General features: G+C 48.6%; 15 protein-coding genes and 1 non-coding gene across 16 annotated transcripts in view; 8 read left to right on the top strand and 8 right to left on the bottom strand.

The window, feature by feature from the left end:
* F5B22DRAFT_112368 (uncharacterized protein) overlaps positions 1 to 684 on the bottom strand; it is a 2,397-nt gene extending 1,713 nt beyond the window's left edge. The window contains exons 1-4 of the mRNA XM_047968787.1: positions 387 to 684; positions 301 to 333; positions 198 to 239; positions 1 to 141 (exon numbers count right to left, since the gene is read on the bottom strand). The exon at positions 1 to 141 is cut by the window's left edge and continues 156 nt beyond it. Of these exons, the coding sequence (XP_047831746.1) occupies positions 1 to 141; positions 198 to 239; positions 301 to 333; positions 387 to 421 (251 nt within the window). The 5' untranslated portion in view covers positions 422 to 684. The remainder of the gene's footprint in view (positions 142 to 197; positions 240 to 300; positions 334 to 386) is intronic.
* Positions 685 to 3,103: 2,419 nt separating this feature from the next.
* On the bottom strand, positions 3,104 to 3,181 carry F5B22DRAFT_t95. The gene has a single exon. It is a non-coding gene; the product is annotated as a tRNA-Glu (tRNA).
* Positions 3,182 to 19,168: 15,987 nt separating this feature from the next.
* On the top strand, positions 19,169 to 21,025 carry F5B22DRAFT_635847 (uncharacterized protein; the record flags this gene model as incomplete). Its single annotated transcript, XM_047977205.1, has 5 exons — positions 19,169 to 19,655; positions 19,721 to 19,892; positions 19,948 to 20,333; positions 20,423 to 20,675; positions 20,743 to 21,025. The coding sequence occupies 5 exons, from the start codon at positions 19,169 to 19,171 to the stop codon at positions 21,023 to 21,025; spliced, it is 1,581 nt and encodes a 526-aa protein (XP_047831745.1).
* Positions 21,026 to 22,161: 1,136 nt separating this feature from the next.
* F5B22DRAFT_645819 (ribosomal protein YmL35) lies at positions 22,162 to 23,665 on the bottom strand (the record flags this gene model as incomplete). Its single annotated transcript, XM_047978645.1, has 2 exons — positions 22,162 to 22,958; positions 23,035 to 23,665. The coding sequence occupies 2 exons, from the start codon at positions 23,663 to 23,665 to the stop codon at positions 22,162 to 22,164; spliced, it is 1,428 nt and encodes a 475-aa protein (XP_047831744.1).
* Positions 23,666 to 23,881: 216 nt separating this feature from the next.
* Positions 23,882 to 25,453, top strand: F5B22DRAFT_603632 (ribosomal protein L4/L1 family protein). The gene is made up of 3 exons (XM_047974759.1): positions 23,882 to 24,186; positions 24,260 to 24,371; positions 24,437 to 25,453. Exons 1-3 carry the CDS (start codon positions 24,103 to 24,105, stop codon positions 25,228 to 25,230), a joined length of 990 nt encoding a protein of 329 aa, XP_047831743.1. The 5' UTR covers positions 23,882 to 24,102; the 3' UTR covers positions 25,231 to 25,453.
* Positions 25,454 to 28,516: 3,063 nt separating this feature from the next.
* Positions 28,517 to 29,599, bottom strand: F5B22DRAFT_645817 (uncharacterized protein; the record flags this gene model as incomplete). The annotated part of the gene is made up of 1 exon (XM_047978644.1): positions 28,517 to 29,599. One exon carries the CDS (start codon positions 29,597 to 29,599, stop codon positions 28,517 to 28,519), a length of 1,083 nt encoding a protein of 360 aa, XP_047831742.1.
* A 4,058-nt stretch (positions 29,600 to 33,657) lies between these two features.
* F5B22DRAFT_645816 (replication factor A protein 3) lies at positions 33,658 to 34,322 on the top strand (the record flags this gene model as incomplete). The annotated part of the gene is made up of 3 exons (XM_047978643.1): positions 33,658 to 33,807; positions 33,919 to 34,021; positions 34,237 to 34,322. The coding sequence occupies 3 exons, from the start codon at positions 33,658 to 33,660 to the stop codon at positions 34,320 to 34,322; spliced, it is 339 nt and encodes a 112-aa protein (XP_047831741.1).
* On the top strand, positions 33,786 to 35,609 carry F5B22DRAFT_603621 (uncharacterized protein). The gene is made up of 2 exons (XM_047974758.1): positions 33,786 to 33,807; positions 33,919 to 35,609. The coding sequence occupies exon 2, from the start codon at positions 34,392 to 34,394 to the stop codon at positions 35,505 to 35,507; it is 1,116 nt and encodes a 371-aa protein (XP_047831740.1). The 5' UTR covers positions 33,786 to 33,807; positions 33,919 to 34,391; the 3' UTR covers positions 35,508 to 35,609.
* Positions 35,610 to 36,751: 1,142 nt separating this feature from the next.
* F5B22DRAFT_654844 (uncharacterized protein) lies at positions 36,752 to 40,992 on the bottom strand (the record flags this gene model as incomplete). Its single annotated transcript, XM_047979844.1, has 3 exons — positions 40,505 to 40,992; positions 37,970 to 40,450; positions 36,752 to 37,914 (listed from the first exon to the last, which is right to left on the bottom strand). The coding sequence occupies exons 1-3, from the start codon at positions 40,581 to 40,583 to the stop codon at positions 36,752 to 36,754; spliced, it is 3,723 nt and encodes a 1,240-aa protein (XP_047831739.1). The 5' UTR covers positions 40,584 to 40,992.
* A 1,033-nt stretch (positions 40,993 to 42,025) lies between these two features.
* On the bottom strand, positions 42,026 to 43,530 carry F5B22DRAFT_635844 (enoyl-CoA hydratase/isomerase; the record flags this gene model as incomplete). Its single annotated transcript, XM_047977204.1, has 2 exons — positions 42,026 to 43,411; positions 43,483 to 43,530. 2 exons carry the CDS (start codon positions 43,528 to 43,530, stop codon positions 42,026 to 42,028), a joined length of 1,434 nt encoding a protein of 477 aa, XP_047831738.1.
* A 489-nt stretch (positions 43,531 to 44,019) lies between these two features.
* F5B22DRAFT_635843 (small nuclear ribonucleoprotein Sm D2) lies at positions 44,020 to 44,639 on the top strand (the record flags this gene model as incomplete). The annotated part of the gene is made up of 4 exons (XM_047977203.1): positions 44,020 to 44,039; positions 44,099 to 44,131; positions 44,228 to 44,485; positions 44,597 to 44,639. The coding sequence occupies 4 exons, from the start codon at positions 44,020 to 44,022 to the stop codon at positions 44,637 to 44,639; spliced, it is 354 nt and encodes a 117-aa protein (XP_047831737.1).
* Positions 44,640 to 44,931: 292 nt separating this feature from the next.
* F5B22DRAFT_603604 (Dak1 domain-containing protein) lies at positions 44,932 to 47,542 on the bottom strand. The gene is made up of 3 exons (XM_047974757.1): positions 45,635 to 47,542; positions 45,485 to 45,582; positions 44,932 to 45,386 (listed from the first exon to the last, which is right to left on the bottom strand). The coding sequence occupies exons 1-3, from the start codon at positions 46,908 to 46,910 to the stop codon at positions 45,003 to 45,005; spliced, it is 1,758 nt and encodes a 585-aa protein (XP_047831736.1). The 5' UTR covers positions 46,911 to 47,542; the 3' UTR covers positions 44,932 to 45,002.
* Positions 47,543 to 48,500: 958 nt separating this feature from the next.
* Positions 48,501 to 50,365, top strand: F5B22DRAFT_111950 (uncharacterized protein). The gene is made up of 2 exons (XM_047968785.1): positions 48,501 to 49,182; positions 49,238 to 50,365. Exons 1-2 carry the CDS (start codon positions 48,607 to 48,609, stop codon positions 50,054 to 50,056), a joined length of 1,395 nt encoding a protein of 464 aa, XP_047831735.1. The 5' UTR covers positions 48,501 to 48,606; the 3' UTR covers positions 50,057 to 50,365.
* A 31-nt stretch (positions 50,366 to 50,396) lies between these two features.
* F5B22DRAFT_645809 (uncharacterized protein) lies at positions 50,397 to 50,755 on the bottom strand (the record flags this gene model as incomplete). The annotated part of the gene is made up of 2 exons (XM_047978642.1): positions 50,397 to 50,620; positions 50,722 to 50,755. The coding sequence occupies 2 exons, from the start codon at positions 50,753 to 50,755 to the stop codon at positions 50,397 to 50,399; spliced, it is 258 nt and encodes an 85-aa protein (XP_047831734.1).
* A 413-nt stretch (positions 50,756 to 51,168) lies between these two features.
* Positions 51,169 to 54,341, top strand: F5B22DRAFT_111952 (complex proteins associated with Set1p component shg1-domain-containing protein). The gene is made up of 2 exons (XM_047968786.1): positions 51,169 to 51,572; positions 51,643 to 54,341. Exons 1-2 carry the CDS (start codon positions 51,381 to 51,383, stop codon positions 54,136 to 54,138), a joined length of 2,688 nt encoding a protein of 895 aa, XP_047831733.1. The 5' UTR covers positions 51,169 to 51,380; the 3' UTR covers positions 54,139 to 54,341.
* Positions 54,342 to 56,704: 2,363 nt separating this feature from the next.
* On the top strand, positions 56,705 to 58,779 carry F5B22DRAFT_111893 (ssh-4). Its single transcript, XM_047968784.1, has 3 exons — positions 56,705 to 57,260; positions 57,350 to 57,655; positions 57,714 to 58,779. The coding sequence occupies exons 1-3, from the start codon at positions 57,020 to 57,022 to the stop codon at positions 58,628 to 58,630; spliced, it is 1,464 nt and encodes a 487-aa protein (XP_047831732.1). The 5' UTR covers positions 56,705 to 57,019; the 3' UTR covers positions 58,631 to 58,779.
* Positions 58,780 to 67,782: the final 9,003 nt, after the last annotated feature.

The following is a 67,782-nucleotide window of genomic DNA, read 5'->3' as shown; positions in this document are numbered from 1 at the left end:
CCGGTGCGTTTCCATTCCGCGATATTCGCCTCGATCTCGGGCGTCCACATGAGATCAGGCTTATCCGGAGTCGTAGCTCTCTCATCAGGGACGGACACATCATTATAGGGGCATCGGACCTTGTGTTTAGTACAGTTCCGACTAGTGAATGATTAGTCTGGAGTTCCTCAATAGTCTGTTATAGACGTAGAGCTCACCATTGAGGAAAGTTTTCATCACACCGAATATGTCGGCGTTTGCTAGAGATCGGAGTTAGTGAACAGTGGACCAGGTCTCTGGTGAGGGCTGTATCCTGCTTACCAGTTCTCGCAGCCTTTGCGAGACTTTGTGTGGCTAGATAACTATCAGTAAGTTGTCTCAGCGGGTATGCATGGTACAAAACTAACCTGCGTCGTGGGGGACCACCGCCGGGACCAGCCATTGTAAGAAAAGTGAATCGAAGGTGACGAAGAAAAACTAAAAAAAATAAAAGCTATCAATAACGGTACTTCCAACTCATCGTATTCTCTATACAGGAACTCTAGATAGGGGCGCTAATGAACCCGAATATCAACTATGTGCGACCAATGGGATACATACATAAAACAAGGCACAAGAGAACTTGGTGCCAAAACAAAAAGCGAGCGAAAGGTTCGTAACGAGGTCGAGAGGGGTTGAGGAGTTGATTTTGTCCAGATAGCAGAGCTCAGTACGTGGTAGCTTTCAAGGTTGTTACTTGGTGGTGGTTGCAACTATGTACTTTATCGAGATGGCTAACAGTACGTTATCGAGACATGCATCAGAAGTTCAGACCAACTGCCGAAAAGACCGGTAGAGATGCGATAACAACTAGTGATACGATGGATGCGCTGCCTGGTCAAAATGTCGTCTAGTTGGCTATTCCCTTTCCTTTCAAGGTGTTTTAAGCGATTGAATGTGTCGTCGTTCCAGGCGGGAGAGCACAGGGTCAACAACGAAGAGCCGACTCTAGCAGGGAGTACAATGTTATATAAGTATATATAGCGAGAGCCGATAGCCAGGTAGCAACTGATGATGAGCTTGGGCACGGGACACTAGACAGCTAGATTCCTGCTTTGTGGCGAGACGATCAGGCCAGGGCTTCAGTTGTTGACAATGGAGATAAGCGATAGTGTTGTTGAGATAGATGCTGGCGATTCGGTACTTATGACAAAGTGGGCGCAGGTATTGATTGAGTTTGAGCCAGAGAGTATAGAGTTAAGATTTGTTCAAGGTCGAGAACTCTCGGTTTCCAAATCTCCAAACACACAAAAAAAGGAACAAGCGAATGACAGGAGTCGACGAGGACTTCCTAGGGGTTGCAATAAAGCGAGTGTGGGTGGTGAGGGTGGTGCAGCAGACGCAGCGCCGAGATGGTTGTTGATGAGATATATAAGATGGGGGACGGATCGAGCAGAACGGGAGCCAGAGTCGGGGGGACGGCGGGTTGTTATAATGACTTAGCTGCGGCAGCGCAGGAGCCAGCGGTGCAGGTGCAAGTGGCAGTTGAGTTGCAGCAAGCAAGCACCTACCGTACCTACCTAGGTATGTAGGTACCTAAGGTATGTACCTAAGGTAGGGTAGGTACCTAGTTGCATTGTGTCAGTCAGCCAGCCAGCCAGTGGGTGTCAGTGGGTTGTCAGTGGGTGTCAGGAGGGGCCCAAATGAAGCCCTGTACAGCGGGTACATCTATAGATACATATGTATGTACATCTGTACCTTAAGTACCTACATGGCGCGGTACTTAGGTACATACATACATGCATGCAATGGCTGGCAAAGGGCATTTGCAAAGGGAGAAAGAGAGAGAAAGAAGGAAGGATGGAGGCTGTGGATGGATGGATGGATGGATGGTGGGCCCACGCCCGCCCACTCCATGCAGCCCGACCCAGCAAGCAAGTAGCCAAAGCAGCCAGCGCAGCCATCGCAGCCATCCAAAAAGCCAAAAGGTACCGGCAAGAGGTACATAAGGATGTACCTAGCTGTAAGTGAGAGACGAGGGAGAGGAGGCCAGTGCGACAACCGCAACAAAATGCAACCCGTGCCATGCAGCGCTGCAGTGTAGCCGCGAAGGCCTGTTTGAGTATAGTGTGGTCCCTTTCCGCAAGTTTCTACTAGCGTACAGTGCCTCTTATCACTTGACACATAAAGACATACCACTATAAATACTGTGTGTACATACCTACCTACCTATATAGATAGACGCTGTTTGTTCTCTATCCTATATGTAGGTATGTATACCTTGGATCGTGATAAATGCCACCACCTGGTATATTGTACGGTACTTGTCTATAACTGTGATTATCTGCACAATCTTCCCGTTCAGTGGGTAGATAGCTATCTACAAGCTAGGTATCTTGAGCCAGAGATGGGGCTGTACAGGAAAGGAAGTACCTGGCTGCTTGGGTACTTTGGGGGGAGGGACACTGTGTGATTAGGCAGTCAATTAAGTGTATCTTTCTTCACTGCAGTGTACCTAACATAGGTATGCTAGGTACCTACATATAGAAAGGTACATCCTTAGGTAGGTACACCATGTACCGGGTAGGCATGGCGTGAAAATGTCCAAAACAGGCCATACAATGCCTGTCCTAGGACGGACAGCTGTTAAGTAACTATCTCTGTAAGTAAGTCTAGCAATGCTCTAACTTTGCTGTACAAGCAGCACCTATTCGCTCTGGCATCTATCACATCTATCTACCTAGGTAGCGTAAGGTAAGGTCCCCTGCCTTCAATGCGAGTAAGGGAGTGTAAAAGCTTAGGTACCATAGTAGCTGACCGCCTACATTATAAGAGAGAGAGAGAGAGAGAGAGAAGTACAAGGTAGCCTAGTCTATGTCTGTATGTGTAAGGTAAGTCAATGCTGGTATGACGGGGAGAGACGGACGGGCAGAGACGGGCTTGACACACACATCTCCCGGATCAAAATACCTACAGTGTTGCATTCATCAGGTGTCTAAACCATTTCCATATACATATACATATACATATAGGTACCCTACAGTCCGAGTCCCAACATGACGTTGTGGTTTGGGGAACCGAGGCTGCTTAGGTAGGACAAAAGCTACATGAAGAATTGACCTAAAAAGGAAATCTGGAAAAAGTTTGGACATGGTCGGATTTGAACCGACGTCCCGGTTGCCACGTAATGAGATCCCGGTTGCTACCATTACACCACACGCCCTAACTAGTAAGTTGGCGTTGCCGACTTATAAATACCATTTGTTGTGCGTAGTGTAGAACCATCACATCACTCATGACTGACTTACATGAGTAGGTATACATTCTACTAACTCCATAAGTAAGTAAGCATTCCGGGCGGTGCGAACTATGTGCCCTTGAGCCCGCTCATCGGTGTCTGGTCTTTGTACAGCATCTCGCAATCTCATCCAATGAACCGACAAGGAGAATGAATTGTCAAGCCCGCGATGCTGGGAGTGGTTGGTAGGTACCCTCTTCTCCTTCGTGACTAGGTACACAGTGGCCCATCCCTCTGCGACGTGGTACTAACGGGTTGTGACCGTGCGAGAAGGGATCGTGAGGCAAGGAGCCGATTTCTTACTTACTTACTTACCTACCTACTTACTTACCTACATATACTTATACCTACTCTGTAGGTATGTACACTGGCCGCCCTCAAGGTGGCTCCAACTCGTGCATCGTTACATCAATCTTGGCCATCAAGTATGCATATGTGCAGTAGGTATATGCACTCTTTTATGTTATGCGTTTACTGTAAGTCGTGACACGCACGCACAGTTGAGGTCATTCCCAACATTCTCTCCAGAAACCTACAACATAACATGCAAGCCTTGTGCCTACAGCGCTCCGGATTCCCATATGAATATCGTGCCGGCTATCGGGCCTTTTCCATCGTCCTTTTTTTTTGCCCTTTCTTTCTTTGTCATATGTTCGGTATGCATGTGGTAGTCTGCGCTACCTTGCTTAGCCCATCGCGAGCTCTCAGGGTAAGAAGATGGTAGCATGTTTTTCCCTGCACTAGATGACAAAGGCATGGCACTTTACACGCTCTCCCAAAGGCAAAATCGGCCATGAGATCCACATAGCATCACCCTATAGCATAATGAAGTCGTCAATAGGTGTCGAGTCATCACCAGGTGCGAATTGTCAGACTGCCGTCAGCTTTACTGCACAAAGACTTCACTCGTCTTCCTCTGCTGCTATGTAAGGTAGCATCGTTGGCCGTTCTTGGGTTAGTCCAGTGCCATCGGGGGCGCAGCAGCTGCTGGCGGCTCCGTCGGCTCTGGTTCTCCAAGTCCCCTACCTACTACGAAGTACATCACTTGCACGGGGATTCGGGATTCAGGAATCGGCATCTGCATACCTACCTGCTAAAGGAAGTAGGTATTCTTTCCTACGCCGTCCCGCGTTGTATGATATGCTTTACATGGGCAGCGCCGGGCATCATGTGTGTGCAAAAGCAGGCGTTTATCCAAGTCGGCCTGAATTCAATCTATGTCCTAGATATACGTGCCACACCATCGAGACCAATATAGATCCTTACTTATCCATACTGCTTACATGGATGGTGCGGTGTGCATACTTGGTGTTTATACAGACTACTGTTGATGTTCACGAACCAATGGGGGCTTTGCGTCGGCCAAGTCTACGTATGACGGCCAAATATGTGGCGCCCAACAAGAAAGCCTGGGAGTTGATATATTTATTCTCCCCAGTCCACCCACGTTACTCGATAGCCTGACGAGCAACCAACGAGAGGTGGTCATGCTGCCACTGAGGTCTTTTGACGTGTCATTGTTGCGGGGGTTCTACAAGGCAAGCGAGCAGCGATAGCCAATCTTACCATGTACGCAACTGTGCCTTTGGGCTGTCATACCTTCTCAGTCGCCATAACTGTAGTTGCCAGATGATTAGGTAGGTATTCTGTTTGGCATTGGAATTTATACGCAAACAGACAGAGTTATGGACCAAGAGAAATAGTACCTAGCTCGAAATCCAATATTACATTCACACGCACACACACACCAAGCAGACTAGGGTAGCTCAGCCCAACAAATGATAGCACAGGTGATATCACAACAGTCTATCTACAGTAAGTATACTAATTAAGCCGGAAATAACTCCTGGCGTACAGCTGTCCGACCCTCAATCACGCGTTGCCGTGCTTGCATACAGTGATCGAGGCCATCATCCATCATCACCTACTAGGTAGGTAGTATGTACGAAAGAGTTTAATATAGAGGATAGGAGTCGGAATAAACTAGTCCCGACGTCCGACCTACTGCGTAATCATATATATTTTTCAATCAGCCTTCAAACCCTTTCGGGAACACTATATGTATGCAGAATGTCGTTCAATTTCTGGTTTCTTGACATTATGTTGTATGGGGTCGAAATGATGCAGTTTTGGTGATGCTAACCTAGATGCTAGGGGGCGGGTGTGCGTGGTTTACCTTTGCAGTGGCCAACTCTCTCTGGCTAGGGATCTACGATCTACTTACACACCTTAGCCACCTGAGGTCTCCAGATTGCATGTAACGGACGTACCGGTAGGTAGTGTTCGCTAGGTATCCTTTGTGCTGTGGTAAGACTTTGTACTCAGCAAACATGGCGTCCGTTTACCTATCTCGCCTAAGTATCAAGTAGGTAGGTTAGGTAAGTACCCCAGGAAGGAGGCAGATATGCCAAGATGGGATACCGTCACATATTTCCAGGTTTCAGGTGATGCGCCGTGGTGATTTTTTCAATATCGATATAAGAACCAACCCAAACACTGCAGCTATCTGGAGTATAAACGTTGATGGCGTCCATGGCTTGCCAGCCTTAAACGTTAGGCTCTTGTTTAGCAGATCTCAGACCGAGCGCCAAGCTGACAGTAGAAGTACCTACTTACTTACACCTGCAGTATGTGCATCAGACGTGAGGCATCCTCGGCATCGTGGGGTTATGACAGTATACCACACTGTATCAGCTCCTGGTGAGAATCTGACCTAGGTACCGATGCACTGTAGCTAAGCCAGCTCGATGGTACACTAAGAACTTGACGCACGGAACGCAAAATAATACCCGAACCAACCACACCACGGCATTGGTTGGGGGTCGTCTTCGCGCTGACGGGTGGATCCAAGGGCTGCAATTGAATAGGTATCATGATTTGCAAAAGGTACGGTAGAACGAAAGGTAGAACAAAAACTTAGCTGTTCTTTCTCGTTTCCAACAAGGCTCCAGCAAAAAAACGACTGATAACATTCCGAGGTCCGACGGTTTTTAGTTCTTTATAGCTTTTCCGCTGTTCTCGGCCTTCGAACAACCGCTCTACTATGTACCAAGTAGGGTGGCAAGCTGGCCATGAACAGGAGACTTGAGTTTTGGTTTTCTAAGTACTACTACTTACCTAGCTACCTAGCATCATAACGGCCTAGTGCAGGTAATGACCGCACCATACTAATGTATGTAGAAAAGCGCCGGGTCATCGGAATCCCTACTAAATCGATCTAGCGGCAGCCGGGGGATTGTGTCATGGACTGATGTCATTTCTAGGGTCGCGATCAAAAGTGCCAACCCGCCAGCCTCCATCCGCAAAGACAGAGAGAAAGGCAGGGAGGGCAAAAAAAAAACCCTTCCCCCCCAAAAAGACGAAGATTTTAGTCTGCCGCCTTAGCCATTAACTTGGTATAAAAAACGGTCCGCGAGTCCCTATCAACCCCCACTCCGCGCTGGTAGCCCGATACCGCTTTTTAGAATTCCCATCTTAATTCCATGGCATACATGGAAAGCATTTTTTCCAGCACACAACATCGCTACAACTGCACTACGCACAAATTGGCACACTCCTCGGTCAGCTTACAGAATTTTCTTAATGCACTCACTACCTAGGGAGATGACCTAGGTACATATCTAGCGTAGACAGACAGGCCCGGGGCCGTGAGATGGAGAATGTCGTCCTATGCCGAGTTTCCCTGCCCCGGACCCAAGCCCACGGTCCACGGCCAAAGCATCACCCACGCGCCATGATCAGACTGTACCAAGTCGGCAATGGTAAAACCTCGAACGTTACCAATTGATTGCCTGCTTTTCATGGAAAGTGCAAAACGAACACTTCTCGACTCTCTATAATTCGAGTTGCACGTTGGGCTGTTCTCAGGGACAATAGACACATCATTACATCTTCACAACGGACTACTACCATGCAGACAGCAGCATTTACATAAGCTGCTATTGACTGGGGGCCCCGTTCGGAAGATAAAAGAACAAGACTAGAAGCATTGTGTTTCGGCGTTCTACACTAGGTAGGTAGATTGGTAGTCGAAGACCATCTTAGCTCCTCTTCCGCTCCTATCACGGCCTACTTACCTTCCTCTCTCTACACCAGACTACTATGAAAGGAGAATGGTCCCGTGGTGCGGTGTACTGTAAGTACTTCGTACATATAAGTAGGGGCATGCTAGATAATCTGGCTGCAAGGGTATTGGTCGCAACGTAAATGATCCTTAGGCGGAGGATAGCTCCATGTGGTTGGCTGAAACAGCAGTTTCTCGTGTCCATTTTTGGCGCATCGCTGGTGACCAGTCCAAGTGGGCCACGGATCTGACCATGTTGAATCCATAGCTTTGGATTCCAGCAAGCGCAAGAGGCTATTGCCTATCTGAGCTAGGGATTCGCTCACGACACTTGGACCCCAGAAAGAACAGACCCAGCACAGCCTCAAAGCCTTGCAGCCCTGGCGAGCTGGCGAGCGTTTCAAATGGTAGGATGGCGCGACAGCGACCTGTTCTCGTTGCATGCCCACCGCCGCCGCCTGAACATCGGTGCAGGAGGTAGTGCATCTGATATACTACCTAACTACCTACATGTATATGTATATGTAAGTTCAGTGCTACGAATATGTAAAACACTTTCATGTGGCGTTCAGGTACGCGGGCTAGTAGCAACAGTCCCTGCATCAGACAGAACCCTTAAACTACGACTACCATACATCACCACAGACGGCAACGACAAGATGTTGAAAATCACAGCTCTCATACCACTTCGGATACAATTGTGTCCCTAGGTTTGAGAGAAAAAGAAGGAAGCACGGCCAATATATCACACAATGTACAACTCGTTAAGAGACCCTATAATGAGAGGGTTATATACTTAGTATATATACATACCTAATATAACTACCTACGGTATATGTTGATTCCTCTCAACTCCAAAAATCCCCATGCTTTTATCGTTGCATAGGTCTTCCTGAACCATCACCTGGAGCACATCATTGGCCGGATACCCCGCTTCGAACTCATACCTCGGGCAGAACTCCGGGATCGACGGTGTGATTTTGCAGTAATGCCCTGGACGGGGGACAGACGCGAATGACGGCGGCGATAACACGAGACGGTGCAGTAATAGGAACCCTACCCAACACTCAATTTGACACAGAGGCTTGCATACACACAGGTAGCCAGAACAGGAACTAGCACATATATATGCAGTAAGGGCGTCCCGACATCGTTTTAAGAAGCTTATCAGATGAAGCTTGCGCAGCATCGATGGTCTAGAGCCCCTCGCGGAATTCAAAACCGACATGACCTGACGCCAGCACGTTGTACTTAGTCGCGACACTTGACGCGAGCGAGAAATGGTGGATGAGAGAAGCTGGTGAGGCTACTACTAGACTGGATTCCCTACCTACTTAGTTCAGACAGGACAATGCTCCGACGCCAGAAGCAAAAACCGCACGATTACGGCACGACTACTTACTTAAGTACAACACTGCTACGCTGCTAGGGTGTCTCGCCGTCCTTGCCGCAGTGGGTAAAGTGAGGTTGGGAGTGTACTAGCAGATACTACCTAGGTAAGTAGGTAGGTAAGTAGGGAGTGGTGGTGCTTACTTACACCGGTATACCTACTTACAGTAGGCACGGTACAGAATTGAGGCTGAAGGACCCAACTCGGCGCGAACTTAGCTCTGAATCAAGCAGGTGCATAACTCAAGCCAGCCTACAGGCTACAATTACAGCTATATACCATGCACACGGCGTGTCCTCTTCTCATCTAGGTACCTAGGTATACTTACTTACATAGTACGCAAATATATAGGATAGGTTAGGTGGTGAGCTGGGGTAATTACCAATTCAAACCCCGGTGACAGGTGACAGCGTCACGGATGGCCGGCAGATCATCAGGATTCCCGGCAGTGACAGCGCAATGGTGATGCCTTACTTACTTACTTAAGCAGATGAAGATACTTACTTAAGTGGCTGGTGCCGTCCGCTTCCCATGTCCCAGCCAAGACTCTCCCGCAAATACAAAATACAACGTTTCATGATCTTCATCGGGGGTGTGTTTGTCGTTGAACACATGCCCAAAGCTTCGCTAACTGCATATAGATCTAGGGCTCGGCTAGGTAGCGTTTTAGCGCATACGGCTAGGGAAGCTACTTACACCGTTTTAGTGGATCTTTTTTGGTGTGTGTGTTTTTTAGTGTAGTAAAATACCTGGGTACTTAGGTAAGCGCCCAAGGTTGGCTTGCCATGCGGGACAGAAAAATTCCCATCTGGCATGAGCGAAATCGATTCGTCGGACTCGCTACATCCATCCTATCCTTCCTTCTTTTCCCCACGTTACAAAATCATGACGTTGTTCCGTCCATCGACTACTTACACGTGTAGTCTGTATACCGGTATTAACAGTACCTACATTAGCAGCAACAGGTAAGTATTCATAGTGACAGCGAGTCGTGCCCATTGGGAACATCGTTTAGTCGACGACGAGGTGCACTTACAGTAGTGCTGCTTTGCTGACATGGTAGTTTTGTTACTAATTGTCTATACATGCTTGCCTACAGTACATACATACCTCTTTTCCCTTCCTGATCTTGCACGCCGGCCCCTTGATCTCCAGGTGTAAGTACAGTACCTACCTACCTACCTACCTAGGTACTTACTTATCCACCTACTTAAGTACAGTGCACTGTAAGTAAGTATGCACGATATACGGACCCCAAGAACACTGAAACCAGCCCTGTTATCCCAAGCATACAGAAGTCCCACTTGCTCCAGAGTGACCGCCTCAGTAAAGAACACCACCACAACACCAACCCATCAAAAGATGATTCTGCAGGGAGTGTACACACAGATTTCAGTCTCCTCTCGTCTTGTATTATTCTCCTAGGTATCCATCTGTGCCTATCTGTGCATACCTACCTGTTTCCGGATTCACGCAGATGTCGTGTACTATCCTAGAGCGTCGACTATGTGTGACTTTGCCCTGGGGCCCCTGCTGCTTTGCTCTGTTTCCCCCTCCCCTACAATCCTACAATCCACTGTTGCTGCTTCCGCCACGTATGGACACTACACTATATGATCATGCATAACGGAGCTTTTCCTCAGGATTGGCCGATATTCTGGTGTGCCACCAGTGCCTCCAGTGCCTCCAGCAGAGGGCACGCATGAAGCTCTGCAGGAGTTCTGCATGAGGGGGCGGTGAACGAATAGCTATCGAAGCTGTCGGAGACTGACCTCTCCATCTGTCGACCGTCTCCGCCAATGGCTGCCTGGTAGCCAAACCCTGGTCGCCTGGCTTTCTGCAAGACATTGCATGGTGTAGGTGTGTAGTTTAGTGGACATCCCTCGCCTGCTCGCCTCGCGAAGATGGGAGATGCTGGTCCTCCCACTCCAGATTACACGACTATACACTCTGTATATACCATTAGTACACCACACTGAGTACGCTATACTGGATAATGTGCTGGGCACATTGCACTAGACTTCGCTAGAAAATAGCGTCAAGGGACCTTGTCGGTTGGTTCTCTCTGCTTTCTGCTTAGGTACCCGGAGATTCACGTTGAGTTCAGCAGTCTTTAGGCTCCATGGCATGATCCCGTCCCATCTTGAACCCGACTGCGACATCGCCATTTGAAATATCGTACCATACGTACCCCCCAGCAATTCTTGTTTTGTTTTTATTTCCAGAGCTACGGCTGCTCATCCACCGTCATGGGGTCAATCGCATCAATATCAGTCAGGCTCATCAGCATCAGCTCCGGCATTTCGCATTCGCATGAATCACTTACTAGTACTGAACAGCAATAAGTAAGGGCAGCCAGAGCCGAGTAGCCGAAGATTTCCCCTTGTGAGCGATTCCCACAAGGAACATGGGCCCTTGCAACTTTCTCGAAAAATCTTACCAGTATCGGTCTAGCATCGGCCTAGCGGGCGCCGGGGTGGACCACCCATCAACACTCCAGCAGAGCTCCATCTCCATGCAGACAGACCCATGCGCTTTTTTTCAAGTCAAGAGCTGAATGTGAACAGCCGATTCGCTGAAGACGGTGGTCGTGGTACCTAAATTTAGAGGATTACTTAATAATCCCTGCAGCAGTCCCTGATAAGCAACCTCCTCAACCACTACTATGTACGTGCAGCGGCTGGCGATGCAGACACAAATGCCTACTGACTTACCACCTAACTGCCTAAGTACCTATGGTGATTCAGGCAGTGATTCGAATTGTTGCATTTTCTAGGGGTTTCTCTCTATTCGGCTTCACCTGCCTAAAAACAGAGAAGAGGGTTAATGACCCAGCGATTTGGTGAACAATCAAGACAAAATTAGGCGTAGGTACTAGAATCCACACGCCACGTTGTGACTCTGGGTTGGACCCTGAGAATGTTGAATCCAACGAAGCGTCACGTGGACTGTGCTTTCTATTCACATATGATAATCAAGGCATGTGATTCGAGTATCTTCCTCCTAATTCTCCGACCCTAATGTAAATAATGCACCTTCTGCTGCCACTTGTTCACGACCACCATTTTACAAAATGCTGAACGCTAGATATGCACTGCAGGTTCAGAGAGCAACCTCGACCATACGGACATAAGCGAAGCTGAATCTCTAGAGAAACCCGGTGGCCAAAACACAACGGTATGCGGGGTTATTCGTTCGCTTCTCCATCCAGCCTGGACACAGCATGTCGCTTAAGAAACCTTTTAAGGCATCAATCATTTGAATGAACCGAGGGCCATCCCATTCAAGGAATCGACGGCCGCGATGTCGCCGGTGGCTGTGAGGCAGCATTGGACCTGTGCCACAGAAGAGCATGGAATCTTTTTCGCCAATCATAGCCGGCTGACACCTTCCGAACTCCACGTTCACATATCACTGTAGTAGCCAACTTGTTCTTAACATATGGTATTATGACAATATCACTTAGTTGATTGTTGTCTTGTCGAAGCCGCCTCTTGTCATTGGGAGCTCCGTCTCGTGCGTAAATAATATGGTATGTCTTGACCTGAGGTCCCTGGTATAGATAGCTTGTGCATTCCTACATAGTTGCCGAATACCCTGATCGGAGGCACAGCGGCGGGTTCCCGGGACACATCAGGTTCTATAATTATCCAAACCAACAGAGCGTAAAATGAGGCTTCATGCAAATAGTTGGCCACCAGTATGCCCTGTCAATTTGCAACGGGCCGTTGAATATTGCGTCCCTACGAAGTACCTTTTTGGTGGGACAACATTCCTTGTAGCCTCCCAGGAGATGACAGAAAAAGACCACCGACCAGTAACGGGTGCTTCCCGTGAGGCACAGAAAGCACTGCCACAAACTGCTGATATAATGTCCTGGTGCCTTTATTGGCCCGAGACAAAGTCCGGCCATGCCTCTCCGTACGTATCCACGACCCGCATCGAGAATGTCGCCGACACGGCGCCGAATAAAGGGGAGTCCGAACATAGCTTCAAAATCAGCCACTACATCCGATTTTGTACGACTCCAGCGTCCAATTAAGATGTCCGTTTTCAGGGCCGCCTTTACGAGGACACCGCCGAGAATCGATGCTATAACGGCTGACTATTATACTATGCGGACTTTGCGGGCGTACGCAGTAGTCATCATAAGGGTTACTGGGATGCAAGCACGTGAGCGTGTACACGACATGACATGCTGATATAGCCTTTATTATTCATGGTTCCGCACCTATAACGACCATTCAGAAGACGTTTCAGATAGGACAAGGAAGGTCAATTTGTGTTTTTCAAGACGCCAAAGATAGCCATAGGTATCTTTCGAGTCCCGGAGAGATATACGAACGCGGTGCAAGTGCGCTGCGTTGGCTAGGACGGTCCTTTTTATCTGGTATTACTGATTCCAGGAATATCACGAAGTAACTCTAGAATTCTTTGCAACTTTGACGGGTGTGGCGCGCACTGCCCGTAGTGTGTTCTGATAGATACTTACAGTAGAACCCACGCGTAAGGCATGACTACTTGGACGACGAGACTATTTCGGAATGCAGAATTTTTTTCGATTCAGAGTTGTCGATCGAAACTCTGTGATCTCACGCCCCCGTTTCCTTCCGTGAACCACAACTCGATAGCATAACTGACTCGACCTAGTGATGGAGTCAGAAAAGGTAGCCGCCGAGATTTGTCTTGTCTACCGAGCGCCTCGGTCTGCGAAAGTGGATGAAAGTGACGAAATAATCGAACTACAAGTCCACATAAAACATGTAGATCTTAGACTCGGACACTACGTTAGATGCCATGAGGATATCTAGTGCCGTTGCTAACGTCAATCTCCCCTTTTTTTTGCCCTATCATCTTTTGTCGAGTGGCAAAAATTCTTCGAAAGTCTATTCTTGCGCGATGAATGTTTCTCTGGTGGGTAAAGTTTATAGTTTAGATCTCGGTCGAAACACTAGTTTTTGGAAACGGTCTTGAGACTGTATCCTCCATCGTGGTAGCAGGCTACCGTGCTAGTTTCGGGCGGTTGACAACACGGTTGTTGAGTCTCCGCACGTGACACATCCACAGTATATACCAAACAGGCGATACAAATACGCGATGATTAAGATCGTAGGCCGGAGTAGTGTAGAGTTTCCACCGAAATCGTCGCCTAACGAATGTCTTCTTTTAGCAATGTCGGCATAACAAGATTGAGAATTAGCAAGGCCCAGTTCGGGTGCCATGACTAGACAATGCATAAGTGTAGTGGGTTAGGTTCGATTCCTTTCAGCGCGATAAGGTTATTCGCCTTTGGCTCATTTGGCCCTGTGACGATCCTCTATGTTAAGCATAATGTAATTTAAGTACAAGCATAGCGAGGATCAATCCAAACTATGATTACAGTCAACTTTGGGTAATATTGTTCGAGACGTTGAATCCTTAATTCTTAACCTTGTCGCGCAACTTCGGTATGGAAGCAAAGCTCGGGGACCGATTACATCCGAGACTGCGTAGTCTCAAAGTAGGCAAAAGGACCAAACAATATAAGCACACTAACTGGAGAGAAGGATTTCCAACGATGAGGATGTTCACGGCAGTTGCATATCTGCGGGACCTGGATGATCAATCTGAATGGTTCATGTTTTGATTTCTACTGGAAGATTCCCAAACAGTACCAGACCGAACCCCTGTAGCATGTTCGCGGCTAACACTGGAACCCCGAGATTTAGTGTTGCATGCCCTCCCCTGCCCTGGCCCTCCAGGGTAGTGTCGCAACCAGCCCCAAAACGGCTGCATTTTTCAAAGACGTGGGCAAGGGAGTAGGTAAGCGAGGAAGGTAGATGAAATCATCTATTCTAGAATGATTATCATAGCCTATAATTGTATAGAGACGCGCTTTACCCCTATTTTTCATATGTTGATCCCTTAAACTAACTGCCTGTTCCTCCTAGCCGGGAGACTAAAGTAGCCGGCGCGAAGTAAGAGAACGCAAAAAAAAAAAAAAAAAAAAAAAAAGAAGAGATGTGGAATTCTCATGTGACCTACACTACATACCGTAGATACCTAAGTACTGTACGTGACCTGCGCACATGACCTGCCTACAGTCACTAGCGTCGAGGACCTCGAACGACGACGGAATGTGGGCGGAAAATACCTGTATAGCCCCCAGGGCATCTGTCGACATCTCCCGCGGAATTGACCGAAAGAAAGGGTCCCCCTACTAAGTAAGTAGCCTAATAGATATGTAAGTATAGTATGATGGGGCGGTGCGGCAAAAATACAGGACATCGAACGAACCGACCAATCGACCAAGTATCACGATTGCACGTCATGGTAGTATAGAAAGAGGGACCCTCAGCTGCAGTCAATCGACCGGCATTACATCTACCTACATCTACATCTACATGTAATAGGCTATGCTATGCTATCTGCATGGTACATACTTACATACATGTAAGAATATTCTGAACAAGCACCAGTGGCGCTCGCCTGATGTTACGTGACTTGGTGCCGTTGTTCGCCAACCATTACCCGATCACTTGGCATGGCTTACTTACATTCGCGCAAGCTAGGGACTTCATGAACATACTATGGATATGTATATGTATAACGAAAACACTACCTAGTAGTAACCGGTTTGAGAACTTTTGCAATCTCAGAATACTTAACCAATATGTACTTGGCACAGTAACATAACACTGTACTTACAGTAGAGATGTAGAGAAAAAATAAAATAAAAATAAAATAAACACGTAGAGACTACCCGTACACTAGTTAACAAGGTTTTCTCTATCTCAAACAAACAAAAAAAAAAAAAAAAAACGGTTCCGCGGTATGTCTCAACCACTAAGGCCTATGTACTTAGTGTATTGGCCTAGCAAGACACCAACCGACCCTTCCGATAGGCTCGGAACCGAAATGTCGTCAGTGGGCTTAGCACAACACCATGTTCTCTCCCCTACAATTCAGCACACACCCTTGCTTGCTATCCTGTACTTAAGTATGTATATGTAAATGTTAGAATAGCATAAGTAATATCTCATGGAATAGGCAGTTACCGCCTCAGCGGTATTTCAAACCCGATGTTTAAACAATCCCTGCTCTTCTAGGCTCTCTGTGCATTACTCACATTACACTGCGCGTAGGTAGTATGGAATCCTACGGCGATTACTCATCTCATCCGGCGCCCTACCGCATGTTATGTAACGAAGTATGTAGGTAGGTAGTCAATGCATCAATTCGCTAGTTGTCTTGCCTTTGTAGCTGCGTTTATTTACTTACAGGCGGTGAATGGGCACGCAACGGAACATTACACCACACGACACTATTGTATGCATAGGGTAGGTATCACGATACCCTATGCCCTTCGGACTACCCCGGACTTCTCCCCCCCCCCTCTTTCTCTCTCTCTCTCTCGCACGCGCGCCTAGTGCAGTAGTAAGAGTATGGGCTGATCGATATCAAATCTCACCTACCTATACTACCTAGGCGGAATGCAGATATAGCACCAGAATTCAGTATTACTTACTTACTTACTTAAGTACTGACACAGAGTGGCCAAAAGTAACGTTAACAATCATTAAGTCTGCTTTTTTTTTTGTGATGTTGTCATACGGCATGCTACACTACCTACGTACGTACGTTGTTATACCACGCCTCAAGTAACATGGCCGGGGAAAAATCGCGAAAACGTAAGATCGAGATCCATTCGATGGATAGAATGCCGTAGCTATTTATATCACGGTCTGGCCTTGGCGATATGAGGGCGCGAATGCGCCGGCGGAAAAACCTTATATGTTGTACTAAGAGTGGGATTGGCTGTGTGGTTGCGCGAAGAAGGTTTGGTGCTAATAGTGTAGCGGTGGCGATGGTTGGTGTTTTGTTGTCCTCGTGAGCGAAGACTTTGTGAGGATGGGGTGGGTTTCATGCTGATGCTAATTACGGTGTGTGTCACCGTGTGTAAGAACTATGAGTAGGGTAGGGGAGAGGAGAGTGTCTGTCGATGCATATCCTGCTTGGCTCGTCTTTGCCTTGCGCAACGCTGTTGCGCAAGGTTCCAGCATTATCGTGCTATTTGAAGGTTTGTTGATGAGGAAGAGAACGGATGAGATTGGGTAGGTGATATTGATAGAGGTCGTCGACGCAACTACTTAGTCTAGAGAGTATGATGAGAATATTTACTCATGTCATGCTTGATTTGGCAGGATCGTGAGAATAGGGGTTACATAGACTTGTGAGAGGGTTGTGACCTTCCTTATATTGGAGTCTCTTGAGAACAGTGGTTCTGAGCGGGCTTTCCCTAGATCCATTTCATTCTATTTGAGCAAGAGTATGTTGAAATATGCGGAGGACTATGTGTTTCGCAAATTCAATGAATATATACTCATGATGTTTTTATCACAATCAATTGATTTCCTCCGCTCGTGCTCTTGCTCTGAAGTCTCACCTTGATCAGTGTTGAAATCTAGATATCCTACGGTAATTATCGAGTTTCCTTTGATACGCAACAGTCGATAATTCCCTAGTATTTATTGCCATAGACCAATATTGTTGCGTAGTTATAGTTTAGAAATAGTATATGAACTACCAAGTAAAAACGGAGCGATAAATGAAAGAGCCAGAGGAGAATTGAGAACCAAAATCTGTCAAGGTCATTAGCTTTCAATGAGAGCTTTATATTAATAGTTATATATCGACGGTTTCATAAAAGCACGTGCAAAAGAACGATGTGTAGATAGACACCACATAGTCATCACTATAAGAGTTCTTTGAACGCCTTCATAGTTTACTTCACAGCTCCATTGAAGACACTGAGTCATCCGATAACGCTACCTCCAACTTATACCTTTTATCCTACCAATATCATATTCAAGAGAGTTATTAACTTTGTCGTGCCTCAGATGATAAATAGCGAAGTAGTGACAATCAGTACGATTTATAGCTCAAAAGTATGATAATATAATACATCGACCATGAGGGTATATACATCAATGTTCTACTTAACTGAAAATCATACAACAGAGAACTGGTGTAGATGACACATCCAGGCTTTCCGACTGCCGGGACGCTATATATAATGGCTTGCATTACTACGGGCTGGTAGTGGCTCATATTGTTCACTTACATGGCCTCATGAAACAAGTACTGCTGAAGCTAAGAGAGGGTTTCATAGGGCTGGCATCATTTGTATCTAACCACATGAACTAAATCTATAATACATCAATAACCATATTATCTGGAGTTAGTAGTAGGGTACTGAACGATAAAAGTAAATTCTTATATAAGTTGAATACACTCCCGAAACATCCAAGATATTGCTAACTTATACTTTCTTGTTCACACTATGCTACTTGAATCAAGCCTGACTTAATTCTATAGTATATATACCGATGACAAGTGACGACAGAAAATCTTAGAATTGTAGCATCTTCTTAATATATCGAATATCATTGTGCAGATAGACACGGTCTAAATCATCACGCCATAGATTCTCAATCTTTCTTAACCCGCAATATTTACTTCCCATCACGATCAGCATATTTTGACTTCGGAAGCCTAGTCTACACACTTATCGCCACTTTAGGAACTGCAATCATAGGGATGGATACTGCATGGTAGTTATATGATGGCTTCGAACCCTTTATGCCTAGGCTAGGACTATATACAGAATGCTTCCTTGTTGTAATCCTATGACTGCGACCCCTTCTTTCGTTGGCCGATCAATACGAAGTTATTCATACACTCATATCAGTCATTTATGAAAAACATTGTTCCTATAGTAAGTAAATCTATTATATTCCTCTTTCATATGTGCTTGTACAGTTTGAGCGTGCTTAACATGCGAGTTTCGGTGATAATTCAGGGTCAGCCATTTTGTCCGCAATGAAAGTGAAGCTCTTCATCCTTCGCCAGTATATAAGATCTTGGCGGCATTCCAAGGTTAGGTATTTTGGTCCGTTACTAGTTAGACCGAGCTCAGCAGTGTGAGATTCGGATAAACCGGATGAATCTTGGCAATGATAACAGATTATTTTATCGTGATCGGTCTCAATTCCAGGCAGCATTTCAAGCCCTTATTATGCATTTTTTTCATTATCGTATCGGAGAAATTTCTCGTCTGCGCTGTTCGCCCTGAATAGTCACGAGCTACCTGTATGCATCTCCTTATCCAAGTGTACCGACACGACGATGGTGTTCAATGTGAGAAGCAACCATAAAGTTACCAATTTCGAAGGAATGGTTAGTTCTTATACGAACAATCCACGCTAGTATTGCGTGATCTTACACGGCGTATCTATTAATCGTTAGGACTAACAACGCTCTCGTGCATTATCAGACCATAATGTTATCTGCATCTTACCATGCTCTGCTTCTAGGGCCAACACCATCTTATCTGACAATGCTGCTTACAAAATTTCTTTCCCTTAAACATGTCGAAGCAGGACTTGCTAAACAACAACTAAAGGAAAGTTCTTGAATCATGCTCCGAAGCCTAATTTTCGCCGGCTCCGTAACGATTGCGGTGTTGGCACTGCTCATCAGCCAATGGACGCCTCCATCAGCGCCGCATGTCGAGCATATTCGTCAAGGGCGCAACAACACCGTCTTGATCCTGTCAAACAATGAACACGGGCTGTCCAATGTCCATGTGGCAACGGCATACGCCTTGTTGGAGCGTCACCCGGAGGTGGAGGTTCATTACGCATCTTTCGCGCCCATGGGCCGGAAATTGGGGCGCGTATCCGACCGAGCTCGGCAGATCAACCCAGCAGCACGCAGCATTGTTTACCATGAGCTCCCGGCGGAATTATCGTTTATGACCAGCGGACGCAAGAACGGAGAAGGGCCGGTCGACGTCCTTCACTCCCCTGGTCTCGGCAGTATCAAGACAGTAACCAAATTCATGCCCTGGATTGTGTCGATCTGGTCTGGCGAAGATCATTTGGCTCTCTTTGAGAAAATCACAGGTATTATTCAAAAGCTTCATAATGACCTCTCTCCTCAAGTGGTACTAAGTGTTCATCGATTGCAGACGTGATAGATGAAGTAGATCCCTCACTAGTCGTCTTGGAGGTCTTCCTCCGACCCGCTATCGATGCGGTGTATAACAGGAGTCGCCTTCACGCCTATATCTCCCCTCTCACTCCTCTTGAGCACTTTGCAATTGAGCAGCCTTATGGTAGCTGGCTATGGAAGTATCCTGTGTAAGTCTCTACGCACGGCATGAATCCTGTTAGTAGTGAACTGATTTCTACATAGCATGGGTTCTGGCATCCCGTTTCCAGTACCGTGGACAAGAATGCTAGAAAATATTTATATAAACTTGCGATTTTACTATTCCATGTTTCGAATGGCGGGCCAAACGGACAAGAATAAGTACTTGGAATCGAAAGGCCTTGTCTACCCTATTAGCTGGTTCAACTTCCGCAACGCAAATGTGCCCTGGATCTCGCAGGCCGTCCCAGGTGCCTCGACACCGCTCGACGTTCTTCCGCAGAATGTTACTCTTACCGGACCCATCCTTCTTTCGATGGCAACTGCTGAGGAGCAGGCACCAGAACTAACTAAATGGCTTGCTCGTGCTCCAACTGTGCTTATCAGTCTGGGTACTATTTTCATATATACGGAGGCGCAAGCAACAGCAAGTAAGTAATTCTTTAACGACATGAAGGCTACTTATCATAAGTCTGGACTACTTAAGCTCACGATGGCTGACTCTGGGTTTGGAAACTAGTGGCACAAGCGATCGCAGATACACTAATTTCGCGACCTGATCTCCAGGTCCTCTGGAAATTCATGAAAGCTACCGACGCCAACGGCACGAGTTACAGCGACGAATTCCTAGAGCCGCTGCGCCCCTTTCTTGAGAACGGGCGACTCAAGATGGAGACGTGGTTAGACGTACAGCCTGTGACGCTTCTGGAAACCGGCTACATCGTTCTTTCGGTGCATCATGGCGGGGCAGGCTGTTATCACGAGGCACTCGCGTAAATATGTCCCTCGTCCCATACTAGAATTACGGGAACGAGAAAAGCTAACCTATGTGAATGATAGGACGGGGGTGCCGCAGATGGTCTTACCCCAATGGCTAGACCATTTCAGCTTCGCGCAGCTATCCCAAGACATAGGGGTTGGTGTCTGGGGATGCTCGGAGGCGAGCCCCTTTTGGGGAGCCACGTGTCTCCGCGATGCATTCGCTACTGTCTTAGACAGTGAGAAGTCCGCCCAAATTCAGGAGAAGGCGAAACATTTCGGCGACATCGCGAAGAGGAACCCCGGCCAATACGTGGCTGCTGACGAGATTGCGAAATGGGCTGCCTCCGGTTATGCTTCTTGAGCCAGGCTCTTTCTCTTGGACATAATTATCTTTGGTATTGGCTTGAAGCTTGCGCATGGGCGCATGATGAACTCTTGTAAAATATGTGAATAGTAGGACTCTTTGTGTGAATAATTATACACGTTCCGACTACTTCATAACAAGACCTTCGTCCATTTCCCGTCTGCTCAGATAGTCACGACGTTGTCGCTTGTTGCTGTAGAGCAATGTGTTTTCGCCGATCCAGTTAGAGTGGATTACGTTACACCACTTTCAGGGGTACTTTAAGCTTGGTTAGATCTTGTAACCCATCCAAGACGACCAGCGGCCAACCGCCATCCAGACAGGTTGGCATGGAACAGAGGTATAGCACTATACTATGACCTAGCGAAAGATAACATAACTTCAGGTTGTCAGGTCGGGACCCTAACCGCCTGCACTCATTATATATGGTACTGTGACACAGATCCTCGAGCAAGCCATCTGTGTAACCAACTATCCATCGTAGAGCACTTCCACTTTTTCGTCCTAGGGGAAGACAAGGTCTCTACTGAACCTGCTATGAAACAGGAATCTAGCTCTAAACTATGACACTACCCAAGGGTTAGAACGTTATTCCATCGTAAATATGATCACATGGACCTACTATGTATGTGGTACTGCAACCAAACCAATGACAGCGGTTAACGAAAGCAACGGGTACTAGGTCGCTTGTGATAACCGAGCCCATGAGCTTTAATAAATATGCATGTGAGGCTTCTCAGTTATTTTCTCAATTAATACTGTGAAAGCTGTCGATTTGAAGTCATGAGTAGGTTCAACGTCCATTTGATGGTATTATAAGCATGTCTAAGCAGAGGCGATCAATATACCATCGTCTAATTACTTAGATACACTGTCACTGAGGTTTATATAACATTTCCATAACCTTTAAGTTAGCGGCTCTGGTGATGTATGAGCAAGGCGGCTTTCCAGGGTATTTTGTATTATGCACAGTACCACGGGCCAAATGGGATATGATACAGTGTAGATTTCCTTTGCCGGGTCTCTCATACATGACATAGCCGATCTATCGTCTTCTACGTTTGAATTCATGCCCCAGCACATTTTATACACATGATGATACAACCAATTCAGGATGAATACATATATATCGCTTAGCGGCGTCTGTTCAAGCCGTGAATCCTCGTGCTGTACTTCCACAAGCTCTTGTACTTGGGCTTGGACCTCTTGGCCTCCCAACCACGGGCCTTCTTGGGTCCCTTGAGCGAGTAGACGCGCTTGTGCTTGAATTGGATATCGGCGCCTGGTACGCCAGCGCGTTCCATGACGCCCGCAGTACCCTCATCCCATACGGTTCGGAAAATGTTGAGACCGACGGTCGTCAAAGGGAATTTGTCCCGGAAGCTCTTTAGACTGAATCCGTCGCGGCCGCTATAGAGCTCGCGCAGTTTTCCAATGTCTAACGTGGCACCGTCTTCCTGCTCCAAAACGAATACAGCCAGCCGATGGTAGGGCGCGCCCATTTGGGAGAAAGCAGGCAGCCACGGGACGGCCAGCTGAGTCTCCTTGCTCAACTTGCTAAGGGGCAGAGAAGGCTTATCAGGGGCAATGGGTATGTTGGCTGCGAGGAAGTGACAACGGCGCTCGAATGAGTCGGTTTCGGCGTTAGGAACATCCAAGTCCACTACAGCAACCGACACGAGGCGTTCACCTGCGTTGAAAACCTGTACTTTCAGACGTGGCGGCACTTCTGTCACCCTCGAGTCCAGAATTTCACCGGGCTCGACCTTCTTCCGACGGAAGTAGAGCTGCACGTCGGCAACAGGATCGAGTTTGGGCAGAGCATCAGGGACGATCTTTAATGTTTCTATACGCTGATTGATGACGCGGTAGGGCATACCACGCCATTTTTTCTCGGCTAAGTGCCGATAGATGGGCTTGGTCATATCGCCTATTGTTCCTGTTAGTAATTCTGCTAACGATAGCTTCTATATGAATATGTAACAAGAAAGAGCATCGGCACTCACCAAACCCGTCTTCAAATCGGCGTTTCACAATGGGATCATTGATATCAACTAAAATCTTGAGTTCCTCGACATATTTCCTCAAACTCTTAAGACGTACGTCTTTCTTATGCTGGCCACCAGGGACTTGATCGGCGGGTGTCTCCTGGAGGCGCTTGATCTTGGCCAATTCCTTAGCGAGGGCCTCTAGCTTCTCCGATCGGTCCTCCTGTAAGATTTTACGAGCCTCCTGAAAACATTGGTAGGGTAGCTGTTCGAAGGGTACATTTTCTGAAGAGCGCAAGGCAGCACGTCGACGTCGCGATCCGACGGGAGGGGTTCCGGCCCGCATCAGCTTCCGCTCGGCCCAGTGTGCGGTGGTTGTGTTCGGGTCCATCAGACGCTCCCTCATACGGAGCTTAGCAGCCTCGGAGGCAGTAGCAGCATCGGCAGCATCGGATTGAGCTATCGGCTTTGACGACGAGCTGGGAGCAGGTGTTGTGGCGGTCGTTGTTGAGGTTGGCGGTGGTTCATCTTGCCGGCTTGATGTTCTCGCAAAGGAGCGGGCGAAGGATGTCGATGTCTGCAATAACAGGCCCTGCGGGTGGTGGATTGACTGTATGAGGGGTCTCGCGACCCTCTGGCAGCCCGACATGGTGCCAATTGCAGCCAGAATGAGGGCACGGAGGAGACGCTGTCGCGCTATTGGATCTATCGGAATGACGAACGACGTCCCAAGATGCAAATGGACTTTTCCTTGCCTACAGAAAAAAGCCAAAAGCTCCATCCCGCCGCGCCAGGGACCCGTCCGGGCAAAAAGGTGGGTCGCTAAGGGCTATCTCAGCGCTGTCATTCGCTGTTGTGGATCAATTTCTGCCCTATTGGGAAGCCTACGCTCTGCAGCCAGTCCTCGATATAATTTTTCCGGGGTTTGACGAACGACATACCTAACCATCCAATCCGATCCGATCCAGCCTCATCGTCGCCATATCACGGCTGACGTCTCTTCAACACCAGTCACCCCGTCTCTACCTCCAAGCGCCCTTCGACGTGACTGGCGGCGCCCGTATAGCACACGAATCGGCACTACAAATGGCTGCCAAAGGGGCGAGGGGTCTCAGTGAGGCCATGAAGGGCCTGAGCCTGGCCTCGCATACATGCAGAGAAGCAGCTTCTGTATGCCAACACCCTCCTATCCGCAGTCGCTTGCACTGGACATGTTGAGACGCATTTATTGACTGCTGAGAAGGCTCGGATACCGGCAGCAACAACATTCGTGCGCTCAATGGCAACCGAAGCCCCTCTACCGATCATTACTACGAACACATCATCCTCACCACCTACCTCGCACTGGAGACCAGGTTCGTCGCTTTGAAGTCGTCCTGTGCTCAATGATCCAATCTAACTTGCACTTTCCCACGCACAGCACCCACTGTTCCCGTAACAATATTCAACTTCCCCTCATACGAGCCCCAACGTCTGGAAGCCTGGTCCTCGAAACACCTGAATCTCCCCTTGCGCCGGGACATTCTCCACCTCGCTGTCGTCTACGAGGGCGACAACACGCGTCAGGGCACAGCATCTTCAAAGACGCGGTACGAGGTACACGGTTCACACAAGAAGATGCGTCCGCAGAAGGGCATGGGTCGCGCCCGTGTAGGCACCAGGCAATCGCCCATACAACGAGGAGGTGGAAAGACATTCGGTCCGAAGCCGCGCGACTTCGGCACCAAGATCACCCGCAAGGTCTACGACTTGGCCTGGCGGACCGCGCTGTCGTACCGGTATCGCCGCGGCGAGCTCGTCGTGTGCCAGGACGGCATGGAACTGCCTTTCCCCGATGAGTTCCAGGCGATGTTGCAGAGCAGCACGATGCGCGAGGCTGGCGCCGAGCTGGAGGCTGGGTTCCGCGCCAAGTGGGTGAAGCAGGTACTCGATACCAACGAGTGGGGGCGCAAAGCCGGCCGCAGCACCTTCATCACGAGCTCACGCCGAGTCAATCTGTTCGAGGCTCTCGGCCTCGTGCCCAATTGGGGTCGCGCCCTCGATGTGGGCGATGTGGATGTCAAGGATCTGTTGGAGACGGGGCGTATTGTCGTCGAGCACGACGCTCTTAAGCATATGATTGAGAGTCACCAGAGCGATATCATACCTAACTTTTATGTAACCAATGCATCCTTACCGAACAGGGCGGTAAGCGGAGAGGTGCTCGTCGAGTGAGCGGGCGTTGCTGGCTCGGCTGTGCTTCAGATATAAGGTTGCATCGAATGCGGATGACTGACGATGTGTGCTTGGGCTCTTCAGTTGGCATGTGTCAACTTGGCCAACTGTACACTGAAATAATCCGCTTCTGCGAGTAGAACAGTGTATTTTGTGTAAATAAGATAGGCAAATGTACAATATGAGACCTGACACAATCACAATAATCCCAGGTATCTTTTCATGTATATCCCAGCGTGCTACTAACAGAAGTTTGCACGGACTGTACTAAATCGTACCACGATTTATTATCTTCCAGACGACGCCTTGGTGAGCTGAGTAAACAACCGAAACCTACTCTTACCAATGTCTTCCGACTCATACAAGACGAATTCTTATCCAAGGACACCCAGTAAATCCCTTTCTGCAGAGCATAAAAGGCAATGAAACGACCAGAAAAAAAAGAGTAAGATGCAAGAAGTAAATTTTCGCCATGATTAAACGCCTAATATGACAAACAACAAAGTGTCAACACCCGCTAATTATCCGATAAGAGCGACAATATGAAGCGAAAGGACTCGAACATCACTTGATTTCCCTCCCTCCCCTCGTTCTCTCCAACCAGTAAGATATAACCTTGTACAATTACCAAATCTCCCACGTACGACCATAGCCATCGGAGAACTCGGGATCCCGTCCGCTCTCCCATAGATAAGCCGGTATGAGCGCCAGATTAGTAGTTGGGTCGGTGACGACCAGCGAATCCCTGGTGTTGTACGTCGACATCTCTTTTTTTTTTTTTTGATTTATTTAAAAAAAATTTAGGGTTGGCTTTATTTTGATTTATTCTCATTTTTTCCTTCGCTCTTCAAGAAACATGGTTGTACTGGCGCAGGTTAATGGAACCATATTCTCTGTTTAATTGATCTTGTCGAATACCTTGTACATCGCCCCAATTATTGCGTCTTTATCGTATTCGCTCAGTTACTAGGCATTTTTCTTTTTCTCCTTGATGCGATATTAGGATAATTCGCTCGAGCGGAAATTCGTCTACAGCAATGATTATCAAAGGTTGGTCGAACGTGAATAGGGGATAATTAGTGGAGTGTTATTGTTCAGATATGAAAACGAATGGAAGGGGATGTAATTAACTCCTCTTATGATTTGATGTTATACAGAAACAAGCACCCATTTCGTTAAATTATTGACCGGGTCTTTTCGCCCGGTCAAAGGACGAGTTACGAGCCGACAGGCCACTATAACTATTCCATGCTTGGAGAATAGGATATATTCCCATTTCTATAATTCCTAATCCCTTCGAAGTCCTAATACATGAAAATTTCCCCTCCCTACACAACTTAGGTAGTCGTCAGGTATAGTTACGTTTTGCAAAACACAAGCCGTGCGCTCGTGGAATCCTCGACATTATCCCGCTCAACAGAACAGCCCACAAACACCCCTCGGATTTATCCCCCGAGTCGGTGATGCGAAAGCATCAGTATGTACCTGAGTAATGACGTTTACCCGTTTAGGTAGTTCGACGCGCGTCCTCGGCAGGGAAACCTAAGGTTAGGTAGGCAGGTATGGTTATATGGTTGTCACATGTATCATGGGTGCTTATTTACATGTGTATACATATGCCACCGTATGTATGTGTGCAGGTTAATAAGGTTTTCCTTGGAAGCTTTGCAGCGCAGAAAGCGGTTAGACTGGAAACGAGGTAGGTCAGTATTGTGACTTGCGTTGTGTTAGACGCTACCTACACTTCGCGGCTTTACCATGAATTATAGATTGGTCAGATGAGACAATGTTGGTGATACAGCTATATGAATCGTATCCTGATGGCAGTATATTAGAAAACTTGTCCTATTTTGCGAAGACCAGGAGTTTAAGCGTAGATGTCGACCTAGGCTATGTAAATAAGTAACTGAAGAAACCGGGATTCTAGAGTACTTGGGTGTCTGGGTTGGCTTCGCCTATCTACCTGATAGAGTTAAGTTCGTCTTGTTTCCCCGGATTCTGCGTGATGACGGACACCTTATATTGATGCATATGCCCTCGTGATGATTTTCCGAATGCGGGACTTCTTTGGTTGTCTCGTCATTGACATCGAAACTGGCATACTTGATACGTTGTTGGGCGATGTTTAGTAAATGTTAGACGGCTGACAGCTTTGGATTGTTATTGGTGTATTTGATGGATGCTGGAATCTGCTCGAACGATCGATTCGGTATTTTTGATTATCGGATGCTGCCTTGTAGATGTGCAGAGCGATTACTTGGGCAATCGCTACTTCGCGCGTGAGTAATTTGAACAGAACGTCAGGGATAATACACTCCTGGCTTCATCTATTGTCTCTACTCATTATTAACCTAATCGTTTTGAGTGCTTCCTGGGTATAGATGTATCTACCACCTAAATACTCTCTGACCTTCGCCTCGTCTATTGTGATTGAGATTGGTACCAATTCATTGCCAATATTTCTGTAAGTAGCTCGGTATTGCATGTATAGCTGAAATTTTCTTATATCACCGCCTCAGTAAGGTCGAATCACCATCTTTTAAGTGTTCCTCTATATTCGTGATAGATTATTGTCCCTGCTATAGATAACCCAGTATATACATTCCATGTACAGCCGGATGATTAGTCCCAGCATTAGCTTCAGTATCCCCTCCGTTTCCGTTCCGTTTCGCCCAGTTCCTTGCACTCCCCCATCTTACAGGAAAAATTGCGTTCATCATGGGTACGTGCGTTATCGTGTACAAATGTCACATGTATGCGTTCCACAACATCTCGTGTGTATGTGTGTATCCCTTTGTATTCCCTCTGTTCATATAACCCACCACCAATCGTAAGAGAAAGGCGAGAATGCAATCCCACCATGATCCCCAACTCCGAGCTTCTTCTCCGTAATAAAAAGGAAGAGGAGAAGATAGTCTGTCCCAAAAAAAAAGGAGAGATAGTAAGAAGGGTAATAATAGGTGGCAATCAGTAATAGATAAGAAGATCATGAATGATGGCGAAGAATGAGAGAGCAAAATATAAATATATAAATGATTGCTATAGGGTATAAAGCGGGGTTGGCTCGGGTTACCAGCAAAGAATCGAAGCTTGTTCCCGACTTTTGCGAGACAAATAAAAGACAGAGAAAAACAGGGGATCGAAGAAAATTGTTTGCCGTCGATGGTACATGCACCTACATCATTCATAAGATCGTAGGCAAGATGCTAGGCGCCTCCTCACGATGTACTAATTTGCGCTTGAAAACAAAGGCCCGTTTAACAATCATTGGAAGACCAGAATGAGCCTAGCTGACTGGGTGATCATATAGTGATATGGACATGCCGTCGTAGTCGGGTTCGTCATCAACCCCTGGTGTCTGGTCAAAGCCTTGCGCTAAGTGATCCTGAGACGGTATAGGGTAGCAGCCTGGAGTACTGATCGACGGTCTATTCTGGTTGAAGAACGTCGGGGGCGATGTGACCTGGCCGAGGTTGTGCGGAACTTGGGACGGGGTCGCCAGGGGGCTGATCAAGCTGGGACCGCCGGCGGCGTATTCGGATCCTGTGGCCGACGACGACGGCATGCCGTCTTGATGGCCATTTATGCCCTGCGTCGGGCTGAAGTGCGCTAATATCTGGTCGTATCGTTCGCCGGTGCCAATGACGAACCTCTTCGCCTCGTTCTCGATCCACTTGTCGATGTTTGAGTCATTACAGTTCGCGTGGGCCATGAGTTGCGCCCGGATGCGACTCGCCTCGTCTACCAGGCCGTCTAGCTCCATATGGAGGTGGGCGTTTTGATTTTCAAGACCTGACTTTGTCTCCTCCAGGTCGTTGACCCATTCCTTTTTCTTCTTCCGACATTTCATGGCGGCGACCCGATTCCTTTGAAGAAAGTGTTTGCGCTTGCCTTCCGTCTCCTTTGGGTTCGAGTTTTCCTTCGCTTTGGGTTTACCTGGCATCCTTCGCGCCGAGCTCAAGAGCGGTGGAGGATCATCGTCTAGGTCTTCCATTTCGGCCTCGCTGTCCAGAGCTTGTCCGATGGCAATGTTTGGCGCGTTCTCGGGGGTGACCAGATGCTGGGATTCGTTAGTCTCGGGCGTTGATGATGATCCGGTTGACAGAGCCGGAGATTCGAACTTCGATGGAAGGTGATAAGGGGAGGCGACGATGGTTCGCGGAAGAAGCTCAAATGGAGTTTGAGGAGTTGAAAGAGATCCTGAATGTGGAGGTTGTGTATGGAGTGGAAAAGCGTCAGCATATGGCGTTGGCTCCAGGCTTTCGTGAAACCCGGTATGGTTCGTGGCTGCCGACACACCAAACATGCCAAAGCTGAGGTCCTCCTCGCTATGGAAGTTAAACCTGCTGAACGTCGGCGTCGCGTTCATGTTGTCGGCGATTCTCTTCTGTTTGCAAAGGACACGAAAAAGATAGCAAGGGGTAATCCGAACCGTTTTGAACCTTTGGGCGTCAAAGAGAAGCAGACTTGATTTATAATAGTCCAATGGGCGGCCAGTTCCGAGGGAACGAGGGAAACGGCGCTTCCTCCGTTGTGGCCAAGCAGTCCTATTGGGTGGCTGTCGCACAAACTGATCAATGTGGCAGAATATCGGGCATCGACGGAGGCTCAGCTCGTAGTTCACAGGTAATAAGGAGAGTGAAAGCACCTGCCAGTTATCGACAAACGATGAATATTGGGTCGTCGCTGATTCAACCGGGGAAGACACGGAGACATCTGGAGGACGAGGGTGACCTATATCTAGAGAGTACCGTTGAGATAAGGCCGATGGCAAACGAAAGTCCTCGGTAACGTACATACCTAGCGAGCCGGTCTTAAAACTTCACATGGCTTAACTGGATGCAGGCCACATATACATGGATGAACCGGGTACAGCACCAATGAAGACTAACACTAGACACGTCAAACTCGGAACGAAACTTTCTTGCTCGACCCCTCATATCATGCCCCTCCTTCGTGGTTTAACACAGTACTATTTTTGGGATGGGAAGAGAGAGGTTCATCAAAGTAAAAATATCTTGCTTCCGTAGTAGAATGACATATATACTCTGAAAGTATGGGAGTGAGCATTTGCCGCTTCTGGTATGTAGCGAGAAGTGAGCAGCCACAGAGATAGCTAGAGAGTTACGAGATTTGAATTCTGTAGCTCGTCATGCAGATGAAGACAGGAGGACTAGACAGGCTTATTTTGATGGATTCATATGCTTTCAAGGGTTTGTTGTAGATTGTACTGTGCGAAGACACCAACTGTAGACAAGGAAGGGTTGCTTTGTGGCTGTGGATATATTGAAACCCGGTAACTGGAGGCGAGCTTTGCCCCTAATGCTTGAGCTTAGTCCTGGCATATGGTTAGTGGTGAACCTCCCAAGCAGCCAAGATCGGCCAAATTCCCTTCGATCGTAAGAATCAATGCAGCGGATTCTCGGAATAGATAGGCCCTCATAGCTTCGCCTCGACGACATGCGCCTCGATTAAGAAGACAGTGTTGTCGAGCTAGAGTATAGGCTTCGCTGTAAGAGGGGTGTCAGGACCAGACAGGCTCGAAAGAAATGGAAGGTGTCAGGCAGAAGCAAAAGTCTGTTGTTAGAACGATAGCCATTATTCGCTGATTCTCTACCCCTGGACCCGTCACAGTACATTAATTGTGCGTCAAGGTTTTATTTTTGGGTGGATAGGGGATATAAGACAAAAGAGACCGGCAGGCTAGAGGCCTGCTCAAACTCTACCTACATGATGAAAAGACCGGTACATGGAATCGACGCCATTGGGTACACGCAATGCCCTAAGGATGCAGGACAGCTTAATGTATCCGCCCTGCAAGGAGCAGAGAAGAGAGTGGCGGCTGTGGTTTCTAGAATCGACTGTGACAGCACACCTACATAGGTCTAGAGCTTCTACGTTGTCAAATACAGCCCGTGTGATTGGCGGTGGTTCCGTTTTGGGTTTTTTCTGGCATTCGACGGTGGAAGTCTAATTAGCATGTGAACCTGAGCACTGTCAAGATATGCATGTCTTGGATGCATACAACTCGTGAGGGTGTTAGCCGAGTCTTCCGCCTCAAGGTTTCAGAATAAGATTAGAGAGATGTCCTCTGATACTGCGCCGACGTACACTAAAAGTGCCTCAAGCCAAGCCATCAGCTCTCATGGTGTTATAGCCATAGCCCATGTAGACAGCTTGAGGAGGATGCAGTTTGACTGGGCTGCGCGACTCAAGCATCCTGGAGAACAGACAGTTGCTTGAATAGCAGACTTGAAACTACGCAATTGCCTACTTGTCACACGTGCGGCTTGCGTATGCAAATGCTTTGACTTCCCTTGGGCCACATGGCTCTCTTCGTGCCGTGGCAAAATTTTCTCAAATGTAGGTGAAGGGGCCCCGTGTGTAACTATGTAAGCCAGCATAAGAGATCCTTCAAGGGGCGACAAGTCAATGGTCATACTGCCTTGCTTGATACAAGACTATCTAGAAAGGCAGGGCAGGTAGATAGCAGCGCCGAGGCGTCGCCGAGGTTGGATAACGAAGAAGTGAATTTCCCGTCGGTGAGACCTGTAAGTCCTGACAGCCGGCATATGCCTATAAGCAAATAGCCTGGGAAGGTAGACATTCAGCCTCTCACTGCCATCTATTATCCAGAGAGCCTCGCTTGGTCTCCACTCAGCATTGAACGGTGAGATTTAAGGTTGTACCCTAGATTCTCTGATGATATAGGCCAACATACGGCGTGTGGACAGTGCGATCAAGTGAGATCGGAAACAGCGATAATGGAGGTACGAGATAGGCCTCACTGAGTGCTTGTGCCAGTATTGTTCGGTGTTGTTAGTCTGGACGTTTTGAATCCGGCGGCGCCGGGTTGCCGCTTGGAGATATGTAGTCGGTTTATCTGAGAGCGAGCTTCTTCCAGAGTTTCACCACAGGTCAAAAGTCACACCAATGCACGTGGATCTGGGACAAAGTCGACCAGGTCTGTGGATTTGCCGAGCAGTGGTCCTTGCTCCTCCACTCAGCCTTACGAGTGCGACCTACGTATCTACATATCTACCCATCATCGACGAGGGAAAGCCCAACGGGGTGTTGTGAGACATGGCCCATTCAAAGTTGGTTGGACGGCGGATCATGCTTGAACGGCGGGCATCTCTAAACCAGCACGGCGGTGTGCGTGTGTCCGATGGGTTGTAGCTGTGAGATATCCATGCAGCAGCTTACACGACCGATGCGGTGTCATGTTGTTGATGCATAAATGATTAGTATGACGGTTAGCGCTTAGTCGAGTGAAGAGAAACCCGGGTATGTGGTGCGTGATGATGCTGATAATGCTGATGATCTCCTTCTCGTCGACCGAAGACAGACAGACAGACTGACTGACATGCATCAAAGACGTTGAGCTAAAGCAGAAACTGGAAATCAGCTGCCGTCAGCTGTCATCTGTCCCAGATCCACCTGCCGGGGCTTAGAGATACTTGGATACTTATTGATAGGTACCAAACAATTGGAAGGAATGGATGGAGTGGACACAAACTTCAATTTGTATGTGCCTAGGCATTTCTCTCAGCATTGAGTATACCTATCTTTTTATATATCTTTTTATATATCTATATCTATCTGGAGAGACATGAAGTCTACAAAAGACAAAAGTGACTAGGTTACATATGCAGTCGTAGACAGTTACATGCATCCATCCCTCGACATCTACATATGTATCTACTAGGTACACATGTAGTATAGTATATACATAAGTATACATACGTATACATTCGTAGATGAAGCGCCACTTTGATTTATCGGTGGGGAATACGCGGTCAAGAGCGCGTCTTCGATTTATCCCTTGGATCAGGTTACGTATCGTATTTGCACATGCGCTTTTGACCAAAAGGCACATTGCTGTGTTACCTGATCCATTGATTTTCGGTGACAGGTTCGATTTCTTTCCAAGACCCTCTCTGTTCTCGCCTGTCTCTGTGTCGCTTGTCGCTTGTCTCTTCTGCTCTCCTCCATCTTCCCAATCTCGCCCCTCCCCCTCCACGCCTCCTCTCCTCCTCTCTCCTCTCTCTCCTCTACTCCACTCTATTCACGCATCTGTCCCAACAACTGCTCTGGTTTGGGTTTGCATTCTGGGTTCAGTACTGTACTGTACCTCCATCTATCCAGGACATACAGAGGACCTACAGAGATAACCTGAAGTTGTTACCACCACCCCTTGTTCCCTCTCTCTCTCTCTTCCTCTCTCTCTGTTTCCTCTCGTCATTGGTTCTTTCACTGCCTCTCGCACCAATCCTGTGCCATCTTCAGCCTCCAACGCTTGGTATCCGACGTCCGATATCCGACAGCCAATCAATCAGACCATCCTTGCTCGCCTCTCACCCCTCGTCCCTCGTCCTCGACCCTTGTTATCACCCCTCCACGCCTCAAGCCCCCAACCACTTCAACATGGACTCTGTATCGACGCCCCGTATTTCCGCTAATATGCTCGAGGCCTATGTCGGCCAAAATGTCATCATCGTTGGCAAGGTCATGCAGCTCCGCGGCGAGTCTGCACTCCTCGACGCCAACGGCCAAGTCAATGCTATTCTTAACCTTGTATGAGCCTATAGCCAACCCGTCCTCTATGCTCATCTCGTTCTGTCCCGTAGTCGCAAGCTGCTAACTAGCTATTTTGCTCGTCCATCGCTGCTAACATGTTCTCTCAAGGAATCGCATCTCATGGCTGGTAACGCCGCCCAGATAATCGGTAAAGTGCTCGACGACTTGTCCGTTAAGGTCTACAATGCAAAGGATTTGGGCAGCAACGTTGGTATGTGGTTACCCGAATCTGCATCTACCCGTTGTGCATTTACACCGCATATGATACAACTGGCTCTTATTACTTCTCCAAATTTCTTCTTGATCACGCCGCCCCTCATGCTGGCAATACGCTGTTGATACCTTACCTACATCATGCTACCTGTCTCCAAATTCTACCAAATTCTATTGTGCGAGCGTCTCGTATTGACCAGTGGGCTTTGCCAGACTACCAAGTTGCCCAGAGCGTCGTCGACATCACGCAGCAATACAAACACCTGTTTGTCTTTGAGAATACCGGCGGCATGAACTGACGGTTCGCGCCCGGGCCTATTTTATCTCTGGCGCGGTTCGCCGGTCCACCGTTCCCAGCATCACCACCAATGGAGCTTGACTCACAAGAATCGTCGAGCTCCCCTTCCATGTCACAGTTTCATCGTCATCATAATTACCACCAATCGCGCTACACTTCTCCGCCTCGGCCGGCGTCGGCTGCGAGTTTCTGTTCATCTTCCAGTTCATCGTCGTTTGCGGATAATCAGCAATCCCGACTCTCTGTACGGCCACGTACTTCTCCATCCTTGCATTCAATTTCAATTCACGATATACGGCCATCAAGCCCGGATTTGCAGAGCTCATCGCCATCTGCTGGAAGTCATCGCTCGTCCTTGAGTGGGAAGTTTGGCTCTACATCATCCTTGATTGACGGGCTCTCTGGGCTCACCGTTGAGCATGATGGGCCACAGTCTTCCCAAGTAGCCACATCTCAACCTGGGCATTCGTTCTCAATTGATGATCTTAGTCTTATTTCCTCTTCCTCTCTGGATGAAGCTCTTTCTCAGCTCGCGTCTGAACATGATCGGTCCCCACCTACTTATGTACCTACAGCTGGAAATAGCCGGTCTCGGCAGCCAAATGCCTTCAGAACATCATCGTCTCGGGCTGTCAGCGAACTGAGCTTTGATACGTCATCTAGTGACTCTGTACTTTCAGTGGCGGATCAGATGGACGATAACTTCTTTGAGCCCGTCATGGAAGAAGAAACGCCACCATCCAGTCAGTCAACTACGAAGGATGCGCAACTGGGAGACCAAGATCGGGAACTATCGGAATGCTCCGATCTCTCAGATCCAATATCGCCGGTGCATGAGCCAAAAGTCATCTTCCCCGCATACCGGTCGCCGTCTTCCACTGGGAAGTTGAGTTACACAATCCAAACCCCCATGCGTTCCACCCCATCTTCGCCTGTACAGTCCCCACAGTCTCCCCGATCACCTCGCTCACCCCGTCTATACCGTACTCGCTCTGGGAGCCTAGCAAGTGTAGCAGAGCTTAGACAACGTAGAGAATTTGAAGAAGAGCGGTTAAACATCGTATTGAAGGGGATACATGTTCTCGGCAAAGACCAGACGTCATCGCCACAGCGAGTTGTTAGCATGAGCGTAGATGCAGGTGGACGGTGGAGAATTCATGCGATTTACGAGCCATTGGGACCATGACTTTTTCACGTGTATGAATGTCAAAAAACCCCTTAATGAAATGCTAATGAATGCTGCTATTTCACCCCATAAACGACCCCAACATGCATGCTCACACGGTCCTTTTTTTTTTTTTTTTTTTTTTTTTTTTTTTTTTTTTTTTTTTGCTTGTAAACTCGAGCCGAACAAAAGTCTGACTGGATCAGATGATGTAGAAATGCTGCCATAGTATACTAATAGAGTTCAACTAACCTATCAGACAAGAACAAGGTTACTCACTCACTTGATCAAGTAAGGAAGGCAAAGGAATACGAAGAGAGATAGAGAGTTAATCAATTAATCATCTGGAACGTAATGAATCACGAGGGACAGCAGCAACGTACACGAATGAAACGAGCTAGAGAGAATACGGACTAGACTCAATTCAAATATATATGTTTGTATGAGTGAGTGAGTGGGCATCACATGTCTCGAACGAAGTGTCATACCATCCATGATCTATCTCATCATGTGCATCACTTACCGGTCATAGCGTCCGTCACAAGGAATGAGTTCCAACTTAGATAGACTAGACGCAAGTGTGATTGTTTTTGTTTGTAAGGGGTAGTAAACTCTGGCATCTGATTTGATTTGATTTGATTTGGTTTGACTCTAAACAGATTGACCGGCTCATTTGACCTATATTCAGGCAAAGCGCGAAATATCCGGTCTTGTTTGCGGATCTCCTGATTCAATCAAATTGAATGAATTCAATAGGTCTGATAGGCGCGTACACGCAATGCCTATTCTCTCCCATCCTCCTCTGTTATCTTTCCCTCCCCTTTCTTTATCACCCTTGAAGCCCTGAGGGCGAAATAATAAAATGGTAAACGCAAACTACCACAAAACCGGAGGATATCCGAGAAATACACAAACACCATGTCTTCGTTTGGAAAGAAACAAAACGTTCGAATCCATCAATCCTTGGGTATGCCATGTGAGTACTCCATTCCCCGCAAGAACTCCATGAAGCATAAATCAAACAAAAGCAAAGCGTTTTCATGGAATGGGAGGAAATTTCCAACCCGCGCATGAACCATGTGGCTAAGAACAGAAGCCTTCGTACGGTGGGCACTGAAGTAGGGGGTATATACAGAATGCAGATAGCAGTGCTCATGGTAATCCTCGTAAGCGCATCACGTCAAGATCTCGAACCTTAATCAAGTAAGCTCGTTCTTAGCGAGCCGTTCGCCGTGTAGGACTTTTGATCAAAGTCACAGGTGGAGCTACATGTCAAACTCGAGGTTGCCTCCAAACGCCAACAGATCACCATTAGAGCTGCGTAGGGCGGGCGGTGAACTGGGCATGAGGGCATCGGTAGCGAGCAGAGTGGCAAAATCGAAGTGAGGCAGCTCGCTATTTTGGTCGATATTATCGATGTGAGGTAGCGAGCTGAAATCGATCTCGTAACCACGCGACAGGCCAGCTATATCTAAGTCGTCTGCGTTGGAGAACATTTCACTGATGGAGCGCGTTAGGGGTGTACCAAGGCTATGCTCTCCCATCGCTTCAGATGGGAGTAGGTGCCGGGGTGAGCGCCGGGGCATGCTGCCGGAGAGGAATGCCGACCGTGGTGTCTTCCGAGGCGTGCGCGACGGCGTACGGGTTGGGGTTCGCTCAAGAAGCTTCTGACTCGGTGAAGCCACGGACCTCGTAGATCGCATACTCCTAGATACACTTCTAGTGACGGGTCGATGGCTAGGGGTTGGCCGCGTTGGCGTTTTAAAAGGCCCACTGTTAGCTCCTTTAGGAGGGGGAGTTGAAGGTCGTGGTGTTGGACCAAACAAATCAGTGTAGTCGTTGTTCGGTGGTTCTGGAGTTTGATCTCTGGGATGGTTGTTTTTCTTTACAGTCATCTCCACGTCCGTGATTGTGACCATCCTAGGGCCAGTCTGAACGATATTAACGGCAACTTCTCCCAAAACCTTCTGTTCCCCGGTTTTCCGTGGAGAGGGAAACAGTAGACGTCTTGTGGCTCCGAGTTCCCCGTCTAGGTCGATGGGACTCAACGCTGTACCACTGGCTCGAGAAGCGTGGGAGTGCGTCGACCCTTGGTCCTTGGGTTCGGTGATAACTCTCTTACGATTTCTCCCAGAACCCTTTTCTGATATATTCTCAGCGACATTTTCAGCCTGGTCGACATTCAGTGCCGTTGCAGACGAATCTCTAGGTGATTGAGCGGCATCCGGTGGCCCTACTGGGTCTGTTGGTGGACATGCTTCTGAGGTCAAGTTAACTTGACCATCGCTTTTAGCCCTGCTTTTCTTTGACCTAGAAGGTCCTGCACCGGCTGCTCTCTTCTTCCGTGTTTGGGTAAGTCTTTGCTGATCCTTCTCCCACTTCTCAGGAGGACGATGTGCCTTCCACTTGGAAAACCATATCCCACAAGCTGTCGAACCATTAACACACAGGACGCGCCAAACTCATACAGTTGCTGCACTTACGATTACATAGGATTGTCTCAGCCCACAGGCTCTTGTCATCTGTAGGGCCTAGAGACTTCTTGATAACCTCATATAAAGTGGGAACACCGCTCTCATCTTTGTCAAGCACATTGATAGCCGTGACATGGCCAGGCTTTTCTGAGTATTCGTGATATCCTGGAACACCGCGGCGCTCTTGTTTCCAAATTTTACGCCATGTTGGGGTTTGGAGGGCCCCACAATTACTACAGAAAGACGGCATTTCACCTAGTGCTACTGCCTCCTCTAGTTTCTGCTTGATCGCCTGTCGTTTCACGTAATTCTTGTTCATTCTTGACTCCATGCCATCAACAGCGTCCGTCTGGGGATGTGGCCCTGCGGACATATGCATAGAGTGTGAGAGCTGTGGTAGAATTGGATCGCTGGCGGGAATTGCGGGCAGTTCTGGTTCAACAGATGGCTCTGAAGCGGGCGTGGGAATCACCGGTGGCTCCATTTTGCCTTCATGTGAAGTACAAGGCTGTGGAGTATCGTTTCCCTGAGGGGTATCAACAGCTGGACTAAAAGAATTCACATCTAACTCCAATGTATCAAGAAATTGTTGGTTTCCCGGATACTCCAGAGCTGCTTGTAAAGCATTAAAGTCGATCTGAGAAGGCATAGAAGTCTGGGTTTGTTCGGGGTTTTGCATGGGCTGTTCTTCTGTGACCCGTGGCTCAATTACTGCAGCTACCTCTGGTGTTGCAGCATTCGTTGCGTCTATCACAGGGACCTCATTTGCAACAGGCGTATTAGCATTTGATTTCTTCCTAGAACCCTGAGGTCGAGGCGGATTATAGATTGATGTTTGAGGTAGTAATTCAGGAGGACCAGGAGTTTCAGTATGAATATGGAGAGTCTGCTGCGGTCTGGGTTCTTGTTTCTTGGCACGGCTGCGGCGTGGCTTTGGTTTTGGAGGTGCCGGCGCTGAAACTATAGGCATAACCGCCGGTGCTGGTTTGGTTGCACTGTCATCTTCAACTCGGTTTTCCTCCAGTCCACCACTCATGAACCCGGAATCAGGTTGTTGAACAGGCACTCGCATTGGCGGTAGAATGGGGCTCGAAGGAGCAGGACTAGACCGTATGCTATACATAGCTGATCTTGGTACAGGCGGGGATGAGCTTATGTCGGCAGGACTAGGCTCATCACTGAAAGGCGATGGAGCAACTGAATCCATTGGTGATCGGACGTCTTGGCTCATTGAGCGGTTGAGATCTGGATATGGTTGACTTGACATATCCTCTACTGGCTGAAATGTCATAGATTGTTGCCTCAGATTGCTCTGCGCCATGGCTCTAGGCTGCATGTGACCTTGAAAACGCGGTTCTGGAACTGGAGTCGGTGCCCTGGGGCCTTCCTCTTGTAGATGCCCTCTTGACGGCATATCACCAGCTGGGGCAACAGGTCTAAAGTTACGAATAGACCCAGAGGTGCTGGCAGCAACGCGGAGCGACTCCGGTGCAGAACCGAATGTGGCTGTATTACTTCGCTCAACTTTCATCGTTGTGGCTCTTTTCTTAGTTTGCGAAGGCGCATCGTCTCCATCGGTCCCATCCTCGTACCCTGAGGTGTTGCCCTCACTTGCAAGGGGCCGCTTTCGTGGCCGCCCCCTGGGTCTGCCTGTTGGCGGTCGACTTGATGCACGAGATGTAGGACGAGATTGAGTTTGTGGTTTGGCGGGTTTAATGATGGGTAAACTTGGCGCGGTTTCTTCCATTGAAGAGGTCTGTCTTGCAGGGGCCAATGGGGGCGTTTGTCTGAAAGAAGGCGTGTTCCGGTCCCTGGAGTTTAGGTCAACTGAGCTAGGTCGGCTACCCGGTGCGGGCTGCAGAAGTGGATACTGCGGAGGACCATCACTGCGAGCTTCAAAGCTTGAATGATACGGTCGTACAGGTGCCGGCGCAAGCGTGGGAAGGTTCATCGGCGGTGGCGGTTGCTTCTGACCCAAGTTGGGGTGAGATTGGACGAAAGAACCCCATTCGCCATTATCTGATAGAGCGGAGGAAGATGCCATCAAGTTCGGTATTGGTGCAGCAGCCGAGTGTGGGCGTGACATGGGTTCGTTGCGCGGAAGTTTTGATATCGCGGTCAGCTTCAGTCTGACCTCTAATGTTTCTTTGATACCGCCGCCAAAGATGGCGAGGAGATTCTTTGTCACCCGTCCTGTGACTAGTTTTGGCTCTTGCGGTTCAGCTGGCTGACAGAGCCCTCGAGACAGCAAGCCCTGGCCTACCAAGGGAGTGTCTGGCTCTGAATAATCGACAGCATAGATAGAATAATCCTTTTCTTCATCTCCGGCCAGCTCCGGGCTGCATTGCGCAATGGCCTGTAAGCATAATCCTAGGTCAATTACTCCGATTGTCTGGCCGTCCACCGGCACACTCTGAATGTGGAGAGTATGAGGCCAGCGGGCAAGGCATCGCTCTTGATTTTCTTTATCAAAGGTGTAATGAACTTTCACTAGGGGAATAGTCAGCTACGAGCGAGTTTCCGAACCACTGCCTCTCCTCTTACAGTTCATAGGTCGGACTTGAGGCCCGGCTTCCTCTGCAGCAGGGGGCACACCGCCCCAAGATGCGTTGCCGTGAGCCATAGCCGTATTCTAGTTGGCGCAGGCCAGAAATGATTACTTCGATCCTCTTCTCGTTTGGTGTGGTTGACCGGACTCGTAAATATGATTGATGTTTGTTTGTAGGCGACTTAGAAATAATCGATCGATTAAATGTAACTGTTGCAACGTTATTTGTGTCCTCTCATGGTGAGGAGGATTGTCTCGTCGAAGGGCGTGTTTTGCGTTTTGCGAGTCCCTTGGCAGACCAGCACAGCCAGCAACAGCAGGTGAACACGGCATATATGTGATGAAATGCTGATCCGAAAAGAAGATTGGATAGCTGTTCGACAGAAGAAACCAATTGCAAAATCATATAACACGCTGGCTAAGAATGCCGTCACCAATGGCGAACCTCAGCAGGCAGAGAGATGTTGTGGTCGTGGGAATGTGAAGAGGGAGCGGGAACGGGAGGAACAGAAGCAGAAAGCCCACTAATTGTCTGGTTGCTGAGGTACAAGATGAGCAGTGGGTTTGATGGGGTGGATGCAGGTACCTGCGTACCAAGCGTGTTAATTACGCGCGTGGGTTGCGCGCTATGGGCTATGGCGCTGCGTTTTTTGGTGTTGCAGCGCGTCAGTGTCGAGTACCTAGGTAGGTATGTCCCGCGCGTACCTATGTACCTACCTAAGTACCTATGTAGATATTGGCGCTAGCGTACTTAAGTACTACTTATGTAGGCAAGGTACGGTCGATGGTAGAGCAACCCAACGTCACTTCCTCGGTCGGCGATCGGATGGGTGGCTGGGCGTGCCTGCCTGAGGAATCCCTGCAGCTACCCTGGGCAGTCGGCAGGGACGAGGGGCGGCTATCTAAATATGTACTAAAACTTTGGTGGGGCCGGCCTTGCGCACGGGCCTCCTTGTCGCGAGCTCCCCACCCCCGGAGGCTTTTCAAGGGTACCTTTGTACCTGTTGTGGAATGGTTGCCCGCCTGATGGATTCGAGGGCCGGAAACCAACGCGGATGGCTGTCTCTTCACACCACAAACTGCGAACAGAAGCTTGGTGAGATTCTCCCTCGTTCCTTTGTCTCAACTCGGGGCAGCTCGCCGTATTTATACTGCCGGCTTTCTCCACAAATAATCTATTCCCCGGCCAGTGTGACTCAATCACAGCCCCCAAGCCATGAAGACGTCCTCTCTCTCTCTCTCTCTCTCTCTCTCTCTCTCTCTCCCTCCATTTCATGCAAGCCGCTTATCTCCCCTATACTAAGTCCATGTTTACACACACGCACATGAGCAAGCTGACTGGCGGTTGGCTGTTGGCTGTCTGACAACCGATCGCATCCCTTACCGGACATAGCCGCCCTTTGTTCATTGTTTTTATAAACAGCAAGCAAGCTGGGTATGGTATATGGCAACCACGGCGTACAAAATCTTATTTTACAATATATGTGACATGCTATCGTATGATAATTATTTTACTCCTAGTCAACCCATATAGCCTTGCCGTCTTCAGCTCTTGTAGTCTTCCGAGCCAAGATCTCCTCTACAATTGTGCTGATGCCTTGTCTTCCGTTTTTCCTGGCAACGAAGTCTCTCAGCACCTCCCGACGCGTCTTCGTGCCCTCGCGCACAACCTCCTCGACCTCTTTCTCTGAGGGCACACCTAGAGTCTCATACGGATACTCCTTAAAGTTGCGATCCGTCAGAAGCTTCAGCCTGGGCAGATCGTCGGCCACCTGAAAGAATGGGGCTTCGATTTCGTCTCCCGGTTGCACAGCTTCCAAACTGGCGGGCTGCCATTTAGGTGTCGGTCGCGGTCGCTCCTTTGAGATAAGCTGAGCCGACACACCCTCAACAAAATCGGGATGCTGCATGAATTTAGCAGCGATCTGATGCTCCCTCTGGAAAGTCTCTGCGATGGGCCAAGTACGCCCCACTTGCATTTGCTTGAGGGCTACATGTACTGCTGTGGGGGATCGCTGGTGCAAGGTGTCCAGAGTTTTCTCCGCCCATGCTTTGGTCGGGCCTTGTTCCTCCTTCAACGCATTTATCACCTCAGCCACAGTGTTCTTGCTGAAGCAACGATCAACGGCTCGCCGAAGTTCGCCGCCGAGAAGTATGGGTTCTTTTGCTGGCAAACCCGTCGCGTACTCCTCGATAGTCATCTCAATGATACCTAACCGCTTCTGCATGCTGTCGTAGTCTTTGAACCGTAGTTCAGCTAGACGAGATTCTAGGTTTGGCAAACTCGTCGAATGTAAGTAGTGGGTGGCGACGCCCGAGTAGAAGGCGTTAGCCCCCGTCAACCGCTCGCTTGTCAGTGCCAGGTAGGTTCCTATAGCTCCGTTCATTCGGGGTAAAAAGAAAGACGCCCCGACATCGGGAAAGAAGCCGATAGTTGTCTCAGGCATGGAGAATACGGTCCTTTCCGTGGCGATTCGGAAGGGCGCATGTATGCTTAGTCCTACACCTCCACCCATGGTGATGCCATCCATGAAAGCAATATACGGCTTCTCGTATGTCGCAATGTAATGGTTCAGCTTATATTCCAGGGCGAAATAATCGACGGATGCTTTCTGGCCGCCAGGCCCCTGCATATTCTGCTGTGCAAGAGTTGCAACATCACCACCAGCGCAGAGAGCCTTGTCGCCAGCACCTTTCATGACGATGACGTTGGCCATATCCGACTTTTCCCACGCAACCATGCGGGACAGGATCTTCCGTATCATAGAGGCATCGAGGGCGTTCAATTTCGCGGGCCGGTTAAGTTCAATGGTCCGTAAACCGTAAAGACTGCTGAAGACGACATCTTGAGGGTCGTCACCGGGAAGCTCTTTGAATGTCTCGTTGACCGGGCTTGTAGACATCTGTGCAAGAGATTCGATAAGTAGATGCTCAATTAGAGTGCATAGTAAAGCGACTATATTGGTGGCCGTACCGCTCGAGTTCCTATGGCCGAATCCAGGATCTTTGCTCTGAGAGGCATGTTAAGGTTGCCTCTACGAAACGGGGATGCAGCAAAGGCTGCTGAGCCACCGCGCCTGACTAACAATCGGAACGACATCTAGATATCCAGAGTGCGACTATCCTCTCACCTCAATGCGCATAGAAACAGCGATTGCGCATCGGGTGGTATGCGGGAATGGGGACTGGTTTTCCGTGTTAAATGGTTTTGCATCGAGGATATCGCAGGGTAGATAGGTGGAGCCCTGTAGACGGCGGAACGGCGCTACTGGTTGCGAAGCTAAGCTTCGCCCTTGAATTCTGGAGCTTGGGTCTATGATGACCCACCACCGTCCAGGTTATGGAGGTACCTAAGTACCTACACAGGGCCTGGGGCATGTTGGACCCATTCATTCTTCAATCTATCAATCAAGGTCGCCCTGCAACATTTCGATTGCAGCCTTGCTCAGCTCGGAATTCCCGTCTTCTGCAACCCACTACTACCATACACAATACAAATATATCTTACACCATGGCGGACGCAAAGGTCCAGTAAGTGATCGGTCAATTACTTTCCGTTGGCGAGAGAACGACTAACACAATGTTCGCAGGGAGCTTCTCACGAAGCCGAGGAACGAGTTAACGTACGTCGCCTACTTTAATCACATACCCAACGGTCACTTCCGACTCGACTCACGCGACTGCTCGCGACAAATCAACTGACTAAACTGATTCAATAGAGAATACGAGGTCCAATTGTTGGAAGAGTACGAGTTCGGCTCCGGTCCCTTATCCATCCTCCAGACCGCCGTGCGCAGCCACACACAAGTGTTGATCTCCATCCGCAACAATCGCAAGCTTCTGGCGCGCGTGAAAGCATTCGATCGCCACTGCAATATGGTGCTTGAGAACGTCAAAGAGATGTGGACCGAGACCCCTCGCCTCGCAAATGGCAAGAAAGGTCGTCCCGTAAACAAGGATCGTTTTGTTAGCAAGATGTATGTTGTTATTCTGGTTTCACGCTCACCACTCGCGTCATCCACAAATCTTAAGAAGCCCGTGGCTTCTTCCTGTGTTTTCTAGATTGCTAACGATATCCGTCGTTGTAGGTTCCTGAGAGGTGATTCGGTTATTATTGTACTACTCAGCTAATGTCGGGAATGGGGATTTGGGGGATTTGACAAACACATTACATCGTATCTAGGGGGCACTTTTCCTGCTCTAAGTGGATACTAGGTCGTTAAAATTATGCGACAAACATCCCGATGAACTGCTATCAATACCTTTCATGCTCAGGGTCTGCTTGCATAGATTGGAAGGAAGAAAAGGCCGTTTTACGAAGCTGATAATAATGTCAGCTTCTCACATTGATGGACTTCACATCGGCGTCAGGAAAAGATACCACGAGTCAAGACATAAATTAAGAGACATTACTAGCTTTTATTATGTTCGGAATGATATGCATAGTGCTCATGACTACATTGACTTATTTTCACAGTGACGCCTTCCCTCTCCTCAAAAGGACTTATACAGCCCAGAGAGACCCAAGAAAAAGCTGGCTAGGCCAAATGCCCCAGGATCCGGGACGCTCTCGAAACCAGAGCCACCTACGTACACAGCTCTACCAAGGCTTGCTGGCATTCCCTTTGTTCCCTCGGCGGCCTTCATCGAGGCCCTAGCTGCTTCCTTGATATCACCGGACTGGCCGAGAGTCTCGACGAAGGGATACAGTGCATCCACGATCGTCCGGTCGCCTGGCCTAGCTGGGGTGTATCTTGATAGAGCCTCACAGCTTTCTTTAAGAGCTTGTGACCAAAGCTTTGAGGTGGCCTCTCCGGCGGGCAGATTGCGGAGAGAGTGAACGAGCGCATTCAGGAATATGGCGAATAGCGCTCCGGACTAGCGAATTGCAAAGTTAGGCTCTGGATAGCTAGTGTTGATTTGCTGCTCGAGGAGGAGATGAGGGATAAGGGGAGATTAAGAGGTGGTTTACTTACTGTGCCGTCCATAGAGTTTTCTATCACGGGTACAATATTTGCGACGTCGACTACGACATCGCCTGTAGTCCGTGTTCCTTTTAAGTGTTTTAAGACCGCTAGTCTCCGTCAGCATGCGGCTTAATCCGCGATAGATAAGTGTACTCATACCTTCGGCTCCTCTCTTCAGACCAATACCGCAGTCTCCGTCTCCGACGACTGTATCGAATCTGGTGACCTCGGGCTCGACTTCAATCAATGCTTCAAGACCCCATGTCAAAGCATCCTTAAATGCTGCACTGTCTATCTTGAGACCACTGGGCTTAACGCTCTGGTCAGACGAGGCATCGTCCTCTCGTGTATTTGTGTTCTTCGCCTCCCAGGTGTTCTTCGAGATAGGTGATGCCCACCCGGTAGCTTCAGTAGGATCGTCGAGGAGCTCGATCATGCTCGGGCCGCCAATGTCCGTGTTCACGACGTTCAGCAGAGATATGCTGAAACCAGGTCCGTTTAGACTTGTCATGTAAGTGCCGCTGAGTATTCTAACGGGGCGGATGCCCCAACCTCCTAGTTGCTTGACGACCTCGGTGGTAATGCCGCCGAGCTCAAGAACGCTGACACCGCCCAAGTTGTTCACTAATAGCACTACCTCGTTCGAGTTGACGTTCACGAAAGCGCGGTCTTTATCGTTCTTGTCGAGGAGCATAGTCAACATCGTCTTCACTAGCTCGGGAAGCGAAACCTTGGCCCTTTCGGACCCGGCCTCGTTGTGAATGCCCATGCCGACCTCGACTTCATCGGGGCTTAAGCTTCCCTCCTCGTTAGGGTCGAGAGGCGCTCTGCCAGGGACGTGGACGTGGTCGAGGCTGGCTCCGATGCTGATCAAATTGTCCGCTGTGAGCTTGGCGACCTTGTATACTTGGTCCAGGGGCACTCCTCGAGCAGCCAAGGCACCGGAGATCTTGTGGACGAGCACTGTTCCAGCAATGCCTCGTCGGCCGACTTTACCACCCTTCTCCCGACCAACGCCCACGTCGTCGCCGACTACAAGCATTTCAACCTTCAGGCCAGTGGCCTTCGCCTTCTCCACGGCCATGCCGAAGTTGAGCACGTCGCCCGTGTAGTTCATGACTGTGACTAGAACACCCTTCTCGGTGTCGACGCGCGACATTATGGCTTTGCGCACCTGCTCGGCGCTGGGCGAGGCGAATATGGTGCCAGCCACGCCGGCGGAGAGCAGGCCCTGACCAACGAAAGCGCCGAAGCTGGGTTCGTGGCCACTACCACCGCCACTGATGATAGAGACTTGCGACGGGCCATAGCCGGGTCTACGGTAGACGATCTTATTTGCGGCGTCTAGGCCTACGGAGGGATTTGTTATGGTGAGGCTCTCCAGGGCAGTATCTACCAGGTGAGTGGCATCGTTGATGAAGTGTTTGGCCGACATGGTGTAAGTTGCGGGGAGCTCAATCACCCGGCCTGTTCGTGAATTTGTTTAATAGCCACTGCTGCAAACTGGGTTGGAACTTGTTCGTGTACTCGCAAGCACGAATACGTTTAAATGTTTTGGGTCCATCTCAATCACAGCAATTTAGTCACACCTGGACCCCCAAATATCACAATGGTAGCCAGCCTGACTGGGAGTTTTGGGGTGGGGTTGGCCGAATCGGAAGCACGGATTTGTTTATCCTAAGACGCCTCATAGTAAGTCCGTAGGTAGTCTTCTAGCCCATATTCACGCTAGAGCGAGCCTTGGCCTGGTTACACGGTCTCATGTGATGAGAATGGTTTTATTCTGTGAAGAAGTATGAGGCACCGCCCCATATTTGCTGGTCTTTACCCCATATTACTCCAGCTTTGTCGGTGGGATCGACCCTGTAGTCAACCGAAGTAGGTGGTGAGTAATTGCGCTATGTGCTGCCCATGGGGAAATAGACCATGAAACGGCTCCGTGATAGGTGTGAGCTGCCTTTGAAGCTTCGAGTCTAAATTGTGCGCTATTGTCATTTCATATATATCATAGTGGACTTTTGAAATTGCTATGCCCCTTGTTCGCGAAACCAAACTCGGGAATCATCACTTTTTATACTGTCATCGAGTTGTACAAGGCCTATTGAGATGACCTAATGAGCTTCCCTTGTTGATTACCTTAGCTACATGGAAATTTCTTTGGCTTTTTAACTAACATATAAGAGTTTACATGTCCTAACAGTCGCCCTTATCCTTTTGACGAGCACTAGAAGTTCTACGCGTATATTCAATAGCTTTATACCTTTTACATGGTATAAGATAACAACTTACTCTTCAGTAAAATCCATAAGAGATCGATCCCTGAGTTGAATAGTAACCAGAGGAGAATGAAGAAATTGCAATGTATAACGTAGCTAGCTCATTTCTATATTTATCACGAGTTGACACGCTCTATTTATCATTCCCCTTATCAACATCATAAACTGTTATATGATCGCCCCCCTTCATTTATTTCAGAGAGATAATTTTCGGTTGAATTGCCGTACTCTTAATTTCTGCACGCAAAGACCATTCGAAAGAGCCCATCTAGAACAGGAAGCAATATGAGTGAAAACTCTATGACAATATACGGCGGGTTGATGTTTGGGCATTTGCGAAGACAATGGTCTATCTGCAGGCATTGGAGGGGCCATGGAGGGGCTTTGGGGGTCATGTAAGTGGGGGATACGATCGGATGCGACGTGGGGTGCTGTGGTTTATCTGTGGCTTGAGCGGAAATGCCAAGATGGGTGGTACCTCCTGGTACCCGCTGTGGCTTGGCGGCTGTACTCCCGATACCTTGCCCCACGTTCGATTATCAGAAACTCAATCGGGTGGGATTTGGGATTTTGCTTGCGACGAGTGACTCAGCTTTCTGTGAAGTGGTACTTTTCATTCTGGCTGGGCATGAACTTTCGATGAAATATTTTTAGTCTGATGTTCGAATCTTGATGAACACTGGTCGCGATTGCACGACGCTAATTCATTTGCCGATATATACTCTGTGCGCCTAATTTGGACCACCGTGCCCTGCGACTAATTCCCCGCCATCGGCATCCCTACTCATCTCGAATAAACTACTCCAGCGCGGCATCCCTCCTCATCGCGTAGTCCCCAAGGCTCGTAGATCGAGCATGTCAACCGCCCCTAATGAACCTCCCGCGGAGGTGAAACCTAAGAACACGGAGAAGGTCCAAAATACACCAGCACCCACAACAGCTCCTACAAACGGCGAGCCGCAGGCTCAAGCCGAAAAGGCAGCTGCGCCCGCGGCACCCAAGCTCTCTAACGCCGAACTGAAGGCAAAGGCAAAAGCAGAGAAACAAGCACGACGGGCACAGGTGAAAGCTACTCGAGATGCAACCCCGGGCGGTGGACCAGCGCCTACATCGGCTGGGCAGTCAGGCCCTCAGGTGACGGAGCCGAAGGGGAATAAGGCAAAGGGCAAATCAGACGGCGGTCGGCCCACCGACTCGGGCGCGACTGGGAAAGCTGCCGGATCGAAGGGATCCATATCAGCCCCTCCCCCTAAACCAGAGAGTGTGATACCAGAGTGTTTCAGTCACCTTTCTATGGCCAAGAGGTTACCAATCACACAGGCTGACAAGGATGTACACCCCACCGTTTTGGCCATTGGCCAAAAGATGGCCATCTTTGGCATTGATGAGAGCATTGCTAGATTGGAAGCTACACTACTGGCTTTCAAGAAGGTAGGATTCGTTCAGGTAGCTGGTATACTGAGTTTGTCGCTGACAACCTTGCTAGGTGATTGAGTCGTACACCACGCCACCCGGCAATACGCTCGCCCGGCATCTTACACCTCATGTATTGAACCCGCAGATCGAGTATCTGAGCGCTTGCCGCCCGATGTGTTTTTCTATGGGAAATGCCATCCGCTGGTTAAAATTGCAAGTCAGTAAGATCGACCCAGATGTTCCGGATTCCGAGGCCAAAAAACTACTCTGCTCGAGCATAGATGCGTTCATACAAGAGCGCATCAAGTTTGCAGACGTCGTAATTACCGAAAAGGCTGCCGATTGCGTTCAGGACAAAAGCGTGGTTTTGGTCTATGGCCGGAATTCGCTTGTTGAGGCATCGCTGCTTCTTGCCCACTCAAAGGGTAAAAAATTCGATGTCATCATCATTGACGACCCGTGGGAACAAAAAGGCCAAATTTTGGCAAAGAATTTGATTGAAAAGGGAGTCCGAGTGACCTACAGCGGCGATTTCGGCGCACTTCAGTCCCATGCGGAGCTTGCTAATGTAGTGCTACTCGGTGCCGACGGAATGTTCAGTAATGGAGCTTTATATGGTCGTGCCGGAACTTGCGATGTTGCCATAGCCGCCAAGGATCATGGGAAGCAGGTCTACACGCTTTGCGAGACCATTAATATCACCGAAAGGGTCTCGACAGACTCTCTCACATTCAACGAGATTCACCCGGACTATTGCTCTGGCAAATCGTTCAGATTACTATATGATACCACTCCCAGTGATTATCTATCGATTGTGGTCACCGAGATATCAAGCGCTCAGCCCACCTCGGTCTCATACCTGCTGCGGAAACTCGAGGACTCCAACTAGAAGATGGGGCTTAGAGATTAGGAGTAGTGAGCAGCATCTATGCATTTCGGATTTTAAATAGCGTCTGTGATTCGTGCGTAATCTAGGGGAAAGACGGGTTTGCATACAATAGTTTATGCGGCGCACCATCTCACCGGCAGATGTAGCAAAATTGGGGACAGGGGGTACACAAAAGATAACAGCGAAATGCGACGTTGATATGAAGATGATTGTCCTTTTAGAATCGAAAATGCGGTGATTTGCAAGTGAAATTGGTCGATGCTGTCGGCTTTGTAGCTGTGATACCTCAATACCCCTCTATCTTATGTACAATTGACGTTGAAGGAGAGCTGTCGACTCATTATACGGTTCCGGCTTCGGCATCACGGGCGGCTTTCCTTGCCCGTTTCTCCAGGATGATTTTCTTGCGCTCCTCCAAGACTGCTGTCTGTCGCTCATCGACGCCCTGTAGCCAGTATCCGAAGCTCGCACCAACACCCGCGAAAACTGGGTAGGCCCATAATGAGCCCCTGTTGAAGAAAGGTCGCATTTCGAGGCCGAGCTGCCAAACGCGGACGGCAACGCCTGAGAATGGTGGTTAGCCACATGCCGCAAATTCAACGGAATAAGTCGTAGCTATCAATGGGGTGGTTTGCGAGGGCCCGGGGAGCTTGTGCTTGTCATACCGAAGCCGCCCCAGAAGAGGACTCTGTGCACCATTGTGAGGGACTGGATGGAATATTCGCCTCGGTGGCCGACCGTTTTGCTATGCGTTTCGTCGCGAATTGGTCGTCGGTGCCCTCTCGATCTGTGGTAGGCTGTGGTGTGGGTGGTTGGGGCGGCGGATGGCTGTAGCGATGATTGAATATGGGCTGGATCTGAGGCTCGGGACTTGAGGACGACGCAGTGAGTGGATTGCATAGATGGAAGGCTCAGCAAATGGCAGGCAGTGGTGCTTGGTTACGCACAGGCCATCTTGAAAGCTGCTTTGAATTCCAGGTTAGGTACCTGCCTAATGCATGCCTAACAGCTAGAGCTGATAGGTACCTAACCTCCCTATGTAGGTAGATCCCTAGCTGGGGACTGGATGCTAGATGAGAGAGATCCCTGCTACCTAAGCAGGAGGGAGACTTACCTAATTTCAATTTCTCGAGGCGCCTTCTTCTACTTTCTCCTATCTACATTCCTCACCAACTCGTCCGCGATATAGATACAGGATCATGATCATGGATATTTAAACGGCGGAAGTTGAAGATTCAGCGCAGCTTTGCTGCACTTCTATCAATCCTGAACTGACGCATCATTCTGACTGAGGCCATCGGGCGTCTTCGCGCTCGTCGCCACCATGGCGTCCACAGAGCAAACACCCGCCCCATTAAATGGGATCACGCCTCTTCAGCCGAAGAAATTCAAAGCCTCGGACCTTCCCTTGCCGTCTGCTACACGGTCGGCGATTGAAGGCTTAGCCCATAGCTTCAAGAAAAAAGGTGGATACGATGCCATTCGCAAACAAGTCTGGGAGAAGTTTGAACAGAGTGTAAGCCGATCGCGTCACCAGTTTTGCGCCGCGTACTACAAAGCAAGCATCTAATAGTTCTTGTCATTAGGACTACGAAGCACAAGTCACAAAGTCTATTCTCGAAGTGGCCGAACAGGAAGTCGAACGCAACCCAGGCCAGCTTCTTACCCTCGAACGTCGCAAAGCTGCTGCTTTGATTGACGGCGCTCTCGACCGCTCAGGAGTCTACCAGAAAGCCGAAGCTGTTCTCGATAAACTCATCGATGTGACGGCCATAGAGGCTCGTATGCGCGAGCTGCGGCAGGCTGAAATTGGTGCCGAAAAAGCAGAAGAGGAACGAATACGTGGTGCTAAGACGGATGAGGAATACGCCGCGGAATCGACGGCGAAATTAGTCGCCCGCGAACAGCTTCGCCAGGAGATTCGCTTGAAAGAGAAGCAGATACAAGAGGAAAAGCTGAAGATTGAGCGCGAAGAGAGGAAGAAGCGAGAACGGGAGCGAGAACGTGAGATTGAGGCGGCTGAAGCGAAACGCAAGGAAGAACGTGATGCCCGTCGGCGAGAAAGAGAAAAGAAAGAAGAGGAGCGCCAGCGTGATAGGGAGAAAGAGCGTGAAGAACGGCGCCGAGCTAGGGAACGTGATCGTGAACTCGATCGAGACACTCGACGCAGGTCGAGGACTAGATCAAGGTCGCATCACCGAGACAGGGATAATGACAGAAGCCGGCGACACGATAGCCGTGAACGGCGTCGACGTGAGCGGTCTCCCCGAGAGGAGCGCGATCGAGGTAAGACAGAGGAGATCAAGAAGCAGCTTACTAAGGAGGATCTTGAAAAACTTGAACAAGAAGCACTTGCAGATCTGCTACGCGAGAGCAACAAGGACAACTCTAAACCGCTCGAAATGGAGATTGACCAAGCCCTGGCGCCACCCCCTCGTAGAACAAAGCCCGCCTCTGCTATACAGCCTATACGCCGTGACTCTGCGAAGACATCGGATGCAAAGAAGGTGCCGGACTTAGCAAAGACGGAATCCAGAGATTCAATTACAAAAGATGTTAAAAGTACTAAGGAAACGAAAGTTTCGAATTCTAAGGAGTCGAAGAGTTCTTCAGAACCTAAAGAAATCACAAGGTCTAAAGATCATAAAGATTCGAAGCTGAAAGACGTACGCAAACCTAGCCCGGCACCATCAAGAAACCATCGGGATCAATCCCGTGGTGCGGCAGATGACCGCAGACATCGTGAACGCGCTCGAGAACGTAGTCACTCACGTGGCAAAGTTGATAGACGGGAAAGGAGCAGATCTCCCCATCGAACTGATCGTAGAGAACGAAGCAGGTCAAGAGTTCGTGTAAGAGACAGAACGCCTGAGAAGGATACTTACAGGCCCGGAGATCGTTATCGAAGCCGGTCACGACAACGAGATAGGGATGCTAGAAACCGCTCTGAAACACGACCCGAACGGAGGGATCGCAGCCGCTCGCTAGATCGTTACAGACCGGAGCGTAGAGAACGGAGTCGTTCCCGTGCCAGAGACGATCACGAAAAACGGGCTCGCAACACCTCAAGGGTTCGCACTAGTCAGCGCGACCGCTCCCGATCACCACGGGATCGCACGGAAAGACGGGATAGGAGCCGCTCAAAGCTAACATCAAGCCGGCGGGAGCGAAGCCGATCTGCTCGGCGTGCACGTAGTCGGGATGGGGACAAAGACAAAGATCGCACAAGTGAGCGAGAGAAGGAGCGGAAAGGAGACCGAGACCGTGACCTGACCAAAGAACGAGAGAAAGATCGCAGGGATCGCGATCGCGAACGTGAGCATGACCGTAGGAGCCGTTCCCCGTCCAGACCAACTACATCCAAAGGACCTGCCTTGAACGACGCCGAGACATGGAAGCAGAGCGAAATCAAGAGGCGTGAGCAAGAAGCGAAGGCTTATTTGAAGGCGCAAAAAGAAGCTCGTGAAAAGGGTCTTCCCATTCCCGGTCTAGATGATAGGCGGAGCACTGGAGACCGCTCTCCTGAAATAAAAAGATCGCGTGTTCCTGATGAGATTGATCGCTACCGGCCCGGAGAACGGGATCGAGATCATGACAGAGAGCGTGATCGAAACCGGGATCGTGACAGAGACAGAGACAGGGAAAGGGATAGAGAGCGTGACCGGGACCGAGACCGTGACCGTGATCGGGAGCCTGACAAGCGGGGCGACAAATATCCGGAACGAAATAGAGAGGAGCGGCGGGACAGGGACCACGAAAGAGACCGGGACCGGGATCGTGACAGCCGACGTGAACGGCGTCGAAGTCGAAGCAGAAGCCGCAGTCGACGTCGCGAACGTGACCGCGAACGAAGCAGGGACAGAAACCGAAGCCGGGATCGCGATAGGGCCCGTTCTCGTTCCCGGGATAGATATCGCGATGGCGATAGGGAGAGGGAGAGGGACAGAGATAGGGATAGGGACCGGGACCGGGACCGCAACAAGGAGAGAGATCGCGACAGAGAGCACGACCGGGATAGGCGTAGCCGACGCGAACGAAGCGCCTCCCACCGGGATAAGCGCAGACGTAGTCGTAGCCCCTGATTCTCCCCCCTCATTTTGGCTTTATGAGCTCAATGGAACACTTGACGTGTTGACACATGATGATTATGACCTTTTCATAAGAAATGTACAGCTATGTAAAATCAACAGGCCTAGGCGGCGGGCGAGGAGCCACATATTTCTGCTTCAACTTAGTTCAGACACACAAGCCGAGAAATGGAGTTCATATTGAGGGTTCAAGGCTGTCTGTTCTTCATGCGCACCAGGAAAGGACCGAGAATATCTTATGTATCTCAGGGTGTATCACATCGGGTGCCGCCAGCTTAGTTGCCGATAAAAGCAACAGCATAATTAGTTCACAACAAAATACTTATCCAATATACCCTATCAGATACTCCTTATATGTATTGCCAGATTGGCAACTTGATATACAGTACGGACTAGAACCTACCTGGAGACTTTGTAACCTAGGTAGGTAGGTAGTTTGGAAACATCAGTTTCGTAGCTACCATGGTTGACTTGGATTGCTCTATTTGTTCATCTTGGAGCACAATAGGAGTATTTCCTACTCAAGTAATGCAGATGGTTCACAGAGACCCACTGCTTTACCTCCATAGTGCTAAGTACACGTGGATAGACAGCGACTGGATCCAGATTTCGAGTGCTGTTGCATTGATGTTGATGCTGTTGTGGGGGAACCGAAAACCCGGGCCGGACTGAATTACCGAAATAATTTGGGTTTCCCCCTATCCCATCCAAAGCTGTCGGATCAGGTCTATTATTAAACATGAAAGACGTTGAAGGTAGCTAGAAACGAAGGATACCGACGAATGATGTGAGCTGTTTTGTTAGCTGAGAGGCCTCGGGCGCTGGTTGTAGGTAACCTGATATGGTAGCCTGAAACTTGTTGAGTGCAATGCGTCGGGTTGATGAAACAGGTACCTTCCTACCTACCTGGTATGGGAGATAGCGTACGCGCCGATAGTGAAATTGTGGATAGTAAGTAGTGGTGTCCAATGATGGCGTTCAGATGTTTTTTTCTTCTTCTTCAAGGGTCGCATTTTATGCAGCTGGTTCTTGATTACCTACCTACGGTACTTGAAGTATGCAGTGTTTGGGTGTGTGTGTGTGTGTACCTGAGTCCTGGATTTAATTAAAACAAAACGGCCTGAGCGAGCTGATGGTAATGGGAAAAGGCGACTGTAGATATGTGGTTTTCAGTGGTTTATTAGGTATATTTGGCCGTAGGATGTTAGGTAGTGTAGACTTAGTTGTCTTGTCTTGTCTTACAAAAAGAGTCTCGTAATCGCTCAGGTACAGTACCATGGCTCTTAAAAGTCCAAGTCATGTTCTACAGCAGCAAGTCGATGGCCCAAACACAACACGAATCACACAATACACGTCACCACCTGGCCGAAAGAGGAAGATCTGCGGCCAGTAGCCCCAGATAGTGTCGGTTGTACCTGTTGGTCTAGGCAGATCCAGGCACTCCTGTGTACATTTTACATGCAGAAGCATTGCATCGTGAAGTCAGTTACTCGAGTTACTCCTGTTAGGGATATGCTAGAGATCTCTGCTGACATGGTAACGGAGAGTACCTGCTGAAGATGCTGAAGAGGACTCGCCCGCCCTAGCCGACCCGACGAAGCAGTGAGCGGGCGGGAAGAGTCGTAACGGGTCTGGGCAATGGCGCCGTTTGACCCCGAACAAATCGTCAGGAGGCACACCACCCTAGGTACCTAGCATACACCGTGTGTCATCCGATATTGTGTACCTTTTCTTAGCACAGAGCTGGTATGTCGAGATGATGTAGTCGACATCATCGCACTGTATTTGTAGTCGGGTGTGCAGGGGATCTGGAACACAACTGACAAGACAAGCGGCGAACAGACACGCCTCCACCGCCTCCTCCTCTCCAATGCCACTTACTGTAGGTACTTACTTACTACGCTGCCGGCTACCCATTGACGCTGGTACCTGACGGCATACCATAGTGTACTTCACTTCCTCGGTGACTGGCTCATGCCATCCCATCATCATCCCCCCCCCATTTCCCCAATCCTCTCGGTTGTATCACAAGTCAAGTCTACCAGACCACTTGGGATCATTCATCACCATAGACAGACACAGACAGACAGACCATCTACCTGCTGGTGTAGATCAGTCGGACTGTTACTAGATACCCTTTCCTTCTTCTCCATTAGTCCCATTAGTCCCATTATTCTTTATCGCTTCTCGCTTCTCCAAGCTGGCTTGCTATTCAACACATTATCCTCTACCTTATGTAGATAGCATTTTCCTCATCTCCAACCTTAAACCAAACTTCGTTTGATTCATACGCAGGCAGCCATATCATTCGCTTCCTTTCTTTCTCTGCCCATTGGCTTGCTTTCTCTGTCTCTTCTCTATCTCTTCTCTGTCTACAATAACATCTTCTGATTCCCGCCATCTTCTATCTTCGCTATTTCCTTGGATCCCCTTGGACCCCGTGCGTTCCGCGAACCCGCCCTTACCTTGCACCCCCGACGGTAGCGTATCCAGTGTCTCGACTCGCCTTATCGCCGCCACATTCCACGCTTGCGCGGGCGATTGAGTGTGCGACCACACCACGAGCACCACTCACCCACCACGACGTTTACGGCGACCACAACACCCGCAATCGTCCTACATCCCGCCTAACCCGCCAACCATCTCCTCGTATCCCCAACACGCCTACGCCGACCTTCAAATTAACGCCTCGAATCTCTGTATATTGTCAACCGTCGTTTCTTTTCTTCATTCCCTCCTCTGCAGCATCGGGGTGCCTCTCCTCGACAACTCCGCGGCCGAATGATTGTGGCGAAGCGGTGACGGAACCGTCCCAGCCGTGTTTCTGCTTGGTTGTTTCAACTCATCAACACACAAACTATCGCAAACGCCCAACATGGCGACTCCTCTAGATGGCATCGTCATCGGATTGCTATCATCCTTTGGCTCTGCCGTCATAGTAGCCGTCATATTCTTCGTCATATGGTTCTTCCGTCACACCGCATCCGGTCGCATCTTCCTTGACCGCATCGGCCGTCCTGGCGAATATGACGATGAGCAGGCATTTGCGAGAGAGGAAGCCGAGGCCCTGGAGACGATGGATGAGATGCAAAGAGCAGAGTATCAACGAGCAAAAGGTTGGCAAAAGTCGCATCCCTCCTCTGTTCAGACAATCCTAGATCGGTCCTCCAACTACATACTAGCCTCGTAACTAACTTACCTTCAGTATACATACAAGGATACCCACCCGATTCGATCCAGACGGACATTTCATTATCTCAATATTTAGCTATTCAAGAGAAGGGCGTGTCAGCATGGGAGTTTGAGCCGGAGTTGGAGATTGCCAACTGCTTTGTTGAAGCCAGGACCGAGATCGAGTTCTTCGATTCCGAGTGTACAGTCATGAGCAATCTGCCTGTGCCAAAACAAAACGAAGTATACTATTGGGAGGCGAAGATATACGAAAAGCCCGAAAATACGTTATTAAGTATAGGCATGTCTACGAAACCTTACCCGCTATTCAGGCTTCCAGGTATATGCGCCATGTCTTCCCCATTAGACTTACTAGCTGCTAATGCTGATTTGTTTAGGATACCACAAATATTCTGTTGCCTACACATCTACAGGCGGGCGGAGATTTAATCAACCCTTCATGCCCACTCCTTACGGCCCCCCCATAGTCCAAGGTGATGTAATTGGTGTGGGATACCGCCCTCGAACTGGTACTATCTTTTTTACTCGTAATGGTAGGCGGTTGGAGGATGTCGTCCACGGCTTAAAGGCACAAAATTTCTTCCCTTCAGTTGGCGCCAATGGTCCATGCCTCGTTCATGTCAATTTTGGACAGGCTGGCTTCGTCTTTATCGAGGCCAATGTAAAGAAATGGGGGCTCGCGCCGATGACAGGCAGTTTAGCGCCTCCACCGCCGTATGGAAGCGAACAAGGTAGTATCCTACTAGAGTCCGGCCGTAGGAAGGACGAGACTCCAGGATCGCCATCACGAACCCATTCCTACTCGCAATCATACCAGGCATATACGAGTCGAGGTCCATTACAGGATTTGGGTCACGCACGAACGCGCAGCGGTAGCTACCGGGTTTTGCCACCCACCAGTCCGGGACCACAGAGAAGTCCTACGGATATTTCCTTGGCACAACTGGTTCCTACGGATGAGGCAGGTGAGGGAAGTACTGCTGGCCATGGCTTTGCGCCCCCCGGAGAACATGTAATCGATATTACTGGTCTAACCCAGCATGAGGCCTCACATCCACCACCCGAATATACGAGTCCTGAACATTCCGATGAGGATGGCTCAGGCAGCGGTTCTGAAAGTGACGTTACTCCTTTAATAAGGACACCAGCGCGGAGTCGTGGGGCTTCTTCCGCTGCCGCCTTTCGTCCGCGACACCCCCCGATACCCAGCTATAGCGACGCTGTGCGCCAAGGCGCTGGTAGGGATAGAAGCCGAAGCGATACCAGTGCTATGCCAAGGAGGAGTGGTCAGTGAGATTTTTTAAACTGGCCGGCTTTTTTTCCCCCTTTGGACTGGAGTTTGTCGGGCGCTAGGACGGAGGCAAAGGCAGGGCAGGCGGCTTTTGTTCAATAAATAATCTGGGGTCTCAGGAGAGGATAAAGAAAAATTGCCAGCCTCCCAGTTAAGAAAAAAACTGCACAAATCGATTCGGAGGGGATTATTAACCCGTAACCTGTTGTCATGTTAAAAATACCCGGCTAGCAAGATGAGAATTGTAGCCATTCGTCCTATCCTATCCATCCATTCATCGTCCATTCGTTCTATGAAACCATGAGAGACGGCGTTTTAGGTGTTCGCTCTTTTTTTTTTTTACTGGTTTTATATGGTTTATTTTTTAGGCGAGTCTTGTTCGTCTGTCATCGTTCATTGCATGCATGCATACATACAAAAAAGCCTGGGTTGTTTAATGTAAAGATATTAGTACAGCATGGCACAGCACACCACATAGATATTGCATTGGGATGTATTTTGTGTTGGGTTGGTTTGGTTGGTGCGAAGATAGGGATTAAGGGGTTAAGGGGGTGTAGATATTAGATATTGGGTACCTAGTGTAGGGATTATTTAATTATGTCCTTACATGATGTAAATATGTTAAATGTGATAATTAATGTGATTAATGAATGTATTAGATGTTGCCTGATTTGAAATGTGGGAGTGTTGTTGCATATTGATTGAGTACCTATGTGGTTTAAGCTGGAGAGAGGGATTGAAGCGGGTAAGTAGTTATTATAGTTGAGTAAGTGGGGAGGGAGGTAGGTAGGTAATATATTGTGTTGGGTAGAAGATGGGAAGTGGAAAGGGGAAGAAGAAAGGGCGAGATGAGGAGGTTTTGGATGGTGATGAGAGGAGGATGTTGTTGAGTAGGTAGGTAGTTTGAAGAGAGATAAGAACCCGAAGGTTTCTTCCCCCCTCCCCTCCTCTTATGTCTCTTAGGAATTTGAATTTGGGAATTGTGGCATTGTGTTTGGATATTGACTTGATCGGTTTAGATTGAGGGTTGTGTCTTGCTGAAATGGAAGGTATATAAGGGTTACATTTAACTGAACTATTTAATCTAAGTAAAGTGGAAAGACCGCCTTATATATATCGATAGTGCCTTCGTGACCTTTTATACCCCTTAATCCTACTGTATATATGAAGTGACTCCTTTACCACCTATACTTTCAACATGTTTAATGGAGATTCGGTTGCGGTGGTGGCGGAATGATCAAGTTTGGACTGGCGTTAATATGCTGTAGGTAGATAGGTAGATAAGGAGGTAGAGGGAAGAACATTTAGTTACGTTTATTTTTATTCTTATTTTTTTTCTTTGGTTTGGATTATTCGATGTCTAATGACGTGGTGAAGTTGCATTCTCAAGGACATACTTGAATTGTAGCATGGTGCTGGATATATATTGATGACGATATGGTGTATTCCTCTGAATAGCACTAATAATGTAAAACGGCGATCTGTAGGCGTTTAATCCTCTTTGTCTGGTTACCTATTCAAAGTAGGTAGTGAGATTCCGTCTTTGATCGCTCTCAGCAGAATCGTAACTGAATCGCCAGTCTGAGGAATAGTCCGCCTCTTGTTTGGCGTCGGATGGTGAGATGATTACCCTGAAGAAATCTACTTCGAAAAGTAGAGAAGGTATAGTGAGCTTATGTGGCGAGGCCGATGGGTTAAGTGGTAGTTACTTTTGTTTCACAAGTCTGTAGTATTTCCCACCTTTTTCTTCAGACATTTGCTCTGAGGGTCGATATACCAGCGATTGTTGGTTCTAGAGTATTAGCAGAGTGATTGTCATATTCCTTTTTGCGTCCTTCTCGCTCCTGCTATGGAGTTGAGAAAAAGGGAGACAAGCAAGCTTGGTACAGAGGCATGTGTGAAATGAGCGCTTAATTAACGCTGTATAGCATCTTAATAATGGCCTGGGTTGTAAGCTACATTACTTCGTAGTGTTCTAATTCATACATTTTTATTCTTTGCATTTTTATCTTTTTATCGTACAGCGTCGTGAGATAGGATTGAGTGCCTATTGATGGAAATTTGGGATTGCTATCATAAGGGCGTCAGTTTCAACCTCCCCCCGTTGCAATCTTTCTTGCAAACAACCCTGATGCTACTGCTATGACATAGATATGTCATAAGGACCTCTTCTTGACGCCACCCATAGGAGTTGGGGAAAGTGTGAAGGTTACTCTTCTGCATTGGAAGTCACCATTCATTCAGAGGAAAGTCTAGCTCGGTATACCTCTATCCTGTTTTTGGCACGTCACTCACTACTAGTAGGTAGGTAGGTAGGTAGAAAATTTCTTGATTTTCTCTTTGAACTCCTCTAGAAATTTGCTTCGTTTCCTAATATACGTAAACAACTCATTCTTTGGATGCAACTCTGCAAAAGCACTCCCTAGATAGTATCTAGTCTAGGTGATCCAATATTTCATGAAATCTGTTTTCAAGAAAAGCTTGGAAAGCTATATAACCATATAGCCTACTGTGAGCACGAAGGATATCATCCTTTGAGTATATTACATAAGGTTTGTCTCGTGTATATGTTCATAAATAGCTACTGGACTATGGAGGGAGTTAGCTTGAAGAAGGATCCCTAGCATCAATAGACCCCTGGTGGTTTTCATTATGAAACCAACACTCTAGCGGCTTGCAGTCGTCTACCAACTGGAACTTATGTGATATATATCATGTCGTTCAGGAAAGGATCCCCAGTGAGTTGTCACCGAGCTTCATCATAAAACGGATGATATAGCACAAGCAATTAGACTTGGCGTACAGTATACTACTGGTAATGATTTCTCACAACTACAGGAGAGTGGAAATGTTCATATTGCTACAAGATACAGTTACAAATGAGTTTCGATGCGGTATAATGTTAGGAGCTCTAACTCTCCCATCTCAATCTTTTACTGCAATCCTGATCCACAGCAAATTAGTTATATATAAGTTCAAAATTAACACTAAATACTGAAACTTGCTCTACTTCAACAATGACTCAAATCTGGGGTATCAATTGTGTTTCAACCCATGCTTGATCGCCCCTCTCTCATGTGAACAAGTGAAACTGCCTAGATCCGAATGCTACTGCATCTCAAGATCGTCTGATAAGTCGTCTCCTGATATCTAACATCATGAAAAGATTATGAGAAGGTCAACCCAGTAGTCTTTCATGGGTCTTGATGTGGGACATCCTACTCCACCTGCAGGCCCTTTGAACCGCCTCGATCAGCGCGCGAACACGAGAGGCTGGAGTATAAGTGGAACACAAGGAGCGACAGAATATTACCCCTGTAGCGATATCGCTTAGATGATGGACGTTAAGTCTATCTGAATTCTGTGGTCTGCTCTGTACTCGGGAGAAGAAGCCTTGACTGCGCCAGAGTACCAAGTGAAGGTGGATCTACTGAGTTTCACGTCTATCTTGAATGAAAGGGTACAGTTGTTGAGATCGGTAAGTCGCGACGCATTGCCGGTCTTAGAAGTCATCGTGATCAACGCTGACATGCTCACGATAACCCCACAACGCCTGTGAGTGGTGCGCAAGGCGTCGCACATCGCATCACGAGATATAAGACAGGTATTATAGCTGATCGCAGCGTGAGAACTATCCCGTCTCACTCACATCATCTCACTCACATCTACATGCTACACACACGCCGAACCCGGCGTTGATTTCTCTCTCTCTTCTTTGCGGCGGTAGACATGCAATGCATTTTCTCCCGCCCCGAAGGCGACAAGTCTAGTGGAAGCGCGGTAAGCATCAGTGGCCTAAAATCGCCCTACTGCCCACATGTCACCATGTAATGCTACCTACTCACGCTACATTGCGCGCACTGCATCATCATACATACCGGTACGACCTAAGTATTTGCCACTTCGGCAAACCCGTGATCCCTCGCTCCTATTTGTAGACACAACTATGGAAAATTTTCTCTTTAAACACCACATGGAGGACCTTGGATTTTTCGCCATTCATGATCGCATGCAGATATAGCCGGGAAGTCGCTCCGTCAGCAAGGTGCCAAGACCGGGGGCTCTAATGTAAAGTTTGACAATGTTACTGTACTGGCTGTGTCACGGTAGGTAATTGAGATAGAATTAATTGAAATTCGATGTAGATATGTGCGTCACGGACAAGTGTGTGTTGCGCGGAACACTCACTCCCAAACCATCCCTTAGCAGGTCGTATAATTGATCTATGTATATAAAACGCTTTCAGTGGCTACTGGTAAGGGAAGTGAAGGCGGCGTCATCTAGCACATAGGAGCTTTGTGTTTGCTGACGTGATGACACACCTAGCACACACATACACATGCACGCCGATGAATAGTCGGTGAGGAATCGGAATGGAGTGGCAAAGGGCCCTTCGTTTTCGGGTCCTGGTCACCGGGTGACGTAACTCAGCGTCAATCTCATCGAACCAATCTCATCCAACACGACTATAGCGTCTCAGCTGTGTTCGTGGTGTAGATGTTGTTTCCTTCTTTGCCTGTGTTCTTGATCCTTCACAGTCTTCCGCGATCTTGCTTCGCCGTCAAAGACAGAGCTGGACTTACTTAGTATAGCCTCGTGTTCGGCATTCGGGTGCAGGCGGATTGGAGTGGGAGATGTTAAACAGCTGCCGCGTGAATCCTGTAATCGCCTGGGGATCCTTCTCCGGACTTATTCCGACCCCCTTTTATGGGCTCTGTAATTCCATATTCAAGCTCGGCTTTTATTAATCATAATTGTGGTGTAGTAACATATCTGGCACTTTTTCCCACGTAGTAAAATGGCACTTGGCCTCCTTATGCTCTTTGACAACCTCTTCGAGCATTGACAGCGGCAGAGTGCGGGACCAGACACGTTTTTTCTTGTCTGCGCCCAGAAGGAGAGCAACTCTGGTACGAGGACCACTCATTTCATCGTGCATTTGGTAGCACACTGCTTGTTTTTTAGCGACGCAAACGAACTTCTAGAAACCAGGGTTCAGACAGGGTTGCAAGACTTAGTCAGTAGTCTAGCGCTGTAGATCATGTGGGCTACCCAAATAGTGCTGTGAGTTCGACGAGCGTTTATCTCTTTGCAGGCTAGCCCAGTCTCTGTCCAGTAGTCTTGAACCCTCGCCGCAGAGGCTGTTGTCCCCGGATTGCCCAAGTCGTGAAGTGTGGTCACGACTAAAAGCGCAGGGGGAGAGAGAATGCTGTGACACCTGCTGTGATGAATGGGTATTTGCTACAGGTAACAAGCAACCTCTATTGAACGTTACACGTAAAAGAGTGCCCGGCAACACTCTAAAGCTGTGTAACGAGTGTCAAGATGAGACGGGACATTTAAGCTCAGACTCTACATAAGGACATAGTTCTCCCAGTCGAATACAAGTCCAAGCCAGAACCCGCTACATGTAGGTAACTACATTTGGAGTAGGTACACGAGTTGGCTTCAGGCGCGACTATGTTCATTTCTCGGGGCTATGAAAAAGGGAGAACCTTCTGTGAAGAACATCACACTTAGTAGAAGATATGAATACGGCGCCAGACATTGCTTCGTGACTGTATCAAGTGTCTCAGCCAGTCAGTCAGCTCACTTGAACTGCATTACTGTAGCCGTACGAACATACACAAACACTGCATGATGCAAGGCACATCAAACAAGCATGTCTTAAGTCGTATCCGTAGGGTTCGGCTGAGATCGCCGCCTCAACGATGCAACAGGGCCTTCTAGCTTGGCATGAAGCATACCTAGGTAGCTGGTATTGTCGGGTCAGAGAACCAGGTTGGTAGCTTGGGTACTGTTTAGGGAAGCTCGAAGCGGTGACCACATTCCAGAACCGTAAGACAACATCGCCGTTAAGGAGTTGAGTGACCAACCTGGTGGCTACGCGGTTAGTCTAGGCTCTAGGTATACTGCAGTGCAGGTCTCAAGGTCTGATGGTTTGCCTGCACCTAGTTGAATAGTATGTCACCTGGTCTATGTAAACATATTATGTAGATGCCATGCTTCTTATGGATATTCTCGAGATTTATGATCTGTCTATCTATCCGTACATGAATTGTACTATGTGCGGAATCCTAAGTATGCGCCATCTCTCTCGCACTCCCGTCATACAGTTACTAGCATACGGATACTATTACCTACCTACCTACCTACCTACCTGTTTGGGAACCGTTTACGTTTCAGATCCTTAATTAGTGGCGCCAAGAATGAACGGCAAAGGATCAGGACGCAATACCTACTTGGTATCGTATGGCCTGGTTGACCAATATGTAGTGTAGTATAGTTCTATGTAGTGGACAGTACTGTATGTATAACTGTACTTAGAGCAGATCTGAAGGAGATCGTTAATTGGCATTATTATAGCAGCTATTATAGCAATAGTTACTTACCATGTATACTTGTAAGCAGTAAGTAGGCATGCCCTATGTGGTTATGCGTGGTCTTTTGTTGGCGGCGGTCAGGGGTCCAAGTTCCAAGGCAAAGCCGTAGATAAAATCGATACTAGTGCGCTGAGTAGCTAACTTCCTACGTACATAGTATAGCTACGTAAGCAAAAGATGTTGAGATCACAACCTCAACAGTACGCTCACTACTTCTCGTTAGGTCGTACTGGGCGGGAGTCGGAAGTTGACTCACGAATGTGGGAATTTCAGGGTGACCCCAACCCGCAAACTACCGTCTTGAATCTGTATTGTGCGACCTTGATTGCCGAGGGGGCCCGACGTGGCTGGCGTCGGTGTGATGCCGGAATATGGTGAGATGGAAGATATACTATGTAGGTGATCATCACGGAGTGTTGCGAGCATCTGTACGGCAAGCTCCGCCGTGGCGTATCTCGTCTTGCCTATCTATACTGATTCGGCATCCTGAAACGTGACGGATGATACTGAACATGAACAGCTCCAAAAGTGCTAATTAGTCGGCTCGACTGGTAAGACATACATCAGACCCAGAGCTGCTGGCATCTTGTGCCGACTCTGTTTAGGGCACTTTCTGGTAACACTAGTCGTTGTGGCGTCAACCATCTTTGATATCGGTCTCTATATCAGCTAGAAATGTATTTAAATGGGAGGCTGGCTTGACGCAGCCATGTTTGTCATGTCATGTGGTACAATCTGTCACCCTAAAATTTACCTGCTTTTGCCTGGCTGAGACAGTCAATTGGCAAACTCCGTGTCTGTCCGTGATATTAGCTGCCGATGGTTAGCTATCTAAGCGGGCTAATCCTCCACCGATTGTAAGCTGGCTAATTAATGAGTGCGAGGGTGCTCACGGTTCCTCACAGATGCCTACATGAGCGCTCCAACTCCATACAGTATCTTATGGTTGTAGGAGTACTGAAAACCGATTTACTACATAGTAGTAGGTACAGGGCAGCACGGCACGTTTCAGAAGCAGGTTTTCGTCGACAATCTGAAGCTGTCATCGACAAGCACAGCGTACGATCGCACAGTATTGTATGTGTGTTCCCTATCCATGCGTGGCGGTCAGCTCGATGGCCGGGGCCTCTCCAGGGATTCTATATATGTTCTAGCGCTTCTGCAGCACATTGCCGGGCGCGCTCCGCGGCGGTGATTGCATGCTTTGTACAGACGGACATGGCATGGTCGACTATTCACAAAGGGTATGGGAAAGGCGACAATACTCAGATACACCAAAAGGAACACAACGCCAACTGGCGATTCTGTCTACTGTACACGTACTTAATGTGGCTATAGAACGATAGTTTCTGGCTATTCCTAGCCTGTGCCTAGTATAAGTCTTGGAATGGGGGTAGTGTAGAGGTCAGAGCGGGAATAAATATGCCAAGATTGGGGGGGCGTTGAGCCAAAGTATGACTACATTCTTGGTGCAGCAGCGAAAATAAAGACATCTCCTGTTGCTTTTGAACAAGTTGGGCAGCATATGGAGCATATGGGGTAGCATCCAATGTCATCCTCGAAAGATGGCCGCATTGCCTGCGGCCTGTGACCTGCGACCTACGACCTACGGCACGTACCTTAACCTGCTCGCTCGATGAACTGTTGTTGTATTCGCCAGCCAGTCCGGCGGACTTGAGGACATGATTATTACAGTTACCTGCCGAGCTACACACGCCTCAATCGATCCATCGCTCGTTTCTGCGGCGTTTCTATGGCATTCGTGGGGAACTACTGCAGGTTATGTGTCACGGGCGCGGCAGCTTCTGTTCTGCAGACAAGCGATTGGGCTAGACGCAGCAGGATCAATCTCACGACCTTCATTAGTCAGTATCCCTGAGGCTTTGCATACACGTACAATCGGAGATATGTGTACATACCTATTGGAACTTGGAAGTAAGGAGTACCTAGTGCTATGGAGAATGTAGTTTAGGGCAGAATAGATAGATCGTGCACTATCTACTGAAGTGCAAACACTAGTTCTTGACCTTCGACATGCGGCGTTTTCCCTCCGTCTCTGACTACCATCCCATTACAGGCACCTCTCCCTACTTGGCGTTTAGTGTACTACCGGTATTGTACGTAATGTAGAGCGGCTAGAATAACCGCCCAAGTATGAAAAGTATTGCGGCTGCAATGAAGCTCGTCACTTGAGATACTACTATGTATTCGTATAAGTAGGTCTGTGAAGTGTCTGTATATTCGCCGAGCTTCAAAGGTGCTGACGGGTTGTTCGCTACCGTAGAATTTGTAGTAGCAACTAAAAAGCCACTTGAGCGCTCCTTATTCTCCGGTTGTTATCGTCCTCTCCGGTTTGTCCGGTGTCATGTAGTGTAATGGAAGCCGGCCACCGTCCTTGCTTCTTGTTCGCTCGTTTGTGCTTGTGCGAGACACAGCATGGAAGGGTTAGGTCACAAGACCTGGTGATCCTGTTTGGTCGCGCACCCGGATCAGAACCTAGGGTCAGTATATCGGTATCTTGCAGGCTTCTGTAAACCCCTGAACCTGGCCGACTTTTAACTTGACGTTTACAGGTAGGTATCCAGCTGCCGGGCTCGCATCTTTCGTTGAGGATCTGTTGAGGGTGAAGGAGTGTACCTACATACCTACATGCTGCCGTTCAGGGGGCCGTGCAGTAGCTCACGGTGTGGTCTCCATGTTACCCTGTCTATAATGCATACGGTAACGCACCTATTTAAGTACGATGAACAGCTACCTATAGTAGGAGTGAAC

Source organism: Xylaria bambusicola, assembly GCF_022495145.1.
Source record: "Xylaria bambusicola strain CBS 139988 unplaced genomic scaffold F5B22scaffold_16, whole genome shotgun sequence".
NCBI lineage: Eukaryota > Fungi > Ascomycota > Sordariomycetes > Xylariales > Xylariaceae > Xylaria > Xylaria bambusicola.
Note: the sequence above shows the minus strand (reverse complement) of the source record. Positions and strands in the feature narration are given on the sequence as shown.

Coding starts and splice junctions, on each gene's coding strand:
- F5B22DRAFT_603632 (XM_047974759.1), top strand. CDS start 24,103: ATGGCTGCCAAAGGGGCGAGGGGTCTCAGTGAGGCCATGAAGGGCCTG. Junction 24,187..24,259: donor CATGCAGAGAAGCAGCTTCT/GTATGCCAACAC, acceptor ACTGCTGAGAAG/GCTCGGATACCGGCAGCAAC. Junction 24,372..24,436: donor TACCTCGCACTGGAGACCAG/GTTCGTCGCTTT, acceptor TCCCACGCACAG/CACCCACTGTTCCCGTAACA.
- F5B22DRAFT_603604 (XM_047974757.1), bottom strand. CDS start 46,910: ATGTCGGCCAAACACTTCATCAACGATGCCACTCACCTGGTAGATACT. Junction 45,583..45,634: donor TCTGAAGAGAGGAGCCGAAG/GTATGAGTACAC, acceptor GACGGAGACTAG/CGGTCTTAAAACACTTAAAA. Junction 45,387..45,484: donor AAAACTCTATGGACGGCACA/GTAAGTAAACCA, acceptor GCAATTCGCTAG/TCCGGAGCGCTATTCGCCAT.
- F5B22DRAFT_603621 (XM_047974758.1), top strand. CDS start 34,392: ATGGAGCTTGACTCACAAGAATCGTCGAGCTCCCCTTCCATGTCACAG.
- F5B22DRAFT_111952 (XM_047968786.1), top strand. CDS start 51,381: ATGGCGTCCACAGAGCAAACACCCGCCCCATTAAATGGGATCACGCCT. Junction 51,573..51,642: donor GGGAGAAGTTTGAACAGAGT/GTAAGCCGATCG, acceptor TCTTGTCATTAG/GACTACGAAGCACAAGTCAC.
- F5B22DRAFT_111893 (XM_047968784.1), top strand. CDS start 57,020: ATGGCGACTCCTCTAGATGGCATCGTCATCGGATTGCTATCATCCTTT. Junction 57,261..57,349: donor AGAGTATCAACGAGCAAAAG/GTTGGCAAAAGT, acceptor ACTTACCTTCAG/TATACATACAAGGATACCCA. Junction 57,656..57,713: donor CCCGCTATTCAGGCTTCCAG/GTATATGCGCCA, acceptor TGATTTGTTTAG/GATACCACAAATATTCTGTT.
- F5B22DRAFT_111950 (XM_047968785.1), top strand. CDS start 48,607: ATGTCAACCGCCCCTAATGAACCTCCCGCGGAGGTGAAACCTAAGAAC. Junction 49,183..49,237: donor CACTACTGGCTTTCAAGAAG/GTAGGATTCGTT, acceptor CAACCTTGCTAG/GTGATTGAGTCGTACACCAC.